The sequence below is a fragment of the Salvelinus namaycush genome, chromosome 23 (assembly GCF_016432855.1).
Source record: "Salvelinus namaycush isolate Seneca chromosome 23, SaNama_1.0, whole genome shotgun sequence".
In the NCBI taxonomy this organism is placed as follows: domain Eukaryota; kingdom Metazoa; phylum Chordata; class Actinopteri; order Salmoniformes; family Salmonidae; genus Salvelinus; species Salvelinus namaycush.
Genome location: NC_052329.1, coordinates 38,800,884 through 38,867,014, shown reverse-complemented (window position 1 = coordinate 38,867,014; position 66,131 = coordinate 38,800,884). Strand labels below are relative to the sequence as shown.

Here is a 66,131-nt window from a genome sequence, read left to right as displayed (position 1 = left end):
AACTTATATTTCAGCTCATGAAACCAACACTTTACATGTTGCGTTTATATTTTTGTTCAGTATATATACAGTGGGGCAAAAAAGTATTTAGTCAGCCACCAATTGTGCAAGTTCTCCCACTTAAAAAGATGAGAGAGGCCTGTAATTTTCATCATAGGTACACTTCAACTATGACAGACAAAATGAGAAAAATAATCCAGAAAATCACATTGTAGGATTTTTAATGAATTTATTTGCAAATTATGGTGGAAAATAAGTATTTGGTCACCTACAAACAAGCAAGATTTCTGGCTCTCACAGACCTGTAACTTCTTCTTTAAGAGGCTCCTCTGTCCTCCACTCGTTACCTGTATTAATGGCACCTGTTTGAACTTGTTATCAGTATAAAAGACACCTGTCCACAACCTCAAACAGTCACACTCCAAACTCCACTATGGCCAAGACCAAAGAGCTGTCAAAGGACACCAGAAACAAAATTGTAGACCTGCACCAGGCTGGGAAGACTGAATCTGCAGTAGGTAAGCAGCTTGGTTTGAAGAAATCAACTGTGGGAGCAATTATTAGGAAATGGAAGACATACAAGACCACTGATAATCTCCCTCGATCTGGGGCTCCACGCAAGATCTCACCCCGTGGGGTCAAAATGATCACAAGAACGGTGAGCAAAAATCCCAGAACCACACGGGGGGACCTAGTGAATGACCTGCAGAGAGCTGGGACCAAAGTAACAAAGCCTACCATCAGTAACACACTACGCCTCCAGGGACTCAAATCCTGCAGTGCCAGACGTGTCCCCCTGCTTAAGCCAGTACATGTCCAGGCCCGTCTGAAGTTTGCTAGAGAGCATTTGGATGATCCAGAAGAAGATTGGGAGAATGTCATATGGTCAGATGAAACCAAAATAGAACTTTTTGGTAAAAACTCAACTCGTCGTGTTTGGAGGACAAAGAATGCTGAGTTGCATCCAAAGAACACCATACCTACTGTGAAGCATGGGGTGGAAACATCATGCTTTGGGGCTGTTTTTCTGCAAAGGGACCAGGACGACTGATCCGTGTAAAGGAAAGAATGAATGGGGCCATGTATCGTGAGATTTTGAGTGAAAACCTCCTTCCATCAGCAAGGGCATTGAAGATGAAACGTGGCTGGGTCTTTCAGCATGACAATGATCCCAAACACACCGCCCGGGCAACGAAGGAGTGGCTTTGTAAGAAGCATTTCAAGGTCCTGGAGTGGCCTAGCTAGTCTCCAGATCTCAACCCCATAGAAAATCTTTGGAGGGAGTTGAAAGTCCGTGTTGCCCAGCAACAGCCCCAAAACATCACTGCTCTAGAGGAGATCTGCATGGAGGAATGGGCCAAAATACCAGCAACAGTGTGTGAAAACCTTGTGAAGACTTACAGAAAACGTTTGACCTCTGTTATTGCCAACAAAGGGTATATAACAAAGTATTGAGATAAACTTTTGTTATTGACCAAATACTTATTTTCCACCATAATTTGCAAATAAATTCATTAAAAATCCTACAATGTGATTTTCTGGATTTTTGTTTCTCATTTTGTCTGTCATAGTTGAAGTGTACCTATGATGAAAATTACAGGCCTCTCTCATCTTTTTAAGTGGGAGAACTTGCACAATTGGTGGCTGACTAAATACTTTTTTGCCCCACTGTAGTATCAATAAGAATAAAGCTGTGTCATAACGTCAGGGGGAAAGTTCCTAGTAAAGTTATATCCATCATAAAAACTCATTGTCATACTTAACCATGCTTGAGCGACCACATCTGGCTCTCCAAGACATGAGTGGAGTCTTGCGGCAACCCAAATGGCATCCCTCTGCTAGGGTTCTACGTTTTGATGGTTGTGATGAGACAGAAAATAAACGATAGACACTTAATTATTATTTTTTTTAAAAATAAAAACCTTTATTTAACTTGGCAAGTCAGTTAAGAACAAATTCTTATTTGCAATGATGGCCTACACCGGCCAAACCCGGACGATGCTGGGCCAATTGTGCGCCGCCCTATGGGACTCCCAATCACGGCCGGTTGTGATACAGCCTGGAATTGAACCAGGGTGTTTGCAGTGATGCCTCTAGCACTGAGATGCAGTGCCTTAGACCGCTGCGCCACTCAGGAGTCCGAGTCCAACTCAAGATTTATTGACAACCGGTCAGCAAGAGAAGCATATGAATAGCATACAATCTTCTAAATACATGTTAGATTACATCTTACATTCAGCAAGCTAGGGACTTTCCTTGGTCTCAGCCTATGAACTTCATACAGGATTGTCCAGGTTTGTCTTGTGATGGTCATGCTGACATGCCATCATCCCATGATACACAAATAGGAGGCTTAGTCGTGCCCTGGAGATATTATGCTATTACAAACAAAGGAGAACCCTTAGATTGAGAAGATCAACTCACCATCCCATGAGCAACCCATACTGGATACATACTAACCCACATGAGCACCACATACTACACAAACCTATCCCTCTGTAACAGAGTTGGGAATTCCAACCCAACCTGGGTGCAAACTCACAACCCTTTTCTTCCTCTCCATCCATGCCAGTGTAGATGCAGCGGTGCCAGAGCCCCATCTCAGACAGCTCCTCCCTGCCTACGTGCAGTCCAGTGGACAGTGAGCCAACAGGCTAGATGAGGGTTGACACCACAGAAAAGTCCCTTTCACCCTTATACCAACACGCCTGCACATTCCTCAGGCCCTGCTAAGCCCAGGGAAAGGCCTGGCGAGGAAGCATTTGATCACTTGCCACTGTCCTTAGAAAATAAACTCCCTATAAAGGTTGAATAGTTGGATCCTACAGATTTTATGAGGCTTTAATAAAAGAAAATAAGGTATGCGTGACGTCAGCCAGAGTAGCAGGTAATTAGGTAGCATGTTATCCCTCACATACATTCTCAGGTTAGAGCTGCTCTTTCAGCATTGCAGTCACACTCAATCCAATCTTTGCAAAAATTCAAACTGAATGTGTGTCCAGAGGTTGGCTGACTGACAACTTGCAAAATATTACATATTACAAGACATAGCATAATATATAATATCAACAACAATGTGGAGTATTTGTTCATCTATAAACCTACACAGTATATTACTTCCCGGCACCTGTCGATTCTATGGGATATCTGTGGATGTGCATAATTTCCCTCTACCCTCTTTTCAACGTCTTGTGCTCACTCTGCATGTCATCACAGTTATGACAGTGATGTTTGGGTATGTTGTCTGCAGTGGTGGAAAAGGTACCCAATTGTCACACTTGAGTAAAAGTCAAGATACCTTAATAGAAAATGACTCAAGTAAAAGTGAGTCACGCAGTAAAATACTATATGACTAAGTCTAAAAGTATTTACTTTTAAATATACTTAAATATCAAAAGTAAACATAATTTCTAAAATATACTAAAGTATTCAAATATAAGTGTAAATCATTTCAAAGTCCTTATATTAAGCAAACCAGAAGACACCATTTCATTGTTTTTATTTATTTAAGCATAGCCAGGGGCACACCAACATAATTTACAAACAAACCATGCTGTATGTATTATTTTCTTTAGGAATGTAGTAAAGTAAAAGTTGTCAAAAATATAAATAGTAAAGTACAGATACCCCCAAAAAACTACTTAAGTAAAAAATACTTTAAAGTACTACTTAAGTACTTTACGCCACTGGTTGCCAAAGGGAAAAATTTGCCAGAACGGACACACAAGACTGAATGAGTTTGGTCTGTCCACTGACACTCAAATAGTTTAATAGCTAACACTGCTGACCATTAACTTTCCAAGACAACCACATTAGTTTATCAACTAGACACCAGATTGTTAACTTGTTAATGTTTATGGCACATCTTCTCTGTCCGACCTCTGGTTTCACTTAGTGTGCTGGGACAGAAAACTATAGCAGTGTCAACCACAAAAATAGTACTAAACACAGCTGAGGAACACGGTCGACACTGTGCAGGTGGTCAATTGGGTTTCTGTCTTACAAATGCTACACAATTCATCACCAACACAATAACGGTGGCATATACAGAACATATAATGAATACATTGAAATATGTATAGCGCTTTTCATTACAGAAATTCTAAATCAGGGAAAATAAATATAGATGCAATATACAATAAAAACAACAGTGGGCCAGCAATATAGGCTATGAAAATGACAGTCTGTAGTAGTAGGTTTTAAGGGCCATTTTTTAAGTTCTCATGGATGAAGTGGCTCTCGAATGGTCAGGGAGAGCATTCCATAGGCGAGGGGCAAGGGAGCATGAAGGCTCGGTCTCCCATAGTTTGGAGACGTGTATATGAACCTAGCTCAAAAGAAGGGTCAGGCAAGGCAACAAACATGAAACCAAGAGACATGAGAAATTAGGAAACCCTTTATTTCAACCAAGATTATACACAAAATCCATAAATGCAGTAAAACTTTAACCCAAATAAACAAAAACAAGATATTGTACCTTCATAGATAGTTTAGAAGAACACATTATGAGATGTAGGTGAATCTACAAAACACCACAGGTCACAATATTGCACAACATCATTGCTTATATGATCCACCTCATAAGTCTGCATGTACTCTAAAGACAACACTAATTATTTCAGGTGAGGTGTACTGGGAGCAGAAAGCCACTGCACTACTTCTAAGTTTACTGAAATTAAAGGTGAACGGGGAAGCTGAGAAAAGCAGGCTTAGAACTGAAGGTCACTTTTAATTAGTTTTCAGTGTTGCTTTCCTTGTGGATTTAAGCCTTTTCATGGGTGGCAGTTTGGGCTGGGGAAAAGTAGAACAAAAGAAATACTTGCATAGATACAGTAGGAAAGGGAATAAACATGAAGGAAAATGAGCTATTACATGTTAATGTTAGCATGGGTGTTGAGTTAAGTTTATTCCAGAAGGTCCTGCCCTTAGTCTCTATCCAATCAGATCACACATGTCTACTGTACAGAAAGAGAATGGTCCTTAAATGTATTTTTACTCTCTGTAATTCAGGGAGCTTTGCAGATGCTGAGTTTCGCTTATGACGTTTATGTTTAAGGCTTTCTCTAGCCCCCTCTCCTCTCTCATGATCTTTCTTCATATAAGCACCTGGGGGGTGGGAGGGTGGGGTTGGATTAGTATTGGCTGGAATTCCTTCAGAACAGAATTATTAATAAAAAGAGAACAGAATCCCCCCCCACACACAATCCCCTTGCCCCATGAGCCTGTCTCCGAGGGGAGCGGTGAACCGCCTCACCCCTCAACGTCCCATCTTAAAGTTTGGTCACATTTTTGGAAAGTTCAGATTGAGCCATGTCATCTCCTGAAATCTGATGCAAAGACGGACCTATTGAGTCTTGACATAGTAGAGAATAAGATCCATACCAGAATAGTACTGAATGCTTGGCCAAGATGCCACTTCATACTTCAAGCATGCCATGTCATAGTAGTACGCAATTGCTGGTCCGAGTGGTCTCAATGTTTTTTTTTTTAGAACCATCTCTATATCAGTACACATGTCCTATTGGCAAAACAAAAACTAGAGAAAAAAACATGATAGAAATCCATAGAATACATTGAAATGAGATAAAAACAATGGCAAGTATCCAAAACAGATCCTGTTCTCTCAATACCTCTCTTGAAAGAGGGGTCACTAGTCTGGCCAAGCTATTGGTCAGCTCTTGTACTGGGCCTTGGACCTGGTATGCGAATCAGATTTCCACCATTGTTATTGCAGTTCCACATTGTGTCCGTGGATTCTGTGTGAAGTGGATTACTACTTTTGTCTTTTAGATCTCTGACAGGTAACATTACATTAAGCCTCTTAATTCCTTCAATACAAAGCAGTATCACCTTGCCTAATACAACTCAGACCAGGTCACATCCCATCAGAACGAAAGACGACAGGACAACACCCATTGAGATACACAGTATTCTTATTCCATATCTCTGACGCACCAGAGATCATCATACCAACCTGATACCAACAAAGGTGATAGTCATTTTGCATAGGCAGTCTCTCACTCCATCCATCCATCCATCCATCCATCCATCCATCCATCCATCCATCCATCCATCCATCCATCCATCCATCCATCCATCCATCCCTGCCTTCCTTCCTTCCTTCCTTCCTTCCTTCCTTCCTTCCTTCCTTCCTTCCTTCCTTCCTTCCTTCCTTCCTTCCTTCCTTCCTTCCTTCCTTCCTTCCTTCCTTCTCTCTCTCTAGTCTGGTTCTAATGTCTCAAAGCTCCAGAATTTGTTAAAATGTGGGTTAGAACACTCTTGGAGCAGGCTTATGAAACACTACCAAAGGCCTCCTACAAATACCTTTTTTAACTTGATTGAGTCTCTAAAACTGATGTGCTGTGACATTGTCAGTTAAAGCCATACCATTTCCTTCCTCGTACAGAAAGACATTTTAGGTCCATGTCACCTTGACCAATAAATTCCTCTTCTCTACATCTGAATAAATGGAATATGGCCATTGGCTAATTCGCTTAAAACATACACAAAAAAAAGGAAAAAAAAGAGATTAACATGGAAACACTAGCAGCATTTCATTTGCTTGTTGATGGGATGGTACTAACCAGCGGAATAGCAGTGCAAAATAGACTTTCAGACCTACAGTACTTTGTCCTAAATGATGGTCCGTCAAATTAAATATTTTCCGAAAATTCCAAATAATTTCCATGCAGAACATCCAATAAATCAATGCAGTTCCCAAAGAGAGTATTTTCAGTGAAACACTCCGTCACTTCATTAGTCAGTACATGCATTTATTTGAGAGAGGAACAAAAATGTTTTGCCATACATATCTGTGATTACCAGCATTTCGAATTAATTTAACAAATAATTAAAAATTACTAAAAATTAAAGCATTACAAACAGCGGGGGCAGCACAGACATGATTACCTGGGCTGAGAAACAACCTGGTTGACCAGGGGAGACAGAACAGTGGGATTGAGACAAGGGGCTCTATTCAACCAAAACCTATATCCAGAGGATTCCGCAGCTGAGACAAACCTGTACTCTTCTTGCACTGTAAGAAAGCACCTTTTTGCCTTACCCTGGAACCTTCTAGATACCGGTTAAATAGGGCCCTTGGTACCTGGGCCATAGGTTCACAGTGTTGGGCATTCAGGCTCACATATGTCCCAAGATGGTATAAGACAGAGGGACCCCTGTGTTCACTCAAACGTTCACCCACCTGTTTATATCAATGTCCTCCTGGCCTACAAGGAAAACACCAATATCCCCAGCGCTCCCTGGTGGTTTTAGCACAGCGCTGTTTAAGATGTACAGTTTCAACACAGGAAATCTCTCAGTCAGCGTTTTATCAGAGTGATGTGAACCATCCTCCTTAGGAAAACGTTCATTTTCACAACTGCACTCTTCCCCCCCCCCCTCCCTATTGCCATATCCGTTGATCCCGCCACCCAGCATACTCTCATCTACCCCATACCCCCACCCCCCAAAAAATAAAAATAAACGTAATAATTGCTCTAATTTGAATCTGAAATATACACCAAAAATGGGGAAATCTTTAGAAGCAAACCCCATGGAAAATAACTAATAAAATGAGGAAGAGAAGGGGAGAAAAATAAATCACACGAAGGCTCATACAACTATAAAATAAATACAAAATGACTGATTTCTCCAAGCAGTAAAACAAAAAGAGATGAAATTAAACCTAGTCGAGTCGAAGGCAACATTTATCCTGTGTTGAGTTGGGAAATGAGATGGCACAGTGTTGTACCAACAAAAGACAAAGAAAGATGGAGGACTGCTTTTTATTTATACTCCTATTGAGTGTCACACTACATTTAATCACTCTGGGTCGGACAAACAAAAAAAATCCACCTGGAATAGAACGTCTGATAACTGTCCAGTCGAGAAAAAGACAAGAGAAAAAAAAACGGTAGACTTTCTCCGCAATGAACGGCATCACTCCGTCAAAGGCAGACATTTTGTTATCCAACATTTACAGAGGTTCCCAGAAAGCTTTAGATTGGAGTAACTCCGCTATCTGATTCTTAAAGGAAACCCAACATCATTTGTGACTGAGACCGTGTGCTTTTGGCAGATGACAGATGGTTTGGGTGTTCCAGAGCGTTGCTGGAGACACTGCAGGGGACGATTCCTGAGGGGGCCAAAGCGAACGGAGAACAGAAAAGAAAAAACGGTCACTTTGGCAGAGATCCCTTACAAGGTGGTGGGGGGGGGGGACAGATAAAACTGTAACACACACATTCCTTGGTTATAAAAACCCTCCGTTTCCCCACTGTCATTGTCAGAGAATGACACACAAAGCCAGTGGGTCCTCTTGTCTGGGTCCCACACTGTCACACACAGCTGTGCACACTCTCTTTCGTCCAGCAGAGGGCAATAGTATGGTTTTGTGTCAGTGTGCAAACCCACGACACTATGAAGAACACACGTCGGGGTGGAGCAGTGGGTGAGCAGTGTGTGTCCTGTGTCTTTGGTTAGCGCAGTGATAAACCCCCTCCGTCCCTCTCAACCTCTTTCTCACCCCACCCCCCCCAGCATGAGCGTGGTTTCCTGATTGACGGAATGTAGTGACAGGCAAAAGGTTAGTGTGATTTTCTTAGTGTCCATTCTTGTTTTTTCTTTACAATACAGTGTGCGCGCGTTTCAATTGAAGTGAATTCCTTATATGCTGTGACGAAGCTCAATGATTATTGTTGTGTATTTTTTGTTTGACTTAGATGACAACTGGTCCTCTGTTTTCATAGAGAGGGGGTGGTGAGGAGTTCGTGGTAACAACAACCAAATTGGAGGAGCAACAAGCCGAGTCACAGAGACAGAGACGATACGAGTCCTGTGTACCTCTCTCCTACAGAACCACTGCAGAACAAACAGATAGGACCGATATTAGAGCATACATTGTATTATTTGATATAGATCGGCCAATCTATTTTTGGGGTGTGTTACCACAAATGTGTCTAGCGTGTGTGGACTGTACATTGTAAAGAGATCCAGGAGATTAGTAAGTGTAGGTGTACCATGACACAGCTATGGTGCGTCTCTTCCAGTCTCCAGGCTGGCCTCCAGCAACAGCTCCTCCAGGTCCTGACCACAGCTCAGCTCTGCTGTGACACTCACTGCAAAATACACACACTTTGTCAGACTGTGTGTGTGTCTGCGAGTGTACCATGTGTATACCGTATGCATGTGTCGGTCACACCCGTTGTCCCACTACAGACAGGGTGTTCCCTCAGAGCCTGTGACTCACCGTGCTCCATCACACAGCTGCCAGGCCCAGGCTTGGGGCCCTCAGGGTCCAGCAGGTGAAGGGCGAACTCTGGCTTCAGGCCGTTGGGAAGGGCTGAGCCCACCACTTCCTCCACTCTCTCCCCCTCGTCCGTGGAGCTCTCGTCTGGGGACTCCTCTGCCTTGGGAGGGGAGCTACGGCCCTCCACCTCCAGGGAAGTGTCTGTCTCGGCTGGAACAGGTGAGGGCTCAGCGGGAAGAGTGGTCTGTGATTGCCCCTCTGGTTGAAGCTGCTGCTTCTGTAGTTCCTCTAGAACAGGATGTTGTTGTTGCTGCTGTTCCACCTGCACAGGAAGTGCCTGTTTTGCTAGTTGCTGCTGTTCCTCCGACAGATACAGTTCCTGTTCCGCTTCTGCTACACTCTCCGTGGCTCCCTGCTCCGCCGGACTCTCTGGCGCCACCTGTCGCTGTGCCCATGGAAGTGTCTCTACCGGTTCCTGTTGCGGGGGCAGAAGCTCAGAGTCTGGCTGCACTGTTTCAGGCTGTGACTGGAGCGGTGCTGTTTGAAGCAGACTCCCCAGGGGCTTCGTGTTAGTCTGTGTAGCTAGCTGAGGTGCTAACGGTTGCGGCGCTAACGGTTGCTGAACTGTGTCACGAGCCTGTTCCGGACTCTGGTCCTGCTGTGGAAGCCGTTCTGACTGCATCTCATCTTCCTCCTCTGTGTTGGTTTGAGACTCCGCCTGTTCACAAAGTGTCTCTTCTACTGGGTCCTGACTCTCCTCCTTTTCCACAACCACCACCTCCTCTCCTTCCAGCGCAGCTTCAGTGGACTGCTGCTCAACAGCAGACTGTTCTAGCTGGGGCTCTGTAGCTGTCTCTACCATCTGCTCCGTCTGTTGGGGTGATGCTAGTGTTGCTGCTGCTACTTCTGTAGGAAGGGAGGGTGAGTGTGATGGCTGGGCTGCTGTTAATGGGCTCTGCTCCGCCAGTACAGGTTGTGAACGTTCTAGAACGCCCTCCACTTCCTCCTCTGTGGGCTGGGTTAGGAGGTTGGATGGTAGTTCTAGCGTCTCCGACAGGTCATTAGGAGTCTCTACTACGGTCTCCTCTGAAGGGGGTAGCTCTGGCGCAACAGGACTCTGCTCCGTCTGTTTAGGATCGACCGTCTGTGGTTCGTCTGAACTCTGGACCAGCTCCTGTGTCAGTGGTGTCGGCGTGGTCTGGGGCTGTGTCTGTTCTGGCAGGCTCTGTGTCACCTCCTCCTGTGTCAGTGGTGTGGGCGTGGCCTGGGGCTGTGTCTGTTCTGGCAGGCTGTGTGTCACCTCCTCCTGTGTCAGTGGTGTGGGCGTGGCCTGGGGCTGTGTCTGTTCTGGCTGGCTCTGTGTCACCTCCTCCTGTGTCAGTGGTGTGGGCGTGGTCTGGGGTTGTGTTCTCACCTCCTCCTGTGGGGGTTGTGAAGGAGGATGTGGTTGCTGTGTGGTTTCCTTCACTAGTGACACCACCGGATCTTTGGAGACCTGGGGCTTGGTCAGGCCAATCTCCCCCAGGACCTGTTGCTGGTCAGAGAAGCTCTCGACTCTGGTCACCATGAAGATCTTGTGGCCCCTCCCGGGGCTCGACACAGAGATACAGCGGCCCGGCGAGGGGGGCGTACCGGGGGCCCCCGTGGACTCTGTGACGGTGATCCCTGAAATGACAGACCCCGTAGCTGGTGAGGCAGAGGGGGCGGGGGGCGTCTGTGAGGAACTGAGGGGGTGCTGAGTTGTCGCCGCTCGGACTGAAGGACCAGTGTGTTTGGGGGCGGGGGAGACGGAGGGAGCTTTAGAGAGAACCACCTCTTCCTCCTCTTCGTCGTCCGTGTCCGAGTCGGACTCCAAAAGCAAAGGCAACACCACTCCCTCAGAGCTCGCTGCCAATTGGCTTTCAGTCAGGCGCTCAGTGTCTTTCACTCCTTCCTCTCCTCCCTCACACTCACTGTCTTTCCCATCGTTATCAACATGCTCGCCGGAATCAGCTCCGTCCTCCTCTATGGTTCTGTCCTCGGTGGCGATCTCGGCCATGGAGGCCGAATGCATCTGCTGCTCGGTCTCCTCCTTCTCCTTGGCTAGGATGAAGTTCCGCTTGCAGCCGTTCTGGATCTCAGCCAGCAGGGAACGCTGCGTATCGATGAAGCTCTTCACCTGGGAGGCAGAAGGAAAACACAAATGCATGAGAACTAGGTGAGATCGGGGCTTTCTACATTGATGTTCCCTGTCTACTGTCTAACCCTACTCCCCCCAACCCTACAAATTCATCTTGACAATGTATTACAAAGGACAACCTGCATACAGTCCCCACTCCTCTCTGTACTTCTCCCCATCTCCTCCCTTTCCCCCTTTCCCCATTTCCCCCCTCTCTCTCACAGTCTCTTTCTTGGGTTCTCGGTCCAGGTCGAGGCGTAGAAGGGAGGTGTTGACTTTGAGGGCCAGGGAGAGGGCCATGAGGCCCCCTGTCTTGATCTCGTTCTCCCTCAGGTCCAGACGCAGCAGCCGGGGGCTCTCGGCGACGAACTCAGCCACCGCCACGGCACCTGACATACAGTACAGGGGGAGCGGAGATACAGGGCTCAGCTCAATGCCGTTTCACACACTAACAGCTCCATTTACATAGTCAATGAGGGTTTTATTTTAAACCAAAAGTATTTTAATAGTTGTAAATAGCTAAATAAGAACACACACACACACACCCTCGCAAGACAGCTTGGTGGACGCCAGGCCCAGCCGGAGCACCGAGCGGTTGGCTATCAGACCGTCCTTCAGCTTGTGGACCCCCTCGTTCCCCACAGAGTTATGGCCCAGATTTAGGGTCTCCAAACTCTGGGTACAGGACTAGAGAGGGAGAGGAACAGGTTTTACACATAGCATGGGATAGGGGGCAGCAAATATACTGTGACGTATGATGCAAAGTACAACACACTACAAACAGATGGCTGTATCCATCACTTTGAAAATGGATATGTATATACAGCGCATTCGGAAAGTATTCAAAACCCTTCCCTTTTCCACATCTTGTTGCGTTACAGCACATTTTCTAAAATGTATTAAACAAAAACAAATCTACACACAATACCCCATAATGATAAAGCACATTTTTTTGCAAATGTATATAAAAAAAAAAAAACTGAAATACCTTAACATAAGTATTCAGACCCTTTGATATGAGACTCGAAATTGAGCTCAGGTGCATCTGGTTTCCATTGACCACCCTTGAGATGTTTCTACAACTTGGAGTCCACCTGTGGTAAATTCAATTGATTGTACATGATTTGGAAAGGCACAAACCTGTCTATATGAAGGTCCCTCAGTTGACAGTGCATGTCAGAGCAAAACCCAAGTCATGAGGTTGAAGGAATTGTCCGTACAGCTCCGAGACAGGATTGTGTTGAGGCACAGATCTGGGGAAGGGTACCACAAAAAAAATTCTGCAGCATTGAAGGTCCCCAAGAACACAGTGCCCTCCATCTTTCTTAAATGGAAGAAGTTTGGAACCACCAAGACCCTTCCTAGAGCTGGCCGCAAAGCCAAACTGAGCAATCGCGGGAGAACGGCCTTGGTCAGAGAGGTGACCAAGAACCCAATGGTCACTCTGACATGGCTCCAGAGTTCCTCTGTGGAGATGGTTGTCCTTCTGGAAGATTCTCCCATCTCTGCAGCACTCCACCAATCAGGCCTTTATGGTAGAGAGGCCAGACGGAAGCCACTCCTCAGTAAAAGGCACATGACAGCCCGCTTGGAGTTTGCCAAAAGGCACCTAATGGACTCTCAGACCATGAGAAACAAGATTCTCTGGTCTGATGAAATCAAGAGCAAACTCTTGTGACGCTTGGCATTCAGGCAAGTCTGGAGGAAACCTGGCAACATCCCCACGGTGAAGCATGGTGGTGACAGCATCATGCTATGGGAATGTTTTTCAGCGGCAGGGACTGGGAGACTAGTTAGGATCAAGGGAAAGATGAACGGAGCAAAGTACTGAGAGATCCTTGATGAAAACCTGCTCCAAACCGCTCAGGACATCAGACTGGGCAAAGGTTCACCTTCCAACAGGACAACGACCCTAAGCACACAGCCAAGACAACACAGGAGTGGCTTCGGGACAAGTCTCTGAATGTCCTTGAGTGGCCCAGCCAGAGCCCGAACTTAACCCGATCAAACATCTCTGGAGACACCTGAAAATAGCTGTGCAGCAACGCTCCCCATCCAACCTGACAGAGCTTGAGAGTATCTGCAGAGAAGAATGGGAGAAACTCCCTAAATACAGGTGTGCCAAGCTTGTAGCGTCATGCCCAAGACTCGATGCTGTATTCGCTTTAACAAAGTACTGAGTAAAGGGTCTGAACACTTACGTAAATGTAATATTTCAGTTTAATATTTTCCATGAATTAGCAAATATTTCAAAAAATCTGTTTTTGCTTTGTCATTATGGGGTATTGTGTATAGATTGATGAGGGAAAAAAACAATTTAATTTCAGAATAAGGCTGTAATGTAACAAAATGTGGAAAAAGTTGAGGGGTCTGAATACTTTCCGAAGGCACTATATGTATGTATGTATGTATGTATGTATGTATGTATGTATGTATGTATGTATGTATGTATGTATGTATGTATACACAGTACCAGTCAAAAGTTTGGACACCTACTCATTCAAGGGTTTTCTTTATTTTTACTATGTTCTACACTGTAGACATCAACACTATGAAATAACACATACGGAATCATGGAATAACCAAAAAAGTGCTAAACAAATAAAAAAATGTTTTTATATTCTTCAAAGTAGCCATCCTTTGCCTTGACAGCTTTGCACACTCTTGGCATTCTCTCAACCAGCTTCACGTGCAATTATTTTCCAACATTCTTGAAGGAGTTCCCACATATGCTGAGCACTTGTTGGCTGCTTTTCCTTCACTCTGCAGTCCAACTCATCCCAAACCATCTCAATTGGGTTGAGGTCAGGTGATTGTGGAGGCCAGGTCATCTGAGGCAGCACTCCATCACTCTCCATCTTGGTCAAATAGCCCTTACACAGCCTGGAGGTGTGTTGGGTCATTGTCCTGTTGAAAAACAAATGATAGTCCCACTAAGCCCAAACCAGATGGGATGGCGTATCGCTGCATAATGCTGTAAATAAATCACAGACAGTGTCACCAGCAAAGCACCCCCACACCATCACACCTTCTCCTCTATGCTTCACGGTTGGAACGTTCAACTACTCTCTGCGTCTCACAAAGACATGGCGGTTGGAACCAAAATTCTAAAATTTGGATTCATCAGACCAAAAGAACAGATTTCCACCGGTCTAATGCTCATGTTTCTTGGCCAAAGCAAGTCTCTTCTTCTTATTAGTGTTCTTTAGTAGTGGTTTCTTTGCAGCAATTCGACCATGAAGGCCTGATTCACAGTGTCCTCTGAACAGTTGATGTTGAGATGTGTCTGTTACTTGAACTCTGTGATACATTTATATGGGCTGCAATTTCTGAGGCTGGTAACTCTAATGAACTTATCCGCTGCAGTAGAAGTAACTCTGGGTCTTCCTTTCCTGTGGCGGTCCTCATGAGCGCGCTTGGTTTATGCGACTGCACTTGAAGTTCTTGACATTTTCCGGATTGACTGACCTTCATGTCTTAAAATAATGATGGACTGTCATTTCTCTTTGCTTATTTGAGCTTTTCTTGACATAATGTGGACTTGGTCTTTTACCAAATAGGGCTATCTTCTGTATACCACCCCTACCTTGTCACAACACAACTGATTGGCTCAAACACATTAAGGAGGAAAGAAAGTCCACTAATTCACACCTGTTAATTGAAATGCATTCCAGGTGACTACCTCATGAAGCTGGTTGAGAGAATGGCAAGAGTGTGCAAAGCTGTCAACAAGGCAACGGGTGGTTACATAAAATATATTTAGATTTTTTTTAACACTTCTTTGGTTACTACATGATTCCATGTGTTATTTCATAGTTTTGATGTCTTCACTATTATTCTACAATGTTGAAAATAGTCCAAATAAAGAAAAACCCCGGAATGAGTAGGTGTCCAAACTTTTGACTGATACTATATATACATATAGTAAAAACAAATGTATTGTACGTGGTGCCTACATGTACACGTCTCTCCCATTATGAGAGTGCAGCGGAGGCAGTCATGGGATCTCGTGCATGAGCGTTAGATGAATGTCCAGAGCGTGTGTTCTGCACCACTAGATCCAGCCCGTGATGGGAACGCTAGCCGACAGGCCTCTCTGAAGACCCGGAATCTCGTGTCTATGTGCCAACATTCTCAGAAGGCCTCAGTATTCCAAACACCCCTTAACGTCGCGACAAAGGGACATCTAAAAAGGGACATCATTCTAGGTTCCTCAGTTCTTAAAGAGTGACAGCTGCGATTTCATTTCTGTATTTTGATATGGCGAGGAAGTATCAGTCGTACCAAACCTGTCCACCTGGGGGTCTGACTAGGCTTCATTCCAGTTGGGTGATATACAGTACATTCAGAATATCCTCCACCCAGCCCTAAAAACACTTTCCCTCAGGCCTGCTGACTAAGTCCTCCACGCGGTCAAAACAGTATCATTCTCTATGTCAAGGATAAACAGACTGTTGGGAGCACCACCACTATGTGCATGAGCCACCCTCCCACTGACTGACAGGCCTGGATATAGACGTCACCACCATGCTTAACTAAAAAAGGCCCAGTGCAGCCGTTTCGATCTCGGAATGTTGACTGCACTGGGCCTTTAAAGCTAGGCCCAGTTCTCCTGGCAACCGGATCGGTGATAATGGCCTGTACCCAGCTTCTCTGTCCTGATAGGACGAGCCGAGACAGGCTGGGAAGGGGGAGATAGCAGTGGGAGGGAAAGGGAAAGCTGCTGACATCACTGGAAGTAAAACTAGCCATACGGGTGGGATTCTTCAGAGCGACTTCAATTAACTGTAGATCTTGCAGTGTTATGAACTTCATGTACAGAATGGGGTCCAATGTAACTGCCAACGAATGTCTATGGTTCCACACGGAACCCATAGGGATTCATTGTCTGTTTTATACATCGTTTCTGTGGGAGAGATGTGAGGCAGGCTCCAGACACAAAAACACAAGACTGCTTAAATCAGCAGAGTCCAGGGAGCACACGCAAACCACAGTTTCCTCAACCCCATGGCTGCATGACATGTGTGCGCGTGTGTGAATGCGTGTACATCAATGCTGAGCCGAAGCACCTCACTTTGCGGCGTGTGTTTACCAGTGCAGCTGCGAGGTAGCCCATGCCGTTGTGCGTTAGCTGGTTGTTCCAGAGCACCAGAGTGACCAGGCCTTTCCTCTGTTCCTTCAGGCCTTCACAGACGTAGGCCAGACCTGCACATCACACAGAGGGGGGGATAGAGAGAAAGAGGTTAGGGGTAATGGTTGAGCGTGGGGTTAGTTTGTGATTCAAATGACATTTGTGGTTAGAGAATGCGGTTCTTCCGTTCTTTAAAACACGTCCAGATTATTTGTTACAAGGAAACAAGAGTCGGAGTGGAACTATTTTAGTATTTTGGACTGCAAGATGAAAAACTCAACGCTGGGTTATGAGGTTGTCATGATGTGATAGATAAGGTGAGAGAAACACAGAGAGACAGAGACAGAGAGAGAGAGAAATAGTGAGAAAGAAAGGTTCAGATAGGGAGAGAGAGAGAGGACTGGGAGAGAAACAGAGTGAAGATGCTGATGTGAAGAGGCTGGTGAGATGATAGCAGCGAGCTGTATCCCTACCAGAGTCCAGTATGTGGTTGTTGCGGAGGTCCAGTATCTGGATGTTGCAGTTGAACTTGAGCAGGTTGCCCAGCTGTGCCGAGTCCTGCAGGCCGTTCAGCTTGTTATCAGCCAAGTACAGCTCCCGTAGGTTCATGTTCATCTTCAGAGCCGTGGCTGGAGAGAGGGAGAGATGCGAGAGGGAAGGAGAGACAAATGAGAGAAGGATGAGGAAATGGAGGCAAAAACTTATTGGTTAACACAGTGATGATTCCCTGCCTCCCGTCCTCCCGCCCTGTTACCCAGCAGCATTAGTGGTCGTCCAGAGAGCCCAGCGTTCTCTAGGTGCAGCACAGCAAGACTGCCGCTGATGCGGAGCGCCCGTGCCACAAACGGGGCAGAGTGATCCAGCAGGGGTGTGTTGCGGGCGTCCAGGTACTGCAGAGAGCTCGTCTGGGGGCAAAAAACACATGCAGTAATGTTTAAATAAAATTTCTAGTCAAATTTATTTTATAAATCCCTTTTCACATCCGCAGTTGTCAAAGTGCTTTACAGATACCCAGCCTAAAACCACTTTATTTGTATGATTTGAGAGTACAAAGAAAGGAGCCTCATTCTCTAAATCTCATACCCACGTCGTCATGAGTCACTGACACATTCTTCTTACAATCAAAAGGTAGAAAAAACATGGTCTCCTCTGTGTAGGCATGCTAACCCATAACAGTTTTGTTTGTGCCTTCGGGAGGCCTGCGATCTGCAGCCCACGTACTGTCAGCTGTGGCTAATATGGACGGCAGGTAGTCTAGCGGTTAGCGCATTGGGCCAGTAAACGAAAGGTTGCTAGTTCGAATCCCCGAGATGACATGGTGAAAAAAATGACGATGTGCCCTTAAGACACTTCATCCTAATTGCTCCAGGGGCGCTGGCCGTGACCCCATTCTCCAAGGGTGTCTCAGAGAGTTGGGATATGCAAAAAAGAAATCACATTTCAAATTTGCACATAATACACACTTGTGAAATAGGACAATTATAAGTGCCCACCAAATGATTATATCTGAACATCCATGTGCGCACAAACAGACTTGTACAGAGGATGTCTTTTGAAAATATATTGGATAATCCTCCCAGCATCCCTGGGAATGGGAACACACACACACACACACACACACACACACACACACACACACAACCCCCCCCACCGGGTTTAACTGTGACCTGACCTCTCTTCCATAATCCAGGAACTTCCCGTAATCTGTAATCGGAGCTCTGGTAGTGATGACTCACGTCACAGCGCCAGTTAAGAGCATTACACCTTGCTGTCACTGGAAAGAGACATTATTCTCTAACAAATACGTGCTACGTCCAGCCAGCGATGATGCATAGCCATATCCAGACACACCTGTACACACAACCAGGCATGTATAGTACCTCTGCAAACGCAAAGGACGTCAAGCTGCTTGCTTCGAGAGTACTGCATCCCTGTGATTTGGCTCAAAGAGGCCTCGGAAGTCAGGACCTCTGCCTTGCAAACACATGACCTCCCTCCTGAATTGTCTCTACCCGTCACGCTATTGAAAAAGGCCTTTTAACTGCGCAAGGGGCTGAGGACTGAGTTTCACATATCCCCATCTGCTACACAAACACACAAGCCAAAAAGCACACTTGTGTACGTACACTAAACCTCCTGCATGCCTGAGTGCCCGATTGCAGCCCCAGGGGGTGCTTCAGTGGAGACCGCAGGCATGTCTCATCCTGATACATACCCAGGGGAGATGTCTTTCTAAACCAACAAGGGTTTAGTGTTAATGAAACGGGGGATAGGCTACGTTGCAAATCCAGTTGGTCTAAATGCATTCAATACCCTAAACATGCCGCTGGATTCTACGCATTGTCATTTTAAAAACGCCCATCACTTGCTTATTATGATGGCTAACTACTGCACAATTTAAACACCTGCCCCTTAATCCCCAAAAGTCTAAATATTGGACTGTAAATTGTGCCTTCCTGTACGATACTTATGCCATAAAATGTATTCTATACTACTGAGCCATTTACTTTATGTTCCTATTTTATTGTATTTTATTTCTTCTTATTGTTGTTTGCATTGTCTAGAAGGAACCTGCAAGTAAGCATTTCATTGGACAATGTATACCACGTGTATCCTGTACATATCACTAATAAAACTTGAAATATTTAGAAAATCCCTATCAATTAGCAGTGATAACATCACATCCACTGTTTTGCCATTGATTCATTGCTCACCCCCCCCCCCCCGACCCCAGTGACCCCCTGCCCAGAGGTCAAGACCTCTCACCTTCCTCATCATGTGGGCTGCGGCCTGCCAGCCGCGGGTGCCGATGTGCTTGTTGAAGGAAATGTTGAGGTGTGTGGCCGACTCATAGTACTCAATCATGTCAAAGAGAGCGGACGCACCCTGGGAGGAAGAGAGGAGAGACAGAGGAGGATCAAATGTTAGGCAACACTTTACACTGGCCTTACATCCCAACTACTAAGATAAGATCACGAAAGAGAAATATTCCATACAAGTGTTGCCATACGTTCTAAATGGGAGGAAGGACTGACAGTGTTGTGCACAACCTCTGTTACTATGGAAACGACCAACCGCCTCAAGGGTGGGGGGGGTGAGACCTGCTGTAACATACCACTGGTTGGTTGGTTGGTGAGTGAGCGTGAGCGTGAGAGACGGACCAAAGGAAAATAGAGAAATAGGCCTATATGGTAGAAGCTGATACTACTGCTCAGACATCAACACTCCAAAAGGTCCGGGATTTTTACCCAGGAAACCTACACCCAGAAAACTCATGAGCAGGCGAGTATTGTGAGTAGAAGGGAATCTACACACACAGGCATAGGCCCAATTTGCCTGAAACAGCAGAAATAGTCAAGTCATGAGTCCGGTGGGTAAGTATCTGGCTGCAGAATCTCCATGTCGACCTCAGTCTAGGAAGCACCACATGACTGGGGCCAGGACAGCACAATCTGCACAGGGAACCTTTCCTCAACCCTCCAGAAATCATTAGAAACTGTGGAATCATTCATGTAAATAATACCGTGCCTTTGGAATTAATTCACGCAAATCAAACAAAACATTGTCTTCGATTAAATAAGTAGACAACCGGTCGAGATAGAATCTGAGGTAACATCGTCTTATCTGACCAGAACCATGACCATCCAAAAGTAAAGAAACTGAACAAATAAGTCCTGACGGATGTCCCTGGCTGGCTGGTGTAGCTACAGTAAGTCTCATTAACAGAGAGCCTGATGAAGTGAGGCAGCTGGAAAAGGGTAACACAACCCACTACAGAGAGACTGGGCTGATACATGGCTGTCTCATCCACTGCCTCTCTCATTCACCCACTCCTTCGCTCCCTTTCCCTCTGTCGCCCAGGTAGGGCCATCCACATCCAGGCCAGTGACAGCCAGCCCGGCAAACCCACTGTCCCCATCTAAACTCCACTGTCTCTCCCCTATAATGACCCCCCTGCCTTGGGAGGGGGGGGGGGGGGGACTCCGTGAGAGAGCCACTAAAAAGAAAGGTCTTTAATGAGCGAGTGTGAGGGAGCTCAGCAAGTCAGTTCAGTGACATTTCCAGGGCAGTCAGTGAGTGTGGGGGGGATGCGCCTGCATTCATACCACGATGTATTTGTTTAGTACTGTCGGTGTATCTATGCATGCATGAACATGCTTATGTGGATAGCAAATGGGTGCATGCACTGTCCTCTCTGCGTGCATGAATTTGCACTCACGTATAGGTCTACAGTATAGTCTGTGCAAGCATGGACAAAAAGTGTGTGCATTTACAGCACTTGACTGAGTAGCACATGGAGCCAAGCCTACAAAATGTGTGTTTGAGGAAATAAGAAGTGGTCAGACTAGGCAGCGTCGGTTTGTGTCCCTCTGGCCTACAGCAGAGCTCCGGTTCTGACCGCCTTGTCTGTCTGCGTCTGACCGCCTGTCTGTCCGCATCTCAACCCAACCCCATCTAATGGTGTTTACATTCACAGAACTCTTAGAGTAATCGCGCGACCCTGGGAGACACTGCACATCCTGTCAGAGGAGAGAGGGACAGGAAAACAGACAGGGGGAACGAGAGGACAGGGAAATAAGAGGGAAATAATGAGAGCAAGGGAAATGAGTGGAAGAGAGGAAAGAAGGCAAAATGTAAAAAAGGAAGATAGGAGGGGAGGGTAAAACCGGGAAGGGAGAAGAGGGGGAAGGAGAGTAAGGGGTGTGGATAAACGTACATCTTCATCCAGGTTGGTCTGCTCCAGGTCCACCACTTTAAACTGGACCCGCTTGAACACCTCCTCCAGGGACTCACACGCCTTATAGTCCAGCTTCTCACCTGGAGGGACACAAGCGGTCACGCCTTGAAGACAGACCTGTGTGCACGTGTCTGTTGTACGCGGTGCATGTGCTTCAGTATACGCTTACCTTTAAGGTCCAGGCATTCATTTCGATGAGTTAGGTCTTTCAGCTCCTAAGAAAACACAGGGAAACAGAACAACCCTCAGTAAGACACACAAAGCCAATCCCTCAGAGAGACAACACAGTAGGTCAATGTCACCATAGAGACAGACTTTGACATTCATCACATAAAAAGGGGACCAATATGAACCCATGTAAATGGAGAAAAAAAACTCCTGTGTACACAGGATACAAAGAACAGGTCGGCAGGACACGATTGCTCAATGGGATTAAAGTGTGTGTGTGTGTGTGTGTGTGTGTGTGTGTGCGCGCACGCTCTTGCGTCAGAAGAATACAACATCAAGCCAAGACCTGCCTGAACAGACAGGAAAACGGCAGACAAAGCATTTCTTCTCTTATCTGGACCAGTGTGACAGTATGATTGTATGCCAATAATAATATCCAGCATTTTATCTGTTGAACGTCCCAGATCCCTATATAGGTAAAGGTTGATTCTTCCCGTTTAAACTCAGTGTGTCTGTGTGTTGTTACACACACCTGGCTGACGCACGGCAGCCATTTTGTGCCAATAAGATGCGCGAGATCAAAAGGACAAGGAAAATAGTGTCATCTGAAATGTAGCAGGTCCATGAAACCGGAGCTGGACACATTGCGATTACAGCGTGTTATAGAGGCCCGTGGCGGGAATTGCCCTCAGTCACATCTCTACACGACCCACAAGTCTGTTTACGTGACGCATGTGTCCTCACTCCACAGCAACCAATTCTATTCTGCACAGTTAGTGTCATAACGCCGATGCATTCAAGGGGGGGGGGGGGGGGGGGGCTATTCCAATCCAGCCTTCCCCAGCCCACCTCCAACCCCGTCGCCCTCCCTACCACCCCCCCCAGCAAATCCCATTGCGCTGCACTACACGGCACGGTGAACATGAACTCAATAACCTCACCTCCCCCACCACTGGCTGCTTGTCAGATAGTCACCGCTGATAACAGTAGCTAAACAGACCTATGTCCTCATATCAAAAGCAAAGTACACCGGAGTGTATTTTCAGGGTATGTGATCTACACAACCAAGAGCAAAATTAGGGCCATCCGTTCGTAGGTTACGGTCAATACTTAAAAATTGCAGATGAGAAATACAGCCAAGTCTGTCCAAGATCAGCAGCGATAGATAGCTAAGAATGGATCACGGCCCTGAAGCTCTGCTAGGATCTGAATATAGCCCAGCCAGACAGCCATTCGTGTGAGAAACTACAGACCGCAGAAAAACAATGACCTTTCCATTTGCTCCCTGTTTGTTTTGGAAAACAGACTAAAGCAAATAGTCCCCTGGCCCTATAGCCTTCAGGTGGTTTTGACTGTCTGCAGGCGATACTGACAGACACTTCAGCCCAGACAAACACACCCTTCTTGAGAAAATTAAAAAGTCATTGTACTTTAAACTACAGCTTGTTTAGTCACTTGCCATGAAGAATACACAGCCATTAGCACAATATACTATGTTGCCAGAAGCCTACAGCAGATGCATGTGAATGTGACAGTGTGAGAGGAAAGACAGACCTATTCAGGTGTGTGAGAGTGCGTGTGAGCAGCACACAGTGAAGACGCGTAAGACCCACTGAGGCACTGCATAGTGTGTGTGTGTCACCCATTCAGGTACAGATACATTCATCTGAGTGAACGACTTTCTGGGGCTGATGGTGTGTGACCCTCCGTGGCGTTCTGGGATTGGCAGGTCCTCCACTCTTCTACCTGGGGTGATTGTGTGTGTGTGTGTGTGTGTCTCAGAGGGGCGAGCGAGAAACTATGGAAAAGGAACCCGATACGGCACTGCACAGGCCTCCACAATAGGACATAATAGGACTGTTTGGCCGCAGGTATGTCTGTCCCTGAATAATGAGTGTAGTCCTATAGACCTTAACGAGTATGCCAAAGTGAACATCTGTATCCTTATGAGTGTGCGTATTCTTGAGCGTGTGTGGACATGTGCGTACACATCTATAGTTGTGCGTGTGTGACAGAGGGGGAGATTGAATGTCCTTGTGCCGAGGGGGAGCAGCGGAGACAGAAATGTGACACAGGGCTGCCAAGCGTCTAAGCCCCGGGGCTCTGGTTGGGGCTACTGAGGCTCAGGTATTCCACACACAGATGCTGAATAGGCTAGAGCCCCTTAAACACACACACACTTAATGTAGGTAACCTGTAGGCCCCTGGCCGAACACCACGTGCACAGTACACACGAAATAAAAAGTGTATTTAAAGGGAAGGGGGGGGGGGAACAAAACACCTCTTTCTTGGCAGCCATTTTTTTTTGACGGGTATGTTTATACAGCCGTTTCTTTCAAGGATGACTAAGCAGAAAAACCGGGCCGTGGATCAGCGCAGACCAGCAGCCAGCACACTGACGACGGTGTATTCACTGGCTGTTAACCCCACAGTGGAAAGTTACCCAGCCTTTATTTAAGGCCCGAGCAGAAGGCCAGCTTAGCGCAGTGATGAGTCTTTCCACAAGTGCGCGCGATGTCACCCTCTCTCTCACCAATGACTAAACACCGCCTGAGTGGGGTGACGGGAGATTCCCTGAGCCTCCGTCACACACACACACGAGAGAGAGGAGGCGGATTGAGCAAGGTTTTTCTTGCGAGGAATGCGCGAGGTAGAGAGGTGCAGGAGGGGTAGACAGGCGACAGTACAAGGGGTTGAGAGAGAAGGAAAGGGAGGAAATTCTTCCACCAAGAACATGTGTTTGCACAGTACATGTGTGTGTGTGTGGGCAGTGCGAACCGCAAACATCCAACAGTGATAAGGGCTTGTAAGTAAGCATTTCACGGTAAGGTCTACACCTGCTGTACTCGGCGCATGTGACAAATAGGACAACATTTGATCACGTGTAGCTGCACTCCCCATCCTGCCGCCAGCCCTTCTGTCACTCACCCTCTGACTGGTCCCAATGAGCTCATCCTCACACAACTGCGGATTTAAACCGCCATCCCACACACACACACCCTGACACCCATTGTCTTCCTAAGACGAGACACACAACAGAGAAGGACAAACCTGCTCAGTAGACTTCAGGAAGCTACTGTGGGTATTAAAAAAAAACATGCCCATAGTTCTGTACGCAAGCAACAGGGTGTCTATTGACCATCAACAGGGTGGCTATTGACCATCAACAGGGTGTCTATTGACCATCGACAGGGTGGCTATTGACCATCAACAGGGTGTCTATTGACCATCAACAGGGTGTCTATTGACCATCAACAGGGTGTCTATTGACCATCAACAGGGTGTCTATTGACCATCAACAGGGTGTCTATTGACCATCAACAGGGTGTCTATTGACCATCAACAGGGTGTCTATTGACCATCAACAGGGTGTCTATTGACCATCGACAGAATGTTTACAGTAGGCTGCTTTAGCTTAAGAGTGTGTGTGTGTGTGCGTGCGTGCGTGCGTGCGTGCGTGCGTGCGTGTTTGTACTGTGCAAGGGTGTGTGTTTGAGAATGTCTGTGTGCATGTGTGAGTGTATGCGCGAGTGTGTTAAGGGAAGGTGGATGGGCGGAAAGAGTTCTGTATAATTAAATTGAACCTTTATTTAACCAAGCACTTCCGCAAACACTCAAACTTTCCAATGACACGGCACAGCAGACAGAGACATGCTGGAGTGTGCGGTCGCTGGGCAGGAAACCGTGGCAACTTACAGTAGGAGTCACACACACCCTCTCTTATGCTACTTATGGCTGTGCCTCGGTCTGGCTCTTCATTTCCATCTGCCATTCCATTCCATCTGTGATTGCATTTTTGTCCATTTTCTCTCTCGTTCTTCACAAGCAAATATCATGGTATCAATACGGCATTGGTCGACCTCTCACGCGAACAGAAAGGAAGAAAGACTATTGGACAGTAGAACGACAGTGATAAGCCCAGTACAAACAGCCATGGCCCGTGTCATAATCTGTTATACATTCATGAGCCCTCCCCTTGTTCTGCCCAGACGCTTAAGGTGAAATAGGCCTTTCACGGGTTTCTCCATTCATTCCTGTTGCCAAGACAAAGTGTCTGCATAACAGGCTTTCAACTGAATGAAAAACAAACAATGCCTACTCTTGCATTAACACGTTAATGTGTGGACACACACACGGCACCGGTATTTCAAAAAAGAAAACAGAGTCGAGGCTTTACCTATCAGACCCCAGGAGCTACTTATTATTAGGGATTAGAGCACAAGACCGCGCAAACGGAAAATAACAAACATCAACAAACCAGACAGACACAGCACATCAATCCCCCTGCTGCTGTCAGCAAAGCCCAGCTAGCTCCATGACAATCCCCACGGTGGGTGTGAGTGAGCTGCCCCAGCAGGGTGGTTTGAGGTCAGGTGGTGTTTGATTGGGTGCCAGGGTGAGAGGGGGTTCCACTGGTACCCGATTTTGATGAGGTGGTGTTGGGGATTTAAAAGTCCAGATATAGGCTTAATCCAGCTCCACGACAAGACTAAAAGCTAATAAAGCCTGAATTAAGTCTAGTGTTTCAGTGCTGTTATTAGGCTACTGAAATAGTGGCATGGAGAATGAGGGAGTGTGTGTGTGTGTGTGTGTGTGTGTGTGTGTGTGTGTGTGTTACTGTGGATTCACAAACTATTAAAAGCCTACACTTTGTTCGGGCTAACCTGTGTCAGTTTCTTCTTTGGATATGAGGTCTATATCTCTGTGTGTGTGTGTGTGTGTGTGTAAGTGTATTTCATTCAAGTTTACCTGCATCTGTTTAAGCACTTTGGGGATGGGTTTACAGTTGAGTTTCACGCAGGCCTGTCTGTAGGCAGAGAGAATCTCATCCACCGTCACATTCTGGGCTGAAAAACAAGAGAGAGTTAGACCAACAAGGTGACAACATGATTACACACATGTCGATACTCTAAAGGTGGCCTGTTGACGACATCAGTTTGCGTCACAGACATTATAGCACAGTACGATTGACAACATGGTGACATAACATTCTCACATTTACCTGGCTACGTTCTCACCTCTATATAAAAAAAAACATGCAACTGGCGAGTAAAAATCAGTCAAACACGTTCAGCGATATCACACATTAAAAAACATCTCCCTTGGTGGCTGAGTGAGTCATACACAAGGAGAGCATGAGGTATTTTGAGGCACAGTAAGTATATGGGATTTGCAATCTGCTTAGCTAATGGACAGGAAACGAAGCCAACCGGATCCCCTCGCTATAAATGGCTGGTGTGAGTGTTCAGACTGCATCTGGCTCATCAGTGGAGCACACCGTGGAGACCCTCCGAGGTGCCTCTGTACTGCAGCTTTCTAAAGAGTCCAGCGCGCACGCGTATGTGTGTGTGTGAGAAACCCACTGCCACCAGAGACCCTCTCTCAGGGCTAACTGGTCAGATGACTGTGGTGCAGATTCAGCCCAGTTGTTTCAGCTCATATAGACTAATGAGAGAAACGCAGACAAAAGGGACAGGTGTGGGTGTGTGTCTCAAGTGTATGCATATGCTGTGAGTCTGTGTGCGCACACAAGTCATAAAGGTCTGATATTTTGTCCTGCCATCAGCAGTTTGGCTACTTACGCTAAGGTGAGACAAAATGTCCCCTCTCTTGCCTTCCTCCCGCTCTCCTTCCCCACCCTTCAGCTGAATGTCGCACTGTCATTCTAGCCCCGCTCCCGAGTGACAGGCCAGTCATCCTCTTAGCCTAGGTGCCAGTCTGTTTCTGCTCTCCTGCCAACTCATAAAGGAATTGTCATGTTCACCTTGCCAATGACGATGGATCACGCAAAAGCACAAACAGATCTGGGACCAGGCTACGGATTGTTGAAGACGGTGAACGTTGAAGAAAGAAATTCAAATGCACAGAGACTCCGTGCGGTTTGACTCCATACAGTATGGTTCAAACATAGACATTCAGGGCGCTGCCGTGGTGTTTTTGTCGCGTGGGATCTTCACCCATCAGAGCCCTTTGAAACGCATCCACAAGACACAGATAACCCTTTGTCCTTAGTGGCTTTGAGGAAACCTGAGGCTTTTATCAGTCATTCTAACTCCTACATGGTCTAGTGACAATCGAACAACAGCAATGAGTCGCCAGGGGACATCCCACAGTTAGGCTTACTGTGTCTACAAGCGTGTGTATGTTTAAGAGACCGAGGAGCATGGATGTGTGCAAACATGTTAGTCAGCGTGTGTGTTCATATTCTCCAAATCACAGCCCAAATAACTCATGACCAGGGAGCACCACCAGACGTCGACGCTGTGTGTTACAGAGATAGAAACACAGACACTGGGGAAAGTGTACATGTGTGTGTGTATATATATATACACACACATACATACACACACACACACACACACACAGTTGAAGTCGGAAGTTTACATACACTTTAGCCAAATACATTTAAAATATATTTAAACTCAGTTTTTCACAATTCCTGACATTTAATCCTTGTACAAAATTTCCTGTCTTAGGTCAGTTAGGATCACCATTATATTTAAAAAATGTGAAATGTCAGAATAATAGAGAGAATGATTTCATTCAGCTTTTATTTCTTTCATCACATTCCCACTGGGTCAGAAGTTTACATACACTCAATTAGTATTTGGTAGCATTGACTTTAAATTGTTTAACTTGGGTCAAACATTTCAGGTAGCCTTCCACAAGCTTCCCACAATAAGTTGGGTGAATTTTGGCCCATTCCTCCTGACAGAGCTGGTGTAACTGAGTCAGGTTTGTAGGCCTCCTTGCTTGCACACGCTTTTTCAGTTCTGCCTACACATTTTCTATAGGATTGAGGTCAGGGCTTTGTGATGGCCACTCCAATACCTTGACTTTGTTGTCCTTAAGCCATTTTGCCACAACTTTGGAAGTATGCTTGGGGTTATTGTCAATTTGGAAGACCCATTTGCGACCAAGCTTTAACTTCCTGACTGATGTCTTGAGATGTTGCTTCAATATATCCACATAATTTAACTATCTCATGATGCCATCTATTTTGTGAAGTGCACCAGACCATCCTGCAGCAAAGCACCCCCACAACATGATGCTGCCACCCCCGTGCTTCACGGTTGGGATGGTGTTCTTCGGCTTGCAAGCCTCCCCCTTCTCCCTCCAAACATAACGATGGTCATTATGACCAAACAGTTCTATTTTTGTTTCATCAGACCAGAGGACATTTCTCCAAAAAGTACAATCTTTGTCCCCATATGCAGTTGCAAACCGTAGTCTGGCTTTTTTATGGCGGTTTTGGAGCAGCGGCTTCTTCCTTGCTGAGCGGCCTTTCAGGTTATGTCGATATAGGACTCGTTTTACTGTGGATATAGATACTTTTGTATCTGTTTCCTCCAACATCTTCACAAGGTCCTTTGTTGTTGTTCTGGGATTGATTTGCACTTTTCGCACCACAGTACGTTCATCTCTAGGAGACAGAACGTGTCTCCTTCCTGAGCGGTATGACGGCTGCGTGGTGTTTATACTTGTGTATTATTGTTTGTACAGATGAACATGGTACCTTCCGGCATTTGGAAATTGCTCCCAAGGATGAACCAGACTTGTGGAGGTCTACAATTTTTTTTTCTGAGGTCTTGGCTGATTTCTTTTGATTTTCCCATGATGTCAAGCAAAGAGGCACTGAGTTTGAAGGTAGGCCTTGAAATACATCCACAGGTACACCTCCAATTGACTCAAATGATGTCAATTAGCCTATCAGAAGCTTCTAAAGCCATGACAATTTTCTGGAATTTCCCAAGCTGTTTAAAGGCACAGTCAACTTAGTGTATGTAAACTTCTGACCCACTGGAATTGTGACAGTGAATTATAAGTGAAATAATCTGTCTGTAAACAAATGTTGGAAAAATTACTTGTGTCATGCACAAAGTAGATGTCCTAACCGACTTGCCAAAACTATAGTTTGTTAACAAGAAATTTGTGTCGTGGTTGAAAAACTAGTTTTAATGACTACAAACGAAGTGTATGTAAATTTCTGACTTCAACTGTATGTGTGTGTGTGTGCGTTTCTCGACACTAAATAGTGCAGTTGTTAAGCTTTCCCACGAACGCATGCAATCAAAACAGATAGTCCATTTCAGATAGAAGCAGAACTAAAGCTCTCCTGCAGGCCATACAGGCCCAACCAGTGATCAGCATCATGAGGCTCTGCTCTGCCTGCCATCAGACGCAGACTGAATGAACAACAGCCTGGCAGGCTGCAGGCTGCTCTAAAAGGGCCCTGGAAAGCACACAGACAGAGCCAGGGCTGCGCTGCTTATGCAACACACCTACCACTCACTCACACACTGATAAAAAGGCTCAGGGCATCAACTGTTAGGCCCAGGCTGTGCTATATCAGGACTGATCTGGATACGGCGGAGCAGGCGACAGAGGGATAAGGCTTTAAAAAGCAGTCGAAACAAAATGCGTCTGAAAAGAGGGTGAGTGAGTGTGTGTGACAGAGCGTGCGTGTGCTTGCCTTGTCTACCTCCCTGTGTGTGTGTGTGTGTGTGTGTACACACACACACCTGTTGATCCAGGAGGGGCTGTATTGTATTAGAATCACCTGGCTGGACATCCAGGGCAGGCAGCAACTCAATAAAGCAGTATCAATAGTCGCCCGTCTCCAAAATACAATACAAAGTCTATTATGAGATCTCCTCAAACTGACGGAGATCGAGCATCTCCCTTCAAAAAGAAATATCCAGAAGCAGATTGTGAAATCACCTTCACCATCCCTCCCCCTCACATTAAGACCATTCCTTAAACAGAACACACCCAAAACACTCAACTTCACCATAGAACATATCGCTTGCTTTCCTTCTACAAAGTGTAGCCTCCTCGTGCCCCCCCCCCCAACATAGTTACAGGAGATCCAAAGACATATCACGCATCCTCCAAATGGTCAGAACAGTGAACATTTTCATGTAGACTTAATACTGCTACATGCTTTTTTTAATGTTCAATTGTTAACCCCAATTACACCCTGCACACAAACCCTTTCAGTTCCGCTCTACCTGTGGCTCCTGTTGCAACAGCCCTGAGGCTCATGTCAGCTCCTGTCAACGCTCTATGTGTGTGTGTGTGTGTGTGTGCATGCTTAGGTGTACACCGTGTCCTTGGGAAAGCATTAGGCCTAGCTTGCAGGGTTGTTGTCGAGCAGGAGTGTACACTCTTTCTGGAGGGGGGAAAGAGACGTGAGTCGCAGGAAGGTAGCACATTCCAACAGCCCAGAGGTGGAGAAACTCCCCTGGTTCTCAGAGCACGCCTCACACACACACGATATCATCACTTTGTTACCTATTCTCAGTACTCTAGAGAACTAGTTCTCAGCAAGTAAGGAACTGGAGTAAAAGTGGGAGAGTGTGTTCTGTTGAGAAGCCAGGGCCACACTGTGTACCATACAGCTCCCTGGCCGGATACAGCTCAAGGTAAATAGAAGCAGGTAAAGATGTGCAATAAAAGCTACAGGGCCATAAAGTCTGGGCTGTTCCCGTCCCACAGTAATCTGAGAGTTTTACTGCAACAGCACGAGCACTAATTCACCTTTAAGCAGCACAATAGGGTTGGTTGATGCCTGGAATGACACGTCATCCCATCGACCTGTCCAAACATCGTTGATATACGATTGTATCGTCTTTTTTTTTTTTTTACCCAGGGCGGGGGTAGAGCGTCCTTGCCTAGCAACGCAGTAAACAATCTGTAATGCAGCCTGTCACTCAAACCACCGATTAAAGTCTAAATAATTAGACTACAATGTGGAAATCGTTTATCCAATATTGTATTTTCTTGTGGGCAAATAAATAAATAAACCAATCATATGGTGATATGTGGTAACGATAACTCTGAATGATGATTTGGTACCAAACGTTGTAGGCCTACAGTGTGATACGAGACCCTTTCAGTGGTGATTAAGAACAATTTCAACTGAGATCGAGTGTGCATGTCGACCATAGAAGACGTCACTGGGCAGTCTCTTGGGAGAGCTAAGCAAAGTTACACTAAAATGGAATCGGAGGAGATGATGACCCACTGGCAGGGTAGTGAGGGAATGAGGGTCGCTTTCCGCTCTTGGCCAGCGTCGCCCTCAAATACCTCTACATATGTGCAAAAAGCGTTCCGTCTGAACTTGTTTTCAGTAGACCTTACAGCAGGTAATATTGTTACCCCACTCCGCAGTCTATTAAAGCCAGAAAAAGGTGAACATTCTTGTGTTCCTTGCCAGAAACCTTTAGGTAGGTTAATATAAAATGACAAGAAAAACAGCCCAAATGGTTCTTTATTGCACTTTCGGTTTCATTTTCAAAGCCTGTATTCACAGATGCGTCTTATTCAAAATAAATGTAGCCAGGCTAGAATATTCTGTTGTGTCTTAACCAAATAAATTACAGTGAAAATAAGTTTGTCATACATATTTTGTTAACTTTATTTATTTTGTAGCCTATCCAAAATGTTTTATTTTAATTTTTTATAGGCAACATTTATTTTTTGTTCCCATAAGCGCTGCTGTGAGAGCTTATGTAATGCCCGTTGCACAATTCAAGGATATTAATAAAACACTTCCACAATATATCCATATCTGTTTAACTTGTACAAGTAATGTTAACCGCACATTTTATTGACAGTAGTCTAGTCTAGGCCTATATTTCTGGCTGTTTGGTTTGCAAGGATTTTCCGGCTGCACACAATTTGTTTTTCCTAAAACATTGGTCAGGTGGAGGCCAGGAACTTGTCACGTTTGTTTAAACTTCCATTCGATTTTTCTATCTTGCAATTGTTGGTTCTCTCTCACTATTACCATATCATGTTTTTATTTAGGCTATTCACAAACATAACTTCCTGAGATATAAAACTCTGTTACGGTCCTCCAAATTCATTTGAAAGTTGATCATGAAAGATATGCTTAGACCAACAAGTCACATTCAAATAAAATGGCGACAACAAGGGAAAATGCAGCTTTTGGCACTCTTCGCTGTCTACAACCTACATTGTAGGCCTACTTATTGCATTAATAGTTGGCTAAGTCTACCTACATATTTATTGAAAAGGGCTTTGGCAAATAGGAATAGGTAGGCCATTTGGAATGTCGCCCAGCTGTGAGCTGCCCTGTTGTGCGCTGCCTGCTGCATAGGTTAAACTATCATGTGTAAAAACTAAAAAAACATTTAAAAAATAATATGTTCCAACATCACCACTAGATGATGTTGGAACATTGCTGCAGGGACTTGCTTCCATTCATTGCAGTCAACGATGTCTGTCAAACATAGTTGATTTCCAATTATATCATAATATCGTCCAATCCTACAGCACAAACCCTACTGTATGGAGAAGGTGGGGGTGAGCTGTATTGCACAATTCCTGGATCTAAACAAGACTTCTAAAACCAACATACAGTTTGAAAGGGAGATGCTGTCTGTGAGCTCTGAGGACAAGCCAAACTGTGCCGAATACACCATTTTACCCCTCCTTAAAGACAAAACAATGTGCAGGCAGCAGGTACAACCCAAACAGGATTACCTATAGCTGACATTAATAACCTGTTTGCACAAAGGCCATAAAAAAAATACCTGTGGGACTTGTTGGCGCTGTTGTGAAAGAGAAGTTATTTGTCCCAAAAAAATGATGACAATGCTCAAGGAAGACATTTGCGTTCTTATTCATTATTTTTCTTTGTTATGCAGTTAGGCTTATTTAAATGTATGCCACCAGGAACAATGTAGCCTATAATGTTCACCACAAATGCAGGTGTTTGAGCCATTGACCCATATTTCATGAGCTCAAGCTAACGTTGTTCATCAACAGACGGTCCCTGATTAGGCTACATGTTAAAAACAATGACAGAATTCACTTCGGTGGTGAGGTGGCCAGGCGAGGCGCGAACAAAAGATATGAGAGAACCCGTACAGTCAGTCTCTGGGGCTGCTATGCGATTACAACACTACTGTAGGTATTGGCCAGCCTTCATAAAGCCGTCAAGTGCTGCTGCCGAGCCTCCTCTCCCAGCTCATAAGCTTAGCTTGCTGATTCTAATCAATAGGCCTACAACACATAAATGAACACTAGAAAGGCCTTGAGGGACCCCTTCAAGCCATGGACATATTTTGGACGTCAACATTCAAAACAGTCAAAAAATGATTTCATATATGCTATTGCAAAAATAATAATTTGGTTGTGTTTATGAAGCTCGTGTTACGAATTCAGATTAAAATGGATGTCTTTTAGTCTACACGAAAAAAAAACAGTCAAAATGGAAGAATAATCTTTTTTTTTTTTTTTTTTTTAAACAAACACTAATACACACTACATGACCAAAAGTAAGTGGACATCTGCTCGTCAAACATCTCATTCCAACATTATGGGTATTAACATGGAGTTGGTCCCCCCCTTTGCTGCTATAACAGCCTCCACTCTTCTGGGAAGGCTTTCCACTGATGTTGGAACATTGCTGCAGGGACTTGCTTCCATTCAGCCACAAGAGCATTAGTGAGGTCGGACACTGATGTTGGGCGATTAGGCCTGGCTCGTGGTCGGCGTTCCAATTCATCCCGAAGACGTTCAATGGGGTTGACGTCAGTTCTTCCACACCGATCTCAACAAACCATTTCTGTATGGACCTCGCTTTGTGCATGGGGGCATTGTCATGCTGAAACAGGAAAAAGGCATTCCCCAAACTGTTGCCACAAAGTTGGAAGCACAGAATCATTTAGAATGTCATTGTATGCTGTAGCGTTAAGATTTCCCTTCACTGGAAATAAGGGGCCTAGGCCGAACCTTGAAAAACAGCCCCAGACCATTATTCCTCCTCCACCAAACTTTACAGTTGGCACTATGCATTGAGGCAGGTAGCGTTCTCCTGGAATCCGCCAAACCCAGATTCAGAGTCCAATGGCGGCGAACTTTACACCACTTTAGCCGACATTTGGAATTGCGCATGATGATCTTAGGCTTGTGTGCGGCTGCTTGGCCCTGGAAACCCATTTCATGAAGCTCCTGACAAACAGTTATTGTGCTGACGTTACTACAACTCAGTAGTGAGTGTTGCAACCGAGGACAGATGATTTAAGCGCGCTATGCGCTTCAGCGGTCCCGTTCTGTGAGCTTGTGTGGCCTACCACTTCTCGGCTGAGCTGTTGTTGCTCCTACATGTTTCCACTTCACAATAACAGCACTTAGTGGGCAGCTCTAGCAGAGCAGAAATTTGACAAACGGACTTGTTGAGAAGGTGGCATCCTATGGCAGTGCCACGTTGAAAGTCACTGAGCTCTTCAGTAAGGCCATTCTACTGCCAATGCTTGTCTCTGGAGATTGCATGGCTGTGTGCTTGATTTTATACACCGGTCAGCAACGGGTGTGGCTGAAATAGCAGAATCCACTCATTTGAAGGGGTGTCCATTTACTTTAGTGTGTATATATAGTGTATCTTGATTATATAAGTCTTCAACCCCGAGTCAATACGTTAGAATTACCTTTGGCAGCGTTTACAGCTGTGAGTCTTTTTGGGTAAGTCTCTAAGAGCTTTGCACACCTGGGGCCTCATTTATCAATCATGCTAAGGCACAAGTATGTGCGTAACCATGCTGGGGATCATTTCCACTCAAAGTGTGAGATTTATCAATATGAACATTTGCTTGAGAATGTGCGTAAATTTACACATAGCCATGACAATGCGTACCGCACAGTGTCAAATGGTGGAATAAGGGCACTGCTTGTCAAGTGTAGATATGTTGAAAATGTGAGAGTAATAATTCAATAATTTTTCAATTTCATTGTGAATTCATGGAACATATTGGCAGGCTATATCATTAGAATTTGACCACATCAGTGCATTTGTTACTACACTGCTCAAAAAAATAAAGGGAACACTTAAACAACACAATGTAACTCCAAGTCAATCACACTTCTGTGAAATCAAACTGTCCACTTAGGAAGCAACACTGATTGACAATAAATTTCACATGCTGTTGTGCAAATAGAATAGACAAAAGGTGGAAATTATAGGCAATTAGCAAGACACCCCCAATAAAGGAGTGGTTCTGCAGGTGGTGACCACAGACCACTTCTCAGTTCTTATGCTTCCTGGCTGATGTTTTGGTCACTTTTGAATGCTGGCGGTGCTTTCACTCTAGTGGTAGCATGAGACGGAGTCTACAACCCACACAAGTGGCTCAGGTAGTGCAGCTCATCCAGGATGGCACATCAATGCGAGCTGTGGCAAGAAGGTTTGCTGTGTCTGTCAGCGTAGTGTCCAGAGCATGGAGGCGCTACCAGGAGACAGGCCAGTACATCAGGAGACGTGGAGGAGGCCGTAGGAGGGCAACAACCCAGCAGCAGGACCGCTACCTCCGCCTTTGTGCAAGGAGGAGCACTGCCAGAGCCCTGCAAAATGACCTCCAGCAGGCCACAAATGTGCATGTGTCAGCATATGGTCTCACAAGGGGTCTGAGGATCTCATCTCGGTGTGATTGACTTGGAGTTACATTGGTGTTGTTTAAGTGTTCCCTTTATTTTTTTGAGCAGTGTATAATAATCCATATAAAGTCCAGTAATTTGTTAAATTAGAAGTATGTGTGATTGAGAAACCATTGTTGAAATACTATAAGAGACTGAGATAATGGGAAATCGAATGAGAGATGGCTGATCTTGCTCAACTGGAAGATTTGGCACACGATGCATTTAGTAGAGAGCATGTTTTTAGAGACAGGTGAGACTTTTTTTTTTTTACAGAAAATACAGACTGGCTCAACAGATATCGTTTTCCAAACCAATCTCATACAATTTTTGCGAGGATGAAAGACCTACTTTAGAAAGGCAAACATGTCATTCTGGTTCACATCCAAGTGCTATCCACCCTCGAGTGTTTGGCAACGGGCACTTTTCAGCCGGAACTTGCCCTTCGGCATCTCACAGCCCTCGATGAGCCAACGTTTTGGATGAAATCATCAGCAAAAAGATCTAACATACCATTTTTCAAACACCATCGCACAACAAGTTGAAGTCAAAGGGGTTTCTTTGCCATCAATAGGTTCATCAATGGGTTCACAAATACGAACGGAGCAAGATGGCACCCACATCAAAACATTTCCAAAAACACAATACCACTTTGACATTATGGGGTATTGTGTGTTGGCCAGTGACAAAAACAATCTATATTTAATCAATTTTAAATTCAGGCTGTAACACACATTTTTGGGGAAAAAGTCAAGGGGTGTGAATACTTTCTGAAGGCACTCTACACTGCCATAGAGACATGGTACCATCACTTCACTGTCTGTCCGGGCACACACACACTGTAGGCCTACATGGCAGAGTACAGATGTGAATAAGAGAAACCAGATAAGGGAACGAGGGAGGATGGGAGTAATGAAAAACAGTATGACCACTTACTGGGTGGAGAGGGCTGGACTGAACGACAGTCAGTCAGGCAGGTGTGTAAGGTAGATATGGATGATTGGGAAGAAGAAAGGAAGGAACGAAGGATAGAGACCGAGGAGCTCCGCTAAACTGACTGACAGCACAGAATTCAGGGAGAGAAAAACAGGAGGAAGGAGGGAGACAGAAAACGTGGAACGGAAACAGAGGGTAAGCAGACGTGGAAGTGAGGCAGGGGTGAAGAATGGAGGGAATACAGGCAGGGCACTGAGAAAGAGGGTAGAAGGCAGGCATTTCCACTGAGGGTGCGGCATAGAATTAGTCTAGAAAGGGTTAGACACTTGGCCCTGATCCCTTCGCACTGTGGTGGAAAGCAATTAAGTAAAAATACTTAAAAGTACTACTTAAGTAGTTTTTGGGGGTATCTGTAATTTACTATTTATATTTCTGACTTTTACTTCACTACATTCCTAAAGAAAAGTATGTACTTTTTACGCCATACATTTTCCCTGACACACAAAAATACTCACTACATTTTGAATAATTAGCAGGACAATAACATGGTCTAATTTATAGCTTCATTTGTAAATGAAAACGATGTCAGTGTTGGAGCGGGCCCCTGGCTATCCGTAAATACTTCTTTTAAACAAGAAAATTATGCCGTCTGGTTTGCTTAATATAAGGACTTTGAAATGATTTACACTTAAGTATATTGTAGCAATAATATTTACTTTTGATACTTACATTTAGTACATTTAAAACCAAATACTTTGACTTTTACTCAAGTAGTAGTTTACTGGGTTACTTTCACTTAAGTCAGTATCTATTAAAAAGGTATCGTAAGCTTTTACTCAAGTATGACAAATTGGGTACTCTTCCCACCACTGCCTTTGCACTAACTAGCCAGGTTGGGAGAACTAGAACGAAAGCACAGGCCAAAAGGGAGAGTAGTCTCATAACATCCTTCTTTTACTTTACGATTAGGCTTCAACAACCACAGGAAAATGTGGCTTTGAAAATGTGCCTCTAAACACAACTGAAGAGGAGACAAAGCACACAGTGAAGAGTCAAGCTGAAAATCAAATATACTGTGTCGAATATGGGACATAGCTTGTCATGTTGCACTGACGTAAAACCCCAAGTGGTCAAACCAACCAAAGGTCGGCCTTTCCCACACCACCTACCTCACCATTTGTCTTTAAATTAGATATATATATATATCTGTTAACCTTTTGGCAATAGGGGGGCGCCATTTCGACTTTGTAAAAATTTGTTCCCAAATTAAACTGTCTCTTACTCAATTCTTGCTCGTACAATATGCATATTATTATTACTATTGGATAGAAAACACTCTCTAGTTTCTAAAACCGTTTGAATTATTTCTCTGAGTGAAACAGAACTCATTCTGCAGCACATTTCCTGTCAGGAAGTGAGATTTCTGAAATCGAGGTCCCTGTTCTAGGGTCAGTTTATAAGTCCCCATGTAAGCTATGGGGCTACATGCACTGCATACGCCTTCCTCTAGATGTCAGTAAGCGGTGAGAATTTGAATGGAGTGGATTGCACAATCTGGGGCACTATAAAAGCTCATGGAACGGAAGTACCGTTCTTTTCAACGGGGCGCCTGGCGCAAGAGGGACATCACAATGGCGTCCTGAAAAGCTTTCGTTTTAGCAGTTCTATATCTCCGGTCATGTTTTTATTCGTCATAGGTGTTAAAGACATCATAAGGTAGTTAATTTAAACCGACTTATAGCAGTTTATATCAGTTTATTGCGATTTTCTGGGATTTCTTTGTGACGCGCTATCACGAGTTGGACACCTCTCCAGTGGATGGCTAACGTTAGCTGCTATTTCTACAGGAGAAGAGGACATCTTTCAACCAAAAGACGATTGTTCTGGAGAAAGGACACCTTGCCCAAGATTCTGATGGAAGCTCAGCAAATAGTAAGCAGTCTTTATGCTGTTAATTCGTATTTATGTTGACAAATGTCAAATAATAATTCCGCCATGAATTTCGGTGCGGTCTCGCTTTAGCGCACGCTGTATTGCGCAGTAACGTTAATTTTAAAAATCTAACACAGCGATTGCATTAAGAACTAATGTATCTTTCATTTGCTGTCCAACCTGTATTTTTTTAGTCAAGTTTATGATTACTTATCGATTAGAATAGGTGCCTCTCCAAGATGGCGCCGGACAGATTGCTTGAAGTTTTGGCCACTAATCACATTGTATAACCACGATTTGTGCCGCTAAATATGCACATTTTCGAACAAACCCTATATGCATTGTGTAATATGATGTTACAGGACTGTCATCTGATGAAGAATATCAAGGTTAGTCAAAAATTATATATCTTTTGCCTGTTTGTTACGATCGCTAACCTTTGCTGCTGGTAAATGGTGTTGTGTTTCTGGCGATTGTGGTAAGCTAATATAATGCTATATTGTGTTTTCGCTGTAAAACACTTAGAAAATCTGAAATATTGGCTGGATTCACAAGATCTGTGTCTTTCATTTGCTGTACGCTGTGTATTTTTAAGAAATGTTTTATGATGAATAATTAAGTAATACACGATGGTCTCTGTAGTTATTCTAGTTGCTTTGGTGAGAGTTGTGATGGTGGCTGCAATGGTAAACTATGATTTATACCTGAAATATGCACATTTTTCTAACAAAACATATGCTATACAATAAATATGTTATCAGACTGTCATCTGATGAAGTTGTTTCTTGGTTAGTGGCTATTTATATCTTTATTTGGTCGAATTTGTGATAGCTACTGATGCAGTAAAAAAATGGTGGAGTAAGAAAAGTGGTGTCTTTTGCTAACGTGGTTAGCTAATAGATTTACATATTGTGTCTTCCCTGTAAAACATTTTAAAAATCAGAAATGATGGCTGGATTCACAAGATGTGTATCTTTCATCTGGTGTCTTGGACTTGTGATTTAATTTACATTTACATTTACATTTTAGTCATTTAGCAGACGCTCTTATCCAGAGCGACTTACAGTAGAGTGCATACATTTTATTACATTTTACATACTGAGACAAGGATATCCCTACCGGCCAAACCCTCCCTAACCCGGACGACGCTATGCCAATTGTGCGTCGCCCCACAGACCTCCCGGTTGCGGCCGGCTGCGACAGAGCCTGGGTGCGAACCCAGCCCAGCCTGGTCGCGAACCCAGAGACTCTGGTGGCGCAGCTAGCACTGCGATGCAGTGCCCTAGACCACTGCGCCACCCGGGAGATGATGATATTATTGATGATTAATGATATTTAGATGCTAGTATTTACTTGTGACGCTATGCTAGGCTATGCTAGTCAGCTTTTTTACTGATGGGGGTGCTCCCGGATCCGGGTTTGGGAGGAACTAGAAGTTAATGTTTGAAATGGATTAAAAGTATTTTTGTCTGTTTTTCTGTTGTTTTTGTTGTCGGACCCCGTCGCCATTGGCGTCGGCTACTGGGGATCCTAATCAAATCATAACCATCCGATCATATCGTAAGGGCTACCTTATGAGTAGGCCAATCCACTGACGCACACACACCTTAGCTGGGGATAATCCTTGACATATGAAGAGGACAAAGAATTTGAGGCCATTAAACTGAGCCCTGGTGAAACAGGCAGAACCCGCTCGCTTCTTCTGGGGCCTGAACGGAGAAGTCGTCGTCCCTATTGTGTTTCTGGTCTTGGTAGGGCAGCAGGGAAGGGCCAGTCTAAACACAGTGCATTCGGAAACTATTCAGACCCCTTGACTTTTTGTTACGTTACAGCCTTATTCTAAAATTGATTAAATATACTTTTTTCGCATCCATTTTAGAATAAGGCTGTAACGTAACAAAAAGTCAAGGGGTCTGAATACTTTCAAAATGCACTGTACATGGCTCTGGGCCAGTCTGTGTGCATTTTATATTCTGCAGTAAACCTACAGTTCCTTCGGAAAGTATTCATATCCCTTGACTTATTCCACATTGTGTTACAGCCGGAATTCAAAATGAAAAAGTGTTTTTCTTTCTCACCCATCTACACACAATACCGCATAAATACAAAATGTAAACATGTTTTCATTTATTTTTGGCAAATTTACTGAACATGAAATACACCCTAGTCAACACGTTAGAATCACCTTTGGCAGCGATTACAGCTGTGAGTGTTTCTGGGTAATTCTCTAAAGAGCTTTGCACACCTGGATTGTACAATATTTGTACATTATTTTATGAAAAAAAAGTCTTCAAGCTATTAAGTTGACTGTTGATCATTGCTGGACAGCCATTTTCAAGTCTTGCCATTGATTTTCAAGCCGATTTAAGTCAAAACTGTTACTCGGCCACTCAGGAACATTTATGGTCTTCTTGGTAAGCAACTCCAGTGGCCTTGTGTTTTAGGTTACGCTCTTGCTGAAAGGTGAATTTGTCTCCCAGTGTCTGTTGGAAAGCAGACAGCCAGGTTTTTGCCAGTGCTTGGCTCCATTCCGGCTAATTTGATCCTAGAAATGTTTTCCCTAGTCCTTGCCAATGACACGCATACCCATAACATGACGCAGCCACCACTATGCTTGACAATATGAAGTGGTACTCAGTGATGTGTTGGATTTTCCCCAAACACAACGCTTTGTATTGTGGTTGAATCGGTGTTTGAAATTCACTGCTCGACTGAGGGACCTTACAGATAATTGTATGTATGTGGTACAGTGATGAGGTAGTTATTCAACAATCCATGCAACTTAAGCAAATTTTGACTCCTGAACATATTTAGGCTTGCCATAACAAAGGGTTGAATACTTTGACATTTCAACATTTCATTTTTAATTAATTTGTAAACATTTCATAAAAAAATATTTCCACTTTGAAATGATGGGGTAGTGTGAGTAGACCACTGACGCAAAACCTAAATTTAAATCTATTTTAATTCAGGCTTAAACATTTTTTTTCAAGGGGTGTGAATGCTTTCAGATGGCACTGTAGCGGTCATCTAAATCAGGATGTAAACAAATTTGACCTTTAAGCTGACAGTAATGCCTCCTTTTACCTCTAGATACGGCCTAAAGCTCCCTACTGAATATTTTTACAGAGGGGAAAATGGCATTTCTGGAGTACGTCTACGTTACTACTCCTTCAGAAGGGTTTACTGCGCAAGCTAGTGCAGTCTGACCCCAATTTCTCCCTGTGTGTCAATCTCCCTCTTCCCTTCCTTCCTCCTCTATTTCACTCTCTCGTTGACAGGGAACAAAATGCAAACACACACTGGCCATCGGTGCTGTGCGTTTTCCCCCTTTCACCACAGCGGCTGGGAAGAGCGTAGAGGGGAGTGTGGAGACACTTATCAGTGCTGAGAGGGACAGTCTCTGGGTTAGCGAGGGAAAGCAGTCTGGGTGCCATAGAATTCAATTTGGTAGATTCAAAGCAATGTTCTGTGGTAGGTGGACCGGCCGTGTCAATGTTTGAATGTTCGTGTATCAAACACCTGTAAGAATTGGGCTGATTCTCAGAGTTCTACACGTGGAGCAATGCTTTTCTATTGAGCAGACAGTGAAATCTCCTGTAGATTTTTAGAGCCATGTCCGTTCTACTCATTCTAATTTTATGCTGGGCACGGTGTCTGTGAAGGGACTAGGACTGGGTTCAGGTGTCCCTGACTCAGCCAAGCCACCACAGATGAACACAGTCTGCACTAGCAAGAGCATCCGAGTCATCTGCGGACCGCATGTAGGACTGAGACTTCAGAGGATAGCGTTGTTTTCAATCAAATGGGAGGAAGGAGGAGGAAAGAAAGCGAGGGGGAGGGGGTACGACAATGCTGCTTTGACGATAACATCATATTACTTTTGATGTTCTGTGGTAAATCATCTCTTCTGAAAGATAACTTTGATCTTGGATGTCAATTAATATTACCGTTCTGCAATGACCGACAAATTAGCGTGGTAGACAAAGCATGAATGACTGATAGTCAGTGCACGATGGAAAGTGAAAGTCACCTGAGCTAATCATTTGTGGCTGAAGGGTGAACACTGACTGTGACTCAGGGTGTTGATGACATGGTGACACAGACATGCTAAGCCATGCCAACCGGCATGGTGGTCTTTAATGATCAAGGTTGACAAAGGACGAAAAGGAGACGAGGAAAGGAAGAGTAGAGCTATGCACATCTGATGAGGAACTGCACTTGTCACTCAAAGAAAACCCATGCAACACAGCGGCATGTAACATCACAGGTTCTTTAATAGACACTCCATTTAATCCTGTGACCTGTATCGATCGGCCCCCACATTGAGGGGACAAGGAGAAGTAGAAATGGCAAAGCAGCCATTTTGTAGGGTTGAGAGGTCCCCAGGACTGGGCGTAGGGTTCAGAGGGAAGCGACAGGAGGACTGGGCCTGGTGAAGCAATCAGTCAGCAGTCACAGGCCATTGACTGTGTGGAATGAGGGGAGCCCTCTGGACGAGCGGAGCCGGGACTGGACCTGACGGCCTACTTAACAACTGAGTGTTAAGACAGTCTTAAATAGCGCCCTGCTCCCCCGTCCCCATCCCTGCCATTTCACACCACCATGCTGCACAGGGTGGCAGCAGCGTCATTCACACATGACAGCTAACACTGGTCACAGGGGGCGAGGAACGCATGGTCCATGAAAAAGAGAAAGGCCTATGCTACGGGGCAGAGCTCTACTGACAGTGGCCTGGACGGATGCCTGCTGGATAGGCCTGTTTCCGACTAAACTAAATCTTGGTCGACCTAGAGTCGTCTGTTCTTTTGACCAATCTATTGGTTAAAACAGGGGAAAAGCCCATTGGACGTCTACTACAAGAATGCTAACAAAATGAACGCAAGAGCGCATATCCATGAGGCTGCTAGCGAAATATGCTAACGGGTGAAAACTAAAAACTAACTGCAAAGACAGGTAATCAAACTCATGAAGTTATACATACAGTGCATTCGGAAAGCATTCAGACCCCTTGACCTTATCCCAAAAAATGTACGTTATTCGAAAATGTATTGTTTTTTCCCCCTCAATCTACACACAATACCAAATAATGACAAAGCAAAGACATTTAGAATTTTTTGCAAATGTATAAACTGAAATATCACATTTACATAAGTATTCAGACTCTTTACTCAGTACTTTGTTGAAGCACCTTTGGCAGAGTTTACAGCCTCGAGTCTTCTTGGGTATGACGCTACAAGCTTGGCACACCTGTATTTGGGGAGTTTCTCCCATTCTTCTACGCAGATCCTCTCAAGCTCTGTCAGGTTGGATGGGGAGATGTTCCCATTCTTCTAGGCAGATGTTCGATTGGGTTCAAGTCCGGGCTCTGGCTGGGCCACTCAAGGACATTCAGAGACTTGACCCGAAGCCATTACTGCGTTGTCTTGAATGTGTGCTTAGGGTGGTTGTCCTGTTGGAAGGTGAATCTTCTCCCCAGTCGGAGGTCCTGAGCACTCTGGAGCAGGTTCTCATCAAGGATCTCTCTGTACTTTGCTCCGTTCATCTTTCCCTCAATCCTGTCTAGTCACTCAGTCCCTGCCACTGAAAAACATCCCCACAGCATGATACTGCCACCACCATGCTTCACGGTAGGGATGGTGCCAGGTTTCCCTCAGACCTGCTGGAAGGTTCTCCCATCTCCACAGAGGAACTCTGGAGCTCTGTCAGAGTAACCATCAGATTCTTGGTCACCTCCCTGACCAAAGCCTTTCTCCTCCAATTGCTCAGTTTGGCCTTGCGGCCAGCTCTAGGTAGACATTCAATGCTGCAGACATTTTTTGGTACCCTTCCCGAGATCAGTTCCTCAACACAATCCTGTCTCGGAGCTCTACGGACAATTCCTTCGACCTTACGGCTTGGTTTTTGCTCTGACATGCACTGTCAACTGTGGGACCTTATATAGGCAGGTGTGTGTCTTTCCAAATCATGTCCAATCAATTGAATTTACCACAGATGGACTCCAATCAAGTTGCAGAAACATCAAGGATGATCAATGGAAACCAGATGCACCTGAGCTTAATTTTAAGTCTCATAGCAAAGGGTCTGAATACTTATTTAGATAAGGTATTTCAGATGATTTTTTATAAATTTGCAAAAATGTCTAAAAACCTGTCATTATGGGGTACTGCGAGTAGATTGATGAGGATGTTTAAAAAAAAATCTGTTTTAGAATAAAGCTGTAACGTAACAAAATGTGAAAAAAGGGTCTGAATACTTTCCAAACGCAGGAGCTACCGAATGTCATTTTTGGTGAGTTAGGACATTTACAAGTGAATGTGAACGAGACACATTGTGCAAATGAACAAAGTTTTGACTCATGCTTTATGACGGAAGAACTGGCTCTGGAGCAGCATGTGTACACGCTGTGTCTGTGTGGAGTCTGGAGTCGATTGGGCAACGGGCCTGCCTGCAATGCTCGAAGACTATGGGGGAGGAGCAGACGGGCCAAGAACAGAGGAGAAAAAAGGAAATCAAGATACAGATAACTCATGCAAAAGGGATTTGACTTCTCAAAAACTGCAGAAAGATAACACAATGATGCCCCGTCACCTTATTAAATTCTGCCACTTACTTAGAAAACTAGCAAGTTAAACTTAGGGGTCACGTTAATGCAGAATTCTGCATAAAAATAAAAGAAAATGACAAAACGCATAAGAAATATCTTGCTGCGTTTTGTAGACGCAGATCTAAAATGCTTCTTATTGTCATTTCTGCTAGACATCAGACAAACTCTGTGCTTCAGTTGCACCTCTCCATTCGGATGAGAATTCACTAACGGCATTCCATCAGCAGACAGCGCTCTGACTGACGGTGTAGCTACTTTTCTTGGTGTAGCCAGCATACATTTCTCCAGTAAAATGCAATATTAACTTTAAGACAAACAATAGGAACTGTACACTGAACAAAAATATAAATGCTGCAACAGGCAACAATCTAAGATTTTATTGAGTTACAGTTCATATAAGGAAAACTGTCAATTGAAATAAATGTATTACGCACTATGCCTCTATGGATTTCACATGACTGGGAATACAGATATGCATCTGTTCACAGATACCTAAAAAAAAAGGTAGGGGCGTGGACAAGAAAACCAGTCAGTATCTGGTGTGCTCACCATTTGCCTCATGCAGCGAAACATCTCCTTCCCATAGAGTTGATCAGGCTGTTGATTGTGTCCTGTGGAATGTTGCCCCAATCCCCTTCAATGGCTGTGCAAAGTTGCTGGATAGCGGCGGGAACTGGAACACAGTGTCGATCCAGAGCATCCCAAACATGCTCAACGGGTGACATCTGGTGAGTATGCAGGCCATGGAAGAATTGGGACATTTTCAGCTTCCAGGAATTGTGTACAGATCATTGCGACATGGGGCGTGCATTATTATGCTGAAACATGAGGTGATGGTGGCACGACAATGGGCCTTAGGATCTCGTCATGGTATCTCTGTGCATTCAAATTACCATCGATAAAATGCAATTGTGCCTATACCGTAACCCCACCGCCACTATGGGGCACTCTGCTCACAACGTTGACATCAGCAAACTGTTTGCCCGTGGCTCTCAAAGGTGTGCTCTTGCCCACTGAAGGCGGTTACGACACAGAACGGCAGTCAGGTCAAGACCCTGGTGAGGCTGACGAGCACACGGATGAGCTTTCCGGAGACGGTTTCTGATAGTTTGTGCAAAATGATTTGGTTGTGCAAACCCACAGTTTCATCAGCTGTCTGGGTGGCTGGTCTCAGAAAAGCCTGCAAGTGAAGAAGCCGGATGTGGAAGTCCTGGGCTGGCGTGGTTACACGTGGTCTGCGGTTGTAAGGCCGTTTTTGCAAAAAATATATTTGATTTTCCATTGTAAAGTCATTGCACTTCTGCTGTCATCTGATGAAAACAAAGCTATTTTCTGGCGAATGCTTGTTGCACGTCCCTGATCACTCAATTGAAGAAAAAAATACAGTTGGCTTTCAATATAAAACGCAACCCTTCAATAAACAGCTGGACTCACATGCTCCCACTTCATCCCATTGTGTTATTTCCAAACAAACACGTGACTGGGCTCAACCGTTTTGGAGTACTACGGTACGCTTCATAACGTAAAATAACGTGACAGGTGAAATGAACACGATCTGCTTCATCGTATTGCACAACTGAAGGTATTTACTTAAAAAGAAGCAACAAATATAAAAATGTATTGAAAATGTATTCAATTAGTTTCAACGGTATTGCGTGTATTGAAAAACCATCCTGTGGCTATTTCCAAATACCCCGGTATACGGTATATCACCCAAGCCTAATAGGAACCCACCCAGCACCCATATGATAATTTTGTTTAGGTTATGTTAATCCAACCTTACCTTAACAATGAGGAAGATGAGCTTCTAACCCCCCCCCCCCCCCCCACACACACACACACACACCTGGACTGACATCCCTGGGCTGATCCAAGGCCAGCAGCTGACTGACCACCTCTGAGTGCTGCTTTTCCCCCTGGACCACGTCTGGCCCCACTCACTCACTCAGGGACACATGACTGTGAGAAACAAGAACAGAATGTCCAGGCCAGGCTGTCTAGAAGAAACCAACACAACGGCGCCTCAGGAGGGAGAAAGTTGGAGGGGGGCCTGAGAAGTCAGCAGTCCTGGATTTGGTAGCGATGTGAATCTAGCAATAGCAGGGAATCAAGTGCTCCAGAATCACATGGAATGTGATTATGAAACGATTCCGTGCTAATTTAGAGCTAGCCTGCTGGTCAATAATTAACAGAGGGCACTTAACGGAGAGGCTAATGCGAGGGAAATGGACAAATTTCTGTTTCTCTCACTGCCTGAGTGAGAAAGTGCCCATATGGGGCGAATTCACCTTCAGATGCAGGCAAACTGTTGCATTTAACATCAATTTAAAGTTCATAACATCCGTTATAAGTGAATTAACATGTGTCATTATAACAGGTCGTAAGAGCCATCTCCTCCTGAGGAGGCAAGAGAAATCTTTTCTTCCATCTTAGTGACGTGTTGATCTGTCATTAATTGTGGTGACAACAAGCGACATTTCAATTTAAAGACGGCTTCACGTTAATTGTGATGCCGCTGAGGCATTGTCAGGCACAGAGGGATTGTGATATCATGGGCTTAAAACAGAACAAATGAACTTGCTCTCCACAGGATCTTGTCTATTTATAAGTGAGCAGGCATTTTGTGACGAGCGCCGGCCAGCACCGTTTAAAACAGATAAGAGGGGTGATAAGTGTTTTATGTGGGAAGCTAGTCATCCCTCAGGCAACAACAAAAAAATGTAATAGGTACAAATAATGAAGGATGGAGGTAGCTGGAGAATACAGTTTTTGGGACAATAACAAGGTCGTCATCTTAAACACTGCAAACTCCTAGAGGTATGTTGTTTTCATAAGTGGAGGAGAGCAGCTCCCCCCTGTAAATACGCTGGTCAAAATGGTGGCCTCTGAGCACACTGGCTACAGTCCCAATATCCATGACTGAAGTTCAGACAGACACACAGTTAAAAGGGCAGGGTTCATGCCATGACCCCAAACTGCAGGGGCAGAGCAGGACAGACAGTACAAACAGTACACAAAACATACTACAAACTGCAGCCAAGTAAAAGCGTTGGCCCAAGCTCAACAACAAAGCGTTTAAGCCTGTCAGGTCCAACTCTGGTCCAGAGGCACATCACATAGCCTAACGTCACTAAAGAGGATAATCAGACTTCAAGGGTCAGTTCATTACTGGTGCCAATTTCCAAGTGGGCCTTCTTTGATTTGACATGAGATACCGCATTCGACTTATTTTCTTCAGGGAAAAATGCTTTCACTTATAACAAAACACAGTGTAGCTAACAGAATCAGAATATTTACAAATATCAACTAATCTCATTTGTTTGATACGTCAATGGAAGAACCAACAATAGCCCACATGCTTCTAGCATAATGTAAGGCAGTGGTTCCCAACCAGGGTTACTAGGATTCCTGGGGGCACTTGGCCTAACCACAGGGGTAATTGAGAAGACTAATGAGACCGTAGGTTTACTGGTAAAAATGTTAATGCACTTGAGGGGGTGCTTCAGGGGTACTCCGGGCAGAGCTAAATTCAGTTGGTGGTACAGTAAAGGAAAAAGGTTGGGAACCACTGATGTAAGGAGTCAGCACATGGTTTTCCCACGAGTGCCCGAGAGAAGGAGAAAGGATGGACGAGAGAGGGAAAGGATGAGAGGGAAAGGGAGGGGGAATAAGAAGGGAGGAGAGGAAGCAAAGCTGCTAAGAGTCATGATGGGAAGTTCAGGAATCTGGAGGAAATTATGCAACATTCAGTCCCCAGCCAGGACTGGGGAAGTGCCACAGGACAAGAGTCTAGGACTTCTTGTACAATCTCACTGCAGGGTGACACTATACAGGGAGTAGTGTCATCTATCAATTTGTTCAGATTACAAATCACCTTCAATGTTATCGTGGCTAGTCTCTACAACACCCAGTGGATGTGTATTTCAATGGCAAACTACATCGTGACATCTATCTACATCTATCCACAAGCGCCGCAGAAACTAAGCAGACACCACCTCGTAAGGCTGTTATCCTAGAGGCCACATAAACTATGACCATTCTGAACATGTCAGCATGTGAGACAACAAAGAAAGGCTATACAATTTCATGACTTGTAGCTACTACTACAAACAGGCCTAAACCACTATGGAAATAAGAGCCTACAGTTTAGTCTAACACTGAAAATATTACACCTAGTGAATTCATCTCATGCCTACCTCTAGTCTAGCACAGTGTGAATAACATGGAGAAGCATCCTGTCTCTGGGTCTGCTCCAGGTGGAGAGAGCAGCACTAAGCACCCGTTTGAGGCCAAGTTTATTCCTCCTGACTGCTTAGATGAGGTTTGGGAAGTGAAGAGCTGATCCTAGACCTGTGAGTCAAGGAAGTCTCCAGGCCGGAGACATTGTGACGATGATGAGTCCAAGTGAACCATGAAGAGGCTTGGGGGCGGGGATGGAGATGCGTTTCATTTCCTGGGCCTCGGTTGGTTCAGTCACTGCCCATCACACCCACTCAAGACACACTTCTCCATGAGTGAACATGACCCTGGGAAAGACAGCTGAACCAAGACACACACAGAGACAGAGCGAGAAATCTGGGGTAGGCCTACTCCTTCATGCAGTATCAAAGAAGAGGAAGGAAAGACAAAGACAGACAAGGATACTGGATGGGGATTGAGCACACTGCACGCTTGTTATGAATACTAGGCTTCAAACTTCCTGGGATGTCTAGATCTGGATGTGTCAGATGGTGAAAATGGAAATAATGAACGTGTTGAGGGAGTAAAGCATCAGTAGACAACATCACTCAGTCTTCTGCAGCACTTACTATAGATGGGTTATCATCCTGATTAAAACTCATTTAACATTGGTCTGAGTTATCTACCACTTAGTGCTGGGCGGTATACCGTATTTTACTCTATACCGGTATTGATGCACTGACAGCTTTGAGTTTTTACTTTACCTTCTATAACGGTATTTCAATGTTTGGTTTGTAAAATGTGATACGCAGCTCTGGCGTGTATGTCAGTTTCTATAGTTTACGCTGTTTGCTACTTCAGTCATCTCTCGCTCTCCCTCTCCTTCTGCTGCATGCCACTAACCACACCAAGACCTCTGTCACTCGAGGAGAGAGCAGTTGCTCGACAACGGAGTAAGGAGCACTTTCTTGCCGTTCACTCTGCATGGTCAGACCGACGGGCTCCCGAGTTGCGCAGCGGTCTAAGGCACTGCGTCTCAGTGCTAGGGGCATCACTACAAACACCCTGGTTCGATTCCAGGCTGTATCACAGCCGGCCGTGAGTGGGAGTCCCACAGGGCGGCACACAATTGGCCCAGCGTTGTCAGGGTTTGGCCGTCATTGTAAATAAGAATTTGTCCTTAACCTTTTCTCAATAGGGGGTGCTGTTTGCACTTTGTAATAATTTCTTTCCCAAATTAAACTGCCTCGTACTCAATTCTTGCTCGTACAATATGCATATTATTATTACTATTGGATAGAAAACACTCTCTAGTTTCTAAAACCGTTTGAATTATATCTGTGAGTAAAACAGAACTCGAGTTGGAGCAATTTTCCTATGAGGATGTGAGAATGCTGAAATCTGCAGGCTGTTCTGAGGTCGGTTTATTAATTTGCCTGTCTTCTATTGGTTGAGATGCACTGCATACGCCTTCCCCTGGATGTCAGCGAATAGTGAGAATTGAAATGGAGTTGCTAGGCAGATCTGAGGCCTTATAAATGGGCTGGCAACGTGGGGTCCTCCCTTTCTTCTCTTCGCCATGACGCAAGACAGACCTCAGGATGGCCTTCTAGAAAGCTCCCGTTATAGCCCTTAGATATATCCGGCTCTGATTTTATTCGATATAGGTGTTAAAGACATCATAATGTTGTTATTTTAAACCGAGTTATATCAGTTTATATCAGTATATTGCAATTTTCGGGTATTTATTTGTGCTGCGTTCTAGGGACTTGGACACGTCTGGCCCACATGGCTAATGTTTACTGCTAATTCCAACGTTGAAGGCGACAATCTACAACCGAGCAACGATTCTTTTGGAAAAAGGACAACTTGCCCAAGATTCTGATGGGAGCTCATCAAAAAGTAAGAACTATTTATGATGTTAATTCGTTGTTCTGTTGAAAAATTTAAAACTCATATTCCGCCATTAATTTCGGTGCGGTCTCGCTTTAACGCACGCTGTATGTCGTAGTAACGTTAATTTAAAAAATCTAACACAGCGGTTGCATTAAGAACTAATGTATCTTTTATTTGCTGTCCAACCTGTATTTTTTAGTCAAGTTTATGATTAGTTACTGATTAGATTAGGTGCCTCTCCCAAGATTTCTCCCGACATTTTGTTGGCAGCTTGGCTACTATTCTCATTGTATAACCACGATTTGTGCCGCTAAATATGCACATTTTCGAACAAACTCTATATGTATTGTGTAATATGATGTTATAGGACTGTCATCTGAAGAAGTTTGAGAAGGTTAGTGAAAAATTTTATATCTTTTGCTGGTTTATTCGTTATCGCTATTGTTGGCTTGAATCAATGCTGTTGTGTGGTTGGCTATTGTAGTAAGCTAATATAATGCTATATTGTGTTTTCGCTGTAAAACACTTAAAAAATCTGAAATATTAGCTGGATTCACAAGATCTTTGTCTTTCATTTGCTGTACGCTGTGTATTTTTCATAAATGTTTTATGATGAGTATTTAGGTAATTCACGTTGGTCTCTGTAGTTATTCTAGTTGCTTTGGTGAGAGTTGTGATGGTGGCTGCAATGTAAAACTATGATTTATACCTGAAATATGCACATTTTTCTAACAAAACATATGCTATACAATAAATATGTTATCAGACTGTCATCTCATGAACTGTCACTAACCATGTTACCATGTTTCTTGGTTAGTGACTATTTATATCTTTATTTGGTCGAAATTGTGATAGCTACCTATGCAGGAAAAAAATGGTGGGAAAAAAAAGTTGTCTTTTGCTATCGTGGTTAGCTAATAGAAATACATATTGTGTCTTCCCTGTAAAACATTTTAAAAATCAGAAATGATGGCTGGATTCACAAGATGTGTATCTTTCATCTGGTGTCTTGGACTTGTGATTTAATGATATTTAGATGCTAGTATTTACTTGTGACGCTATGCTAGGCTATGCTAGTCAGCTTTTTTACTGATGGGGGTGCTCCCGGATCCGGGATTGTGTGCAAGTAGAAGTTAACTGACTTGCCCAGTTAAATAAAAAGTTAAATAAAAAAGACAAAACAATGTTGGTGGCGTGCTACTTTCCACAAGGGTTCTTTCTATACGCCGGCTATTCCCAAGCTGGGGTACGCAATGCCGTCGCGGGTACACCAAATAAAACTGATACACATTTTCAAAAAGTCCATTTAGATTTTCCAATGGGGCTATACATTTGGGTGATGTTTTTTAGACTCGTTTCCCTGCCAAAAATAAAATTAAACCATTTAGTGTTCAGCGAAATAACAATGTCAAATACAGGTAGCCTAGTCAAACAATTAACATCCAATCACATTGACCGTTACTCTCTCACGACATTTTGAAACGAAACATGCCAATTTGAAAAATAAGCCACAGGAGTTTATTTGAGCGAGACTTAATACAACTTTCGAGTAGTAAGACATGTATAAAAGCAACATACCATTAATAAGAAGGGGCTAGAAGCGTCTTAAAATGGTGAGCTACCGAGTGGCTAGGACAGGCAAGCCCCATACTATTGTGGAGGACTTCATTCTTCCTGCTGCCGCAGATATGGCTGGGACAATGCTGGTGGATAAGGTCAAAAAAACTAGAGAAACAATGCCTTCATCAAACAACACTGTTTCACGACGCATCAGTGACATGGCAGGAAATGTTTTGAAAAAATTACTGCTTCGCATACAAGCCAGTGAATTATATTTGTTACAGCTGGTTGAGTCAACAGACGTGGCGGGCCTGGCACAGCTCCTGGTATATGTCCGTTATGTTTATGTGGAGTCAATTAAGGAAGACATCCTCTTCTGCAAACAAGGACAACAGAATAAGATATTTTTAAAGTACTGGACAGCTTTGTGACATCAAATGGACTTTGGTGGTCAATATGTGTTGGTATCTGTACTGATGGAGCAAAAGCCATGACAGGGAGACATAGTGGAATGGTAACACACGTGCAAGCAGTTGCTCCCAACGCCACTTGGGTATACTGCAGCATCTACCGAGAGGCTCTTGCTGCCAAGGAAATGCCTGACCGCTTGAAAGACGTTTTGGACACTACAGTGAAAATTGTTAACTTTGTTTAAAGCAAGAACACTGAACTCTTGTGTATTTTCTGCATTATGCAATAATATGGGCAGCGACCATGTAACACTTTTACAACATACAGAAGTGCACTGGTTATCAAGGGGCAAAATAGACACTTTTTTTTTATTGAGAGACGAGCTTAAAGTTCTCTTTACAGACCATAACTTTCACTTGTTATCATGCAAACGGTCGGACGAGTTTTTCACACAACTGGCCTATCTGGGTGATGTTTTTTCTCGCCTGAATGATCAGAATCTAGGATTACAGGGACTCTCCGCAACTATATTCAATGTGCGGGACAAAATTGAGGCTATGATTAAGAAGTTGGAGCTCTTCTCTGTCTGCATTAACAAGGACAATACACAGGTCTTTCCATCAATGTATGATTTGTTGTGTGCAAATGAACTCAAGCTTACGGACAAAGTAAAATGTGATATAGCGAGGCACCCGAGTAAGCGGGTGTGTGCAATTACGCAGGAACTTTCCCGGGAAAAAAAATACTCACACTCATTCTAGTGTTGAATAAATATTGTATAGTGTGTGTATTGCAGGCTTACAATGATGTCAAAAAACAAGATTTGAGAGTGCTCTGACCCTGGTGCTAGAGGGTGTACGCAGCTGGAGGTTGAATGTTTGAAGAGGTACAGGACTATAAAAAGTTTGGGAACCACTGCTATACACTTAGTTTGTGTATCTTACGGTCTGCAAACTATCTGCTTGTTTGTCTTTTCTTTGCAAGGTGTTGCTAAAAATAGTGTTAGCCACTAATGCTAATCACTAGTTAGCTGGCTTGCTAGATTGCTAAATGTTCCAAGAGTCAGAGCAAACGCAGCTAATACTGTCTGGTACCAGCGCTGGTGTAGGCCTAGATAAGCATGTTTGTACAACGGTATCTTATCTTAGAGAGGAATAGGCGAAGCATGAATGTTAGCTAGCTACACAAAGTAAGAAAACATGTCATGTAACATTAATTAGGGTCACATGGAAACACTGACCAAGACATTCGTTCTTACCCTGTCAATAATTCCTTCCGGGCTTATTCAAGATGCTGACCACTATATTCTAACCATTGATGGGTTCTGACTTCTAAACTTGAAATATCCTTATTCATGTTACTGTGGGAGACGGAAATGCAGAACATTTACATTGTCAGAACATGTTATTGTTGCACATCCTATGGAAAGGAGAAGGGCCACAGTCGGGTACAAGTCAACAGGACAGCCGTGAGTTTCGGAAGAGTGAGGAATTTAGGCCGAGGTCAAGTCAGATGAAGTGAGAAAGAACAGGCATCGCTAAAGTCCTGTCTAGCAACAGATATGTATTGTCTGTCCAGATTTGTGAGGAGACTCCGCATAGGAGGAAAGTTTAAATACCAGTGCTTGTGTAAATATGTCTTTGTCTTATGCAGCTGCATGGCCCAGCGGGTGAATAAACTTGGTTTGAGCTTTACTAGTCGTCCGTGAGTTTTACTCTGTTTATTTAGAACCTAACACTATAGAATAAGAATAATTATTATATTTCCATGATTCCAATAGTTCACCAATTAACTAGGCCTATATTGTTTGCCCATATCATGCTTCGTGGCACAGCGTGGGAATGATAATTAAAGTGCAGGAAATGCATGAAAATTATTTTTGCATGGAGTAGGCTTGAACACGGTAAACGGAGAAAGGCCCATTGAAATCACTTATAAGTTATGTGTTACCCCCCTAGGGTCATGAACTACGCATAAAGCATATTTACAACTATTATTAAAAAAACATCATAAATGTCAAAGACATCGTGATGTGATATTTTGTCCATATCGCCCAGCCCTACCACCATTTTGTCCTATTTACTGTTGGCAGTGTAACTGACATGACTGATAGTATTGTATTGATAGAAATATAGGAATGCACACACTGATCAAGATATCAGTCATGTCTCTACCCTAGATGGCAGAACGTTATCTTGAATTATGTGATATCCCGGGCACCCTCCCTCTCCGGCCACTGGACCTTTGAAACCGATAACTTCTTGTCGACCATGGCCGTAACCTCAGGAACTGCCGTGATGTAACGGGGGGGGAGAGAGACGTCGCCTGCAGTCTGATGAAGTTCAATTTCGCCGTGGATTATCCCCATGAGTAAACCCATCGAGATAATTCCTGTTTTGATGTGAAATCTAATTGCACGAATTAGGGTATTTCTATTCATGTTTCCCTATCTGGACACTTGTGTAAAACAAATTGAACTATGTTCAGTTAGTGACATGGTAAATGTCACCCACTTGACCCTCATTGGACACGACTGTCTGAGTAGGTTTGTTTTTGGTGGGAGTAGGTTTATTTTGGTGTTAAAGTACTATGAAGCTATCCATATCATTTCAATTCAATTGAACATTGAGATTGAAAATGCATGTCAACCTTGCTGCTTTTTTTTGCATCCCCTGAAATCTCCCCACCCACACCTGACCCTCCTACATTAATGACCCTAGTCTGCAAGTGCTTGGGGTGCCAACAGGAAATGTTCAATTAAGACAAAGTGCAGCATCCTTATAAAAATAAACCCACAGGCATACAAACACTTGACTTGTTCTGTATGCAAAACAGAAAGACAAATTGTCCATTCAGAACTAACACCCCCCCATCCACATAGCAGATGTAAGGAATATCACTACAAGCCACATACAACACAGGCTAATACTGAGGCGTTTTCCCTAAATAAACAGTGCCCACTACTAAAACGGCATGCAATTAAGGAGTGCCTGGTCTGACTCACGAGGAAGACACACAGAGACGTCTAAGGGAACTCACTTCATCTTGAGCTGGTGGAGAGACCCATGTGGAACCATTACCCACCTTGTATTCTCACATGTCAAGCCATCTGTGTAAGATGATTAAATTCTTCATTCTTCAGGAGACTGATAGATTTATATAGACCCTAGGTATTGTATAGGCCCTAGATACTCACTACCGTACGTTTCTCTGGATAAGAGCGTCTGCTAAATGACTCAAATTGAAATGTATTGCCTGGGGATGAAATTGACAATGGTATGACTGCAGATTGGGGTCTAATGGTTGCTATGGAAGGCAGAAGAAAACACCAAATTAGACCCAACTCTATGGCCCTATAAACACCTACTTTGTTAAATTGTGGGTGCTATAGCTTGCAAAATAAACAAATGTAACTCTAGGTGACGACAATAATGCTGTTTGTTTTTAACATTAAGACTGTTTTCATCAATAAACTACTTCCGCTTCATGTTTCAGAGTATCGCACCAACCCTACAATCCAACACTAAAAGTGCAAAGTCTAGTGAGCGTCAAAACCCTCTATTAGGCCAGGGACAACAGAAAGTTACACCGTGACAGTGTCCCTCTTTGCCAGTCAGAGTTCAAGAGCACCAGTCTGCACTGTATGGCATCCCCAGCTTGAGGTCACAGCAAGGCTAAGGATGCCATACAAACAAGGCCTAAAAATATGAGTCACATAAGCAGATATAGCTTAGAAAACTGTGTTAGAAATTACCATGTCTCCAAGGGTCCTTGGGCTCCACTGCTCCAGAGACAATATCCTCATCTGAAGGAAAAGTCACCCTCTTGCCATTTTTGTGGTTATCATCCCCCTCATCCAGGGCTGGAGAGAGGACCTCTCCCGGGGCAGTGACAGGTGGAGAGTCCTCCTGTTCTGAGGGTTTCTCAGGTTCCTTGTCGGTGACAGCGTCTGGAGTTGATGAATCTGCATTGGTACTGCTTGATGATGTCTCCTCTGCTAGGGATGGTCCCTGGTCAGTAGGTTCTGACTCCAAGATGCCACTTTCATCCAGACTCAAATCCACACCAATGTCCATATCCCCACCATCATCCCCTTCCTCAATAGCAAACATAAGGGCCAATGGTGTTGTATCCTTGATTCTCTCTTCTTGGCGTTGGTCGTCATGATAAACCTCAAAGTCAGAACTGACTATTGCAGGGGTATCTGGGACGCTGTTGTTCTTATTCCCATTCACTTCGTCGATTTCTAGTGTCTCTTTTGACCGGTGGTTGTCCTCCCTTCGTGGGTTGTCTGTGAGCTTGGCTAGAGAGGACGTGTTGGCAGCCTCGTTGCCAATGTCTTGCTTACACAAATCTCCATCCATCAGTTCCGAGAGCCGGGGTAGGATCTCTTGCGAGTTATTGGTAGTATTGTCACCAACATTATTCTTCATTTTGACATTGCACAAATCTAGAGCTTGCTCCTCGACATTCATATTTTCATTTCCAGGAAGATAGTGTTGGCAATTGACTGGATTCGAGAACTCTGTACTTGACACAAGATATTTCAAGTGATGCCTTCTGAGTAGATGTCAGTCTAGCCTTTGAATGCTGGTCTTTGATTCTTCAATAGCTAACATAATTTGTCAAATAAGTACTTTCATCAAGAATGTTTACAACTTTGTCAATGACAATATAAGTGCTTTTTGAGTGTTAACGTAATTGATTGACAAAACAGCTATTTGTGCCCACACACACAACTATTTCAATAGATAATTTCGCATATTATTGACAACTTTCAAGCAAGCAAATGTAACTGTTTGACACGTGATGCGTGCCTGAAGTTCAGAATATTTATAGCCTGAAATTGTAATTTCAGAAAACCTTTGATAAATTGACCATATCACATGTCCAGGAACGGTAAATTGTTGTGAAATTACCAAGAGGTAAAGGCAACACCTCGTGTCAAACGACCGTGACAAATCCTCCTAACCAAGAAAGAATGTATTCTGCTGCTAGTCTCAACCTAGTTTACTTGTTTGGCTAGCTAACTTAACGCTAGGTAACCACGATAGATATCAACAAAGTGCATAGATAGCCGTTTTATGTTACAGTATTCTGTCTTTTGTTGGTCAGGACACTCTAAAAGTGGATGTGGAAGCTAGCTAACGTTATAGCTATATTTTGGGTGACCAGCTAGCTAAAACTGTACCCACGGTGCCTCCATTACGTTAGCAAAATACTATTTCATGTGCATGAAGCTAGCTAAAGTAGTTGCCCAACAATGACATCTAGACCGGTGTAGTTTTATGCACCTTTCGGTAAACCCAAATGCTTTGTTTTCGAGTCAATCATTCTATTTCAAGAAAAATAATTTCCGAATGTCGTTCGCGGTCTCACCAGAGCACCTCGCATCACAATCCTCGACTAGGCAAGGAAAAAAACAAGCGTCATAGTCCGGAGCATGTTTCGTTCTCGTGCCCAAATGATTTAACTGTTGAACAATAATCTCCTTTTTGGTTGTTATTTTAAAACAAAGACATGCCGCTTATTGACGTTCCCCGAGAAGCGCTTGAATGCAAAGATGCTGTTTTCTCCTCGTCCTTGTGCTAGCTAACGTTAGCTTACTCAAGTCCAACAACTGTTTGTTGTCCATACGTCATCGCATATCCAGGGGCATGGAGTTTCCACTAGTTACCACAGCCACAAAGTTATGTCGAAATCATTGAAACCAAAATTCTATTGTTGGTCTTAATTTAAGGTTAGGCATAAGGTAGGCATGTGTGGTTAGGTTTAACATCATATTTGAAGAATACAAATTGTAGAAATAGGCAGGTTTTATTACTTTGTGGCTGGGGTAACTAGTGACGACCGGGGGGGCATGTTCAGTAGACGTTACGTCGCAGGACGCTGCAAATAGAAATGTAATACATAGAACGGTCGTGGGATCGCTAATACGTTTGACACAGAACACTTCTAGTTTGTATATTCTATTTCTATTTGCAGCGTTTTAAAATGCTAAAATTATTATGCCACTTGCTGGTCATTTGGTGTTAGTACTTTCGCATAAAAACATAATCAGTTGAATCATAGATATTTACTGTCGCAATATATGTTACAAATATTTGTGTGCTGATGTGCTGTCTGACAATAAAATGTGATGCACATTGGCAAATCACCGTCCCATGGCCCTTGCAATCAACCTAGTCAAATTGTGACATGTAGACACAACTAGGTTTCCACTAGATAACACAGCCAGAAAGTCAACATTGGCTTTATCGTAAAAATAGAGAGAAATTGTTGAAATAGGCGAGGTTTATGTGGCAGCTAATGACCACCACACAACTGTACAGAATGATGACAGACAATTCTGTAATTACGATATAACTAACTTTGAAAATATCCTCATATTTGCATCATGTACCATCAAGGGTGACAACAGTGATAATTGAACTGATCTCCACCTGACACAGCCAGAAGAGGACTGGTCACCCCTCAGAGCCGGGTTCCTCTCCAGGTTTCTTCCTAGGTTCCCTGCCTTTCTAGGGAGTTTTTCCTAGCCACCATGCTTCTACATCTGCTTTGCTTGCTGTTTGGGGTTTTAGGCTGGGTTTCTGTATAGCACTTTGTGACATCGGCTGATGTAAAAACGGCTTTATAAATACATTTGATTGAAATAAATTTGATTCATTTGATTTGAGAAAAACTATTTTGTTTTCAGTTCCACCACCTACAAATCCCAATTCAACTCATTGCATACAGACTCAGATGGTAGTGTTGGTGAACTCTGAATAGGCCTACCAGTAGAACACCGGGATGGGAAGATCAATGGGTCAATTGTTTATCTCCCCCTAAAAAGGGACAGACCATAGAGATACTATTACATTACTAGTCTAATTCCTCATTTTCTGGGACAGCCTCACAATAATTAATTGATTAGATTGTTGGATCACACTTACAGTGTCCTTATGACAGACAGTGTTATGTGAACACAATGAAATGACAGAAATTTAAAAAAGAACAACTAATGTCAAACTGCCTTCCAGGTGTTATTTGTGTGAACAGTTCTTTATGCACTTAATCAGAATACTGAATGAAACATAATTTTTCATTTCTGTATGGTCTTTGTTTAAAAAAAATATACACTGATTATACAAAACGTTAAGGACACCTGCTCTTTCCATGACATAGACTGACCAGGTGAATCCAGGTGAAATCTATGATCCCTTATTAATGTAACTTGTTAAATCCACTTCAATCAGTGTAGATGAAGGGTAAAGAAGGATTTTTAAGCCTTGAGACAATTGAGACATGGATTGTGTATGTGTGCCATTCAGAGGGTGCATGGGCAAAACAGAAAATGTAAGTGCCTTTGAAGGGTGTATGGTAGTAGGTACCAGGCACACCGGATTGTGTCAAGAACTGCAAAACTTCTGAGTTTTTCACGCTCAACAGCGTGTGTATCAAGAATGGTCCACCCCCATACGACATCCAGTCAACTTGACACAACTGTGGGAAGCATTGGAGTCAACATGGACCAGCATCCCTGTGGAACGCTTTCTACACCTTCTAGGTATTCCTAATGTTTGGTATACTCTGTGTATATAATGGTGAGACAAAAACATCTCCACCTACTGGAACTGAACAGTTTCAATGGCACCTAAATGAATTAACTTCATGAAATGATATTGTATGATCAGTAGAGCTGAATAATACATGATCAATAACTTGTTCTTCATGGATATACATTAGCATCTGAAACCGATTCTAACACATCTTAAGTGGAGGCAAAAATAAATAGCCTAAATATCAGCATGTTGATATTTGTAGCCACTGTAAACCCAGCTAACAATTCTAGGGAAAGAGAACGTTTTTGTAATGTTACCCGTAATGTTCCCCACATGTTTGAGTGTCCAGTTTTCCGTTAGTTAGGGGAACATTCTATGTATGTTAGCAAAAACATCCTGAGAACCTATTTAGCATGTTTTGGCATTAGAGTAAGGATAACATTCCCTAAATGTCAAACAGAATTTACCCAGGACGGGGTTATCATGTTCTCAGAATAGCCAATGTTAATGTTCTTGACACGTTTCATTGGAAAGTTGCAAGAACATTCCTCTGTCCAATTTTCTGAGGGTTAGGAGAATATTCCATCAACGTCCCACCAAACATACGCAGAACATGGTTGCCAATGTTCTCAGAACACGTCACCTGATGGTCCCAAAGAAACATTCTCCCCCCCCCAAAATTGTTTTCTTACACATCACACCTTCTTACTGTTGCAGAGCCCATCAAGGCCCTGATTAGTGAACCACTGATCCATTCATAGTGCTCAGTCTGTTGCCAAGGTTAGGGACACACGCAGCGCTTTTAACATAGTGTTTTCAATTGACTTATTTGACATACATGATTGCATTGCGGGTGGCAGGTAGCCCAGTGGTTAAGAGTGTTGGACCAGTGACCGAAAGATTGTTGTTTCAAATCCCTGTGCCGACTAGGTGAAAATTCTGTCAATATGCCCTTGAGCGAGGCTCTTAAACCTAAATTACTCTGGATAAGAGTGTCTGCTAAATGACTGGAAATGTTCATTTATACAGTAATTATTATTCAGTATGTCTTCACCTGGGATTTGAACTCACAACTTCTTAGGTTCACAGCATTCCGATCTTACTGCATGTCTGCATCAGTTAGCAGTTCATCTGACTATTCTCTCATCATTGATTTGATTGACTTATTATAAAATTTTTAGGGCTTTCTGTATAGTGGTCTAATGTTGGTGGGGCCTTTTACCCTGTTTTAATGTTAATCCTGAATCACCATGATCAATAAAAAAAATGATTGAGTACTTTTAACAGCTGAGATTTACTTCAATGCGCATTCACCATGTTGCTTACACCTATCCAGTTGTTTCAGATCTACACAAGTGCCTAGGGAGAAGGGGTTAGTGTTTGCTTCAGGACCTTACTATGCTGGCCTGATAAGCACATTTCCTAGGGATATCCCTTATTGGGACAGTGGTTAGGGCATCTGTCATTGGTGCTAGAGGCCTGGGTTTGAGACCTGCTAGGGTACTCACACTACTCAGGCATTCTAAGCAATATATGTTAATGTTGTTGTATGGCAACAGGTACAACACCCCAAACTGATCAAATTAAAATCCGTTTCTCATTGAAAGATGGGAATCTGTAGGATTACCCCTTGAGCATGAATTATGACCACATTTCCACTACCTCATACAATATCAGTACTTAATCATTTTATATAGCTGAGCATCTATACACTGTCTTCTTAAAATCCATACGTCTGCGTTTACACAGGCAGCCCAGTTCTGCAATTTTTCTACTAATTGGTCTTTTGACCAATCACATAAGATCTTTTCATATCAGAGCTTTTTCAGAGCTAATCTGATTGGTCAAAAGACAAATTATTGAAAAAAGACCAAATTTGAAACAACTCCAGCACAAGAACTGTTCGTCGGGAGCTTCATGAAATAGGTTTCCATGGTTGAGCAGCCGTACACAATCCTAAGATCACCATGCGCAATGCCAAGCGTTGGCTGGAGTGGTGTAAAGCTCGCCGCCATTGGACTCCCGAGCAGTGGAAACGCATTCTCTGTACTGATGAATCACGATTCACCAAATCAAATCAAACCAAATGTTATTTGTCACATGTGCCGAATACAACAGGTGTAGACCTTACAGTGAAATGCTGACTTACAAGCCCTTAACCAACAATGCAGTTCTAAGAAAAAAAGATAAATAGAAATCTAACAAATAATTAAGGAGCAACAATAAAATAACAGTAGCGAGGCTATATACAGGGGGTTCCGGTACAGAGTCAATGTATGGGAGCACCAGTTAGTCGAGGTAATTGAGGTAATATGTACATGTAGGTAGAGGTAAAGTGACTATGCAGGTATAATAAACAGAGAGTAGCAGCAGTGTACACATGGGGGGTGGGGTGGGGACAATGCAAATAGTCCGGGTAGCCATTTGAGTAACTGTTCAAGAGTCTTATGGCTTGAGGGGTAGAAGCTGTTAAGAAGCCTTTTGACCTAGACTTGGCGCTCCGGTACCGCTTGCCGTGCAGTAGCAGAGAGAACAGTCTATGACTAGGGTGGCTGGAGTCCTTGGCAATTTGTTGGGCCTTCCTCTGACACCGCTTAGTATAGAGGTCCTGGATGGCAGGAAGATTGGCCCCAGTGATGACTGGGCCGTACGCACTACCCTCTGTCGTGCCTTGCGGTTGGAGGCCGAGCATGCCAAATATTTTAAGTCTCCTGAGGGGGAATAGGCGTTGTCGTGCCCTCTTCATGACTGTCTTGGTGTGTTTGGACCATGATAGTTTGTTGGTGATGTGGACACCAAGGACCTTGAAGCTGAGAATGGGGGCGTGCTCGGTCTTGGTTTGGCAGATGCCAGGAAAACACTACCTGCCCCAATGCATAGTGCCAACTGTAAAGTTTGGTGGAGGAGGAATAATGGTCTGGCGATGTTTTTCATGGTTCGGGATAGGCCCCTTAGTTCCAGTAAAGGGAAATCTTAATGCTACAGCAGACAATGACATTTTAGACAATTCTGTGTTTTCATCTTTGTGGGAACAGTTTGGGGAGGGCCCTTTCCTGTTTCAGCATGACAATGCACCCGTGCACAAATCGAGGTCCATACAGAAATGTTTTGTTGAGATCGGTGTGGAAGAACTTGACTGGCATGCACAGAGCCCTGACCTCAACCCCATCTAACATCTTTGGGATGAATTGGAACGCCGACTGTGAGCCAGGCCTAATCGCCCAACATCAGTGCCTGACCTCAATAATGCTCTTGTGGCTGAATGGAAGCAAGTCCTCGCAGCCATGTCCCAACATCTAACGGAAAGCAATCCCAGAAGAGTGGAGGCTGTTATAGCAGCGAAGGGGTGACCAACTCCATATTAATGCCCATTATTTTGGAATGAGATGTTCGACAAGCAGGTGTCCACGTACTTTTGGTCATGTAGCCTATTTTGAGGTGCAGCGAAATGCTTATGTTTCTAGCTCCAACAGTGCAGTAATACCTAACAATATAAAACAATACACATAAATCCCCAAAATGTTATTAAATAAATTAAGAAATATCAGAATGAGCAATGTCAGAGTTAGGGAATATAAATACACACTGAACAAAAAAAAGTGTTGGTCTCATGTTTCATGAGCTGAAATAAAAGATCCCAAAAATGTTCCATACACACCAAAAACGTATGCATGCCAGTCTGTCTTGGCTAAGAGTTGAGGAGACACTGACTGCATCACTTCTTTTAATGAGAAACATTAATGTGTTGAAAATTCCAAATAGTTTGCATAGTCAACTTACAAACAGCTCTGACTCAGACACTTACCCTACCAGACATGCCACCAGGGGTCTTTTCATAGTGTCACACCCTGGCCTCTGTTATATTGATTTTCTTTATTAGTTTAGTTAGGTCAGGGTGTGACATGGGATGTTTGTGTGTTTTGTCTAGTTTAGGGTGTGTGTATTGTTTAGGGGGTTTTGTATAGTGTATGGGGTTGTGTTCAGTAGAGAGGTTTAGGAAAGTCTATGGTTGCCTGGTTTGGTTCTCAATCAGAGACAGCTGTTTATTGTTGTCTCTGATTGGGAGCCATATTTAAGGCAGCCATAGGCTTTAGGTGATTGTGGGTAATTGTCTATGTTCTATGTTGCATGTGTGCACTTAGTTCGTTTTAGCTTCACGTTTTTGTGTTTGTTTTTCTTCTTTAAAAGAAGATGGCTTTCTTTCACGCTGCGCCTTGGTCCACTCATTCGTCATATAACGGTCGTGACACATAGTCAACTTACAAACAGCTCTGACTCAGACACTTACCCTACCAGACATGCCACCAGGGGTCTTTTCACAGTCCCCAAATCTAGAACAAATTCAAGAAAGTGTACAGTAATATATAGAGCCAATATTGCATGGAACTCCCTTTCATCTCATATTGCTCAAATGAACAGCACACCTGGTTTCAAAAAACAGATAAAGCAACACCTTGCGGCACAACATCTCTCTCCAATTTGACCTAGATATTTTGTGTGTACAGTATATATTGATATGTAGGCTGTGTGCCATTTTTACATGTTTGTAGTTCTGTCCTTGAGCTGTTGTCTATTAATGTTCTGTAATATGTCATGTTTCATGTTTTGGTGGACCCCAGGAAAAGTAGCTGCTGCTTTCGCAACAGCTAAGGGGGATCTTCACAAAATAGCAAAATACCAAACCCTCAGAAAACTGGACACAGGAATGTTCTTTCAACTTTCCAGTGAAACCTGTCTTGGATATTCTGAGAACATGGCAACCATGTTCTGGTTAAGTTATTTTTGACATTTAGGGAATGTTAACTCTAACACCAAAACATGCTAAAAAGGTTTTTGGGAGGTTTTTACAAACATATATAGAATGTCCCCTTAACAAACAAAAAACTAGACATTCAAACATCTGGGAAACATTATGGGTAACATTACAAAAACGTTCTCTCTCCCTAGAATTGTTAGCATGGTAGACAGGCCTGGCACTCTTCATCAGGCATGCAGTTTCCTCGTCCTCCATACTGTAGGTAGGCTGGATTACCAGGTAGGCTGGGTGATGCTTCGGCGACTGTAAAAGTGCCAGAAAAGACCACCACACCTTGAAAGTAGTCTGGAACAGTCTCCAATGAGTCGAGCCTCTGCCATTCTCTCACACTGCAGTCCACATCCTGCAGGAGCCGGGACA

General features: G+C 43.9%; 1 protein-coding gene across 1 annotated transcript; it reads right to left on the bottom strand.

Annotated features, from left to right (window-relative positions):
- Nucleotides 1-6,756: 6,756 nt before the first annotated feature.
- Nucleotides 6,757-59,020, bottom strand: ppp1r37 (protein phosphatase 1, regulatory subunit 37). The gene is made up of 13 exons (XM_038961590.1): nucleotides 57,163-59,020; nucleotides 26,195-26,292; nucleotides 21,447-21,492; nucleotides 21,257-21,357; nucleotides 19,306-19,425; nucleotides 17,294-17,444; nucleotides 17,013-17,168; nucleotides 16,501-16,613; nucleotides 11,954-12,095; nucleotides 11,631-11,797; nucleotides 9,251-11,408; nucleotides 9,021-9,119; nucleotides 6,757-8,862 (listed from the first exon to the last, which is right to left on the bottom strand). The coding sequence occupies exons 1-12, from the start codon at nucleotides 57,881-57,883 to the stop codon at nucleotides 9,031-9,033; spliced, it is 4,062 nt and encodes a 1,353-aa protein (XP_038817518.1). The 5' UTR covers nucleotides 57,884-59,020; the 3' UTR covers nucleotides 6,757-8,862; nucleotides 9,021-9,030.
- Between the last annotated feature and the right edge of the window lie 7,111 nt (nucleotides 59,021-66,131).

Excerpts from the sequence above, each read along its gene's own strand:
- ppp1r37 (XM_038961590.1), bottom strand. The coding sequence starts at position 57,883 with ATGAATGTCGAGGAGCAAGCTCTAGATTTGTGCAATGTCAAAATGAAG. Across the intron at positions 12,096-16,500 it reads GCTACCTCGCAGCTGCACTG|TCCTGTACCCAGAGTTTGGA; the intron begins GTAAACACACGC and ends CTCCCTCTCTAG. Across the intron at positions 11,798-11,953 it reads CACCAAGCTGTCTTGCGAGG|GTGCCGTGGCGGTGGCTGAG; the intron begins GTGTGTGTGTGT and ends ACTGTATGTCAG.